At 33.8% G+C, this 53,275-nt stretch overlaps 10 protein-coding genes across 17 annotated transcripts; 7 read left to right on the top strand and 3 right to left on the bottom strand.

The window, feature by feature from the left end:
* Positions 1-8,648: 8,648 nt before the first annotated feature.
* Positions 8,649-12,318, top strand: LOC116110292 (protein NDL1-like). Its single transcript, XM_031396507.1, has 11 exons — positions 8,649-8,815; positions 9,936-10,035; positions 10,184-10,281; positions 10,429-10,517; positions 10,674-10,734; positions 10,818-10,904; positions 10,992-11,069; positions 11,182-11,238; positions 11,359-11,414; positions 11,532-11,667; positions 11,792-12,318. The coding sequence occupies exons 1-11, from the start codon at positions 8,756-8,758 to the stop codon at positions 12,011-12,013; spliced, it is 1,044 nt and encodes a 347-aa protein (XP_031252367.1). The 5' UTR covers positions 8,649-8,755; the 3' UTR covers positions 12,014-12,318.
* Positions 12,319-12,858: 540 nt separating this feature from the next.
* Positions 12,859-14,968, top strand: LOC116110303 (thiamine phosphate phosphatase-like protein). 2 transcript variants are annotated; one of them, XM_031396521.1, is made up of 4 exons: positions 12,859-13,105; positions 13,241-13,362; positions 13,444-13,645; positions 14,327-14,968. In XM_031396521.1, the coding sequence occupies exons 1-4, from the start codon at positions 13,007-13,009 to the stop codon at positions 14,663-14,665; spliced, it is 762 nt and encodes a 253-aa protein (XP_031252381.1). In that variant the 5' UTR covers positions 12,859-13,006; the 3' UTR covers positions 14,666-14,968. The 2 variants fall into 2 exon arrangements, with proteins under 2 accessions (XP_031252381.1, XP_031252379.1); XM_031396519.1 differs by having other exon boundaries at positions 12,859-13,150.
* Positions 14,969-15,906: 938 nt separating this feature from the next.
* On the top strand, positions 15,907-19,227 carry LOC116110299 (mitochondrial carrier protein CoAc2). Its single transcript, XM_031396516.1, has 7 exons — positions 15,907-16,233; positions 17,460-17,545; positions 17,635-17,842; positions 18,071-18,197; positions 18,293-18,477; positions 18,557-18,679; positions 18,755-19,227. Exons 1-7 carry the CDS (start codon positions 16,075-16,077, stop codon positions 18,890-18,892), a joined length of 1,026 nt encoding a protein of 341 aa, XP_031252376.1. The 5' UTR covers positions 15,907-16,074; the 3' UTR covers positions 18,893-19,227.
* A 1,832-nt stretch (positions 19,228-21,059) lies between these two features.
* Positions 21,060-23,069, bottom strand: LOC116110298 (pentatricopeptide repeat-containing protein At2g15690, mitochondrial-like). The gene has a single exon (XM_031396515.1). The coding sequence runs from the start codon at positions 22,831-22,833 to the stop codon at positions 21,433-21,435; it is 1,401 nt and encodes a 466-aa protein (XP_031252375.1). The 5' UTR covers positions 22,834-23,069; the 3' UTR covers positions 21,060-21,432.
* Positions 23,070-23,833: 764 nt separating this feature from the next.
* Positions 23,834-25,414, bottom strand: LOC116110291 (serine acetyltransferase 5). Its single transcript, XM_031396506.1, has 2 exons — positions 24,949-25,414; positions 23,834-24,515 (listed from the first exon to the last, which is right to left on the bottom strand). The coding sequence occupies exons 1-2, from the start codon at positions 25,318-25,320 to the stop codon at positions 24,024-24,026; spliced, it is 864 nt and encodes a 287-aa protein (XP_031252366.1). The 5' UTR covers positions 25,321-25,414; the 3' UTR covers positions 23,834-24,023.
* A 2,524-nt stretch (positions 25,415-27,938) lies between these two features.
* On the bottom strand, positions 27,939-32,177 carry LOC116110322 (protein EFFECTOR OF TRANSCRIPTION 2-like). The gene is made up of 3 exons (XM_031396553.1): positions 31,871-32,177; positions 31,020-31,361; positions 27,939-29,195 (listed from the first exon to the last, which is right to left on the bottom strand). The coding sequence occupies exons 1-3, from the start codon at positions 32,033-32,035 to the stop codon at positions 28,146-28,148; spliced, it is 1,557 nt and encodes a 518-aa protein (XP_031252413.1). The 5' UTR covers positions 32,036-32,177; the 3' UTR covers positions 27,939-28,145.
* A 2,251-nt stretch (positions 32,178-34,428) lies between these two features.
* Positions 34,429-40,055, top strand: LOC116110302 (inactive protein kinase SELMODRAFT_444075). Its single transcript, XM_031396518.1, has 9 exons — positions 34,429-35,275; positions 36,010-36,164; positions 36,251-36,345; positions 36,561-37,600; positions 38,099-38,259; positions 38,457-38,533; positions 38,616-38,763; positions 38,986-39,135; positions 39,710-40,055. The coding sequence occupies exons 1-9, from the start codon at positions 35,113-35,115 to the stop codon at positions 39,761-39,763; spliced, it is 2,043 nt and encodes a 680-aa protein (XP_031252378.1). The 5' UTR covers positions 34,429-35,112; the 3' UTR covers positions 39,764-40,055.
* Positions 40,056-40,070: 15 nt separating this feature from the next.
* LOC116110279 (proline-rich receptor-like protein kinase PERK3) lies at positions 40,071-42,271 on the top strand. Its single transcript, XM_031396496.1, has 6 exons — positions 40,071-40,137; positions 40,543-40,703; positions 40,901-40,977; positions 41,060-41,207; positions 41,430-41,579; positions 42,154-42,271. Exons 1-6 carry the CDS (start codon positions 40,071-40,073, stop codon positions 42,205-42,207), a joined length of 657 nt encoding a protein of 218 aa, XP_031252356.1. The 3' UTR covers positions 42,208-42,271.
* A 544-nt stretch (positions 42,272-42,815) lies between these two features.
* Positions 42,816-47,458, top strand: LOC116110312 (probable acyl-[acyl-carrier-protein]--UDP-N-acetylglucosamine O-acyltransferase, mitochondrial). 7 transcript variants are annotated; one of them, XM_031396537.1, is made up of 11 exons: positions 42,818-43,085; positions 43,206-43,285; positions 43,563-43,687; positions 43,793-43,901; positions 44,189-44,281; positions 44,381-44,497; positions 44,606-44,689; positions 45,027-45,131; positions 46,220-46,306; positions 46,387-46,512; positions 47,142-47,458. In XM_031396537.1, exons 1-10 carry the CDS (start codon positions 43,001-43,003, stop codon positions 46,504-46,506), a joined length of 1,005 nt encoding a protein of 334 aa, XP_031252397.1. In that variant the 5' UTR covers positions 42,818-43,000; the 3' UTR covers positions 46,507-46,512; positions 47,142-47,458. The 7 variants fall into 7 exon arrangements, 6 of the variants coding, with proteins under 6 accessions (XP_031252397.1, XP_031252396.1, XP_031252394.1 ...); XM_031396536.1 differs by lacking the exon at positions 47,142-47,458 and adding an exon at positions 46,681-47,132 and having other exon boundaries at positions 46,387-46,518; XM_031396534.1 differs by lacking the exon at positions 47,142-47,458 and adding an exon at positions 46,679-47,132 and having other exon boundaries at positions 42,819-43,085; positions 46,387-46,506.
* A 2,100-nt stretch (positions 47,459-49,558) lies between these two features.
* Positions 49,559-51,314, top strand: LOC116110325 (transcription factor MYBS3-like). Its single transcript, XM_031396556.1, has 3 exons — positions 49,559-50,173; positions 50,346-50,542; positions 50,631-51,314. The coding sequence occupies exons 1-3, from the start codon at positions 49,858-49,860 to the stop codon at positions 51,003-51,005; spliced, it is 888 nt and encodes a 295-aa protein (XP_031252416.1). The 5' UTR covers positions 49,559-49,857; the 3' UTR covers positions 51,006-51,314.
* Positions 51,315-53,275: the final 1,961 nt, after the last annotated feature.

The raw sequence follows: 53,275 nt of genomic DNA, 5'->3' as shown, positions 1-53,275 counted from the left end.
GTTTTGGTCCATATATCAAGGTGATAATTTAAAATTTAAAAGTTTGATGACTGAACAAAATTACTGTATTGCCTTTTATGAAATTGAAATCACTAACAGTACAAGATGGAAAGTACCTGTTTATCGTTTTAAACCTTTTGGATACCTATTTGTCATTGCAACAAACCTTGGGTACTTGTAAGTTGTTCGGCCTTATTTTTAATTAATTATTAAAGTACGTTTGGTTTTGTAGTGGTTATTCTATTTCATTTCATAATCATTTTGTCCATTTTGTCCACTGCCGGTGTTGAGTGATTTATGTACTATATTTGTTTGTCGCTCTGTCTAAATCATTTGAAGATGAATATAAAAATTATTTATTCCAACAGAAAATCAATTTGATAAACATGTGCTTTGTGTTGATAAGATTTTTTTATAGAAATAGAATTTGGAATTTAAAGAAATGAAGCTTATTATTGTTACTATTATTTATGACTGAAGTATTCGGACCAGTTTACGTGTATCTTAATTAATCATCCAAGATCTTGAAACTGTTTAATGGATAAAAACTTCAATGGTTATCTCTATTAACAATTGATGAGGCACTTAAACTTAATATTTTTTGAATAATACACCAGAATTTCCGTCGAACTACTCAGTCACCTAGAGATAGTTAATTTTATTGAGTTCGTATATTCTAAATTATGATTCCTAACCCTTTTTTAATATCATTGGATTGTAAAAGACGACCAAAAAGAAAAGTAATTTTGAGATAAACATATTTATTTTTAAATAGGTTTATGTTATACCTAACAAAAGTTTTGATTTATATTAAGTTTGGTACGGTTTTTGTTATACCTAACAAAAATGGGATTTATTAATAAATGATCACTTTATGGATTAATGCATCATGGCTTTTCACAATGAATGAAGATTTTCGATCACAAAATCAAATATTTAAGTTCCATGTTATAAACTTTTGAACTTGAATTAAAAAATATATATATTATAGAGTTCACAAAAATCCTTGCCCAATGTGTGACCTTCTAATTTTAGAGTAAACAACTTTTTCCCACCCAAGGTTTGCCTTTGAATAGTGGCGACCAATTGAATATTCACTATCAAAATCAGCCCTAGATTAACTAAACATAAAAAACCCTAGTTTTGCAGTGGTTAATAATCGATAAGAAATCAGGTATCGGAGTGAGAAGAGTTTTGTAGAAGGGAGACTGAAGATTCAAATGATAGTGATGAAGAGAATTTTCGCTACTAGTATCGATCGGAATCTACTTTGAGTAGTAACGGAATATTAACTTTAGGTGTGAAAATGGTATTTTGAAACTTTTCGGAAAAAATGTCATTAAGGCAAACCTTGAGTAGCAAAAAGTCATTTACTCATTAAAAGATGGATAATACTATATTTACCGACCCAAATACTGATTTTTATATACCGACTCATTACCCAACAATCCAAATCTGAAAATTTAACTCAAGTCGGTATGTAAAATCTGTGGCTGAGTCGGTAAGCCTAGCATCACTGTTAAAAGATTTCTTAACTTTGAAACATAATTTACCAAAACTTATCTCATGTGTGTTATTAGGGTGAAAGCAACAGCTTAATTTATTTAAAAAAAAAAAAAAAAAANTATATATATATTTTGTATCAACACCCATAAATTCATAGTGGAATGATGGTCTATTGTAATAAATGATCAATACATATGTTTGATTAATTTGTTATATATATATATAACTTAGGTTTAATTAAGTTACTATTTTATTAAATTTGTCATGTTATATATTACTTGATTATACAATATGTTATGTTCATCAATTTACCATACTATATTTATTATTTATTAATTAAAATATTATCTCATAATATTTAATTATTAATTACATTTGAAAAAATATGAAGTAATTATGTTATTAGATTTGCTATGTTATATATCACTTGATTATATAATCTATTATATTATTAAATTTATCATGCTATGTATCATAATAATTTATTATTTTTTAATTAAAATGATATATATATATATATATATATATATAACACTTAGGTTTAATTAAGTTATTATATTATTAAATTTGTCATGCTATATATCACTTGATTATACAATATGTTATGTTCATCAATTTACTATACTATATTTATTATTTATTAATTAAAATACTATCCCATAATATTTAATTATTGATTACATTTGGAAAAATATGAAACTATTATGTTATTAGATTTGCTATGTTATATATTACTTGATTATACAATCTATTATATTATTAAATTTGTCATGTTATGTATCGTAATAATTTATTATTTTTTTAATTAAAATACTATATACTTATATATTTAATTATTGATGACATTTGAAAAAAAAAATTCAAACATATTATATATATAAGAAAAACAAAAGAATCATAATATATAAATATATATAATAATATAAACCATGTTTTCTAACATAAACAAACAAATAAGCTATCAGGTTGTTCGCGAATGGATGGATCAGTTGAACGCAGTATATTCACAACCATAATCAAATGAACACTCATGTTCAAACTCGAATAAAACACATTATCGAACGAACATCAAACTATTCGTGATCAGTTTGTTATCGAGTCGAATCGAGCTATTATTGAACAAACACCGAGTTGTTCACAAATAGCTTGATTCGTTTGTGGCCCTATTATGTGTCAGTAACGTTTTGGTCCTTATCAAGTCCGATGGACCAAAACGTTACTAAAAAGTTAATAATCATTACTCAAGTTAAGGATGCCTGTATTTGTGTGAATTTTCGTATATATATTTGTTGTAACAGAGTTAAAATTAATTTAAGAAATTTTATATTTTGTGTCGGTTTTAATATATATAAAAACAAAAACAATAAAAATAATTGTTGACACTTAATTTTGGATGCCAACGACTCGCACGTGAGAAGCGCTAAGCGGACTTAAGAATCACACATGATGGATCTATGAGATTTGAATATGGAGCTGAGATTATATATATTGCAGAAAACATAAATAATAGGCTGACAAGAGAGGTTTTTATAGTGGTTCGGATACTCAACAAGCGACTCCTATATCCACTGTTATTTTATTGATCTCTGACTATTTCTATGATATTGTCCATAAGACATACAAAAATAAAGAAATACAATGTTTACATAGAGAAAGAATTGAGCTCTTATCTATGATTAACTCTCCTATGCCCAGCCCCCCCTCTTTAGGAAGAGAAATGCTAATTTATACACCTTTGTACTCAATGTAATGAGTGTTTTGCAAGTTGTCTTGACACATGGAAGACTCTCGTCCATTCATCTCTTAAAATAAGATATGGTTGGTATGAATATCTTTGAGGAGATATGGGTTTGGCAGCTAGTACAAAAATACATTTATTAGGTTGACATAAACATGATTTTTTAGGCATAACAATAATAATATTTTTCTAATTATACATCCTCTTTCTTTTTTTCGTTATGACTTTAAATTTGAGACATTAGATTGTATATTATAATGTTCGTTATTAAATTTAGTTATTAGCATACTGCACCATTGGTTTTTTTTTTTTTTTTTAATTTGTTGATTAGTAATTGATTATTGATACTATATTGGTGTGTTTGACTGTTTGTATATCATACTGGAATGTATTAATTATTTGGGATTAGATTGAATTATATCAAATTGAACTATGCTATAGAATATATAATACTATATTATACAAATTCATAAGCCCGAAATTCTCTGTACAATTTTTAATTAATATAATTTTGATTAGTTTGTATTATTAATTAATTACATATTAAAAAAATTAAAACATAAGATCCAACTTGAATCTTAAGTAAAAGATCTTTATGTGACATGTTCATTTAAATATTGTATTAAATTATATATTTTATTATTTAATCCGATTAATGTTTGGTTATTGAGTAATGTTCAATTATTTACATATGTTGTAAAAAAGAATTTTTGAATGTTAAATTATTTAGTTAAATTTGGTTGACCTTTAAAAATATATACTCTCTTGTTTTGTTAAATATTTTATTATTATTTTTAATTAATTATTAAAATACATTTGGTTTTGTAGTAGTTACTCTGTTTCATTTCATAATCATTTTGTCCACTGCGGGTGTTGAGTGATTTATGTACTACATTTGTTTGTCGCTCTGTCTGAATCATTTGGAGATGAATATAAAAAGGCGAACCACGTACACATACCTAAAATTTGCCGTAACGACAAAATGATACCCAAAAAATTTTAAAATAACAAATAAGTACCTTTCATCATATGTTGTTAGTAATTTCCCTTTGATAATGGTGAAAAGACTAGAATGCCCTTGAAAGTTTGATATTTTAGTTTTTTATAAATTTAAAATTTTCTAAAAAACCCCATAGGTTTGCTAATTTAACTAAACACCCCAACATATAAAAATTTTATAAAATCACAAAAACACCTCCATCACCTGCAGTGCCAGATTCTGGCCACCACCGCCGGAATCTAACCGAAAAATTGCGTTACGACACAGACCCGTCAGATCTGTGTCGTAACGCGTCGATCTGGCCTTTTCTGACCAGATCCATGGTGGATCTAGCCGAAAAGGCCAATCTGGACGTAGATTTGGTCAGAAAAGGCCGCAAAACTCTCGACGACTGATCTGATCGGAAAAAGTCAGATCGACGCGTTACGACACAGATCCGAAGGAATCTGTGTCGTAACTCAATTTTCTAAGCTCTTTTTTAATATCATGGATTGTAAAAGACAACACCAAAAAAAAAAAAAAAAAAAAAAAAAAAAAAAAAAAAAAAAAAATTTAATTGTGAGATAAACATGTTTATTTTTAAATAGGTTTATGTTATACCTAACAAAAGTTTTGATTTATATTAAGTTTGGTACGGTTTTTGTTATACCTAACAAAAATGGGATTTATTAATAAATGATCAGTTTATGGATTAATGCATCATGGCGTTTCACAATGAATGAAGATTTTCGACCACAAAATCAAATATTTAAGTTCCATGGTATAAACTTTTGAACTTTGAATTAAAAGATATATATATATATATATCCTTGCCCAATGTGTGACATTGTCATTTTAGAGTAAACAGACTTTTTCCCACCCAAGGTTTGCCTTTAAATAGTGGTGACTGATTGAATATTCGCCATTAAAATCAACCGTAAATCAACTAAAAATAAAAAACTCTAGTTTTGTAGTGGTCGATAATCAGCGAGAAATCATATGCCGGAGTGAGAGAAGTTTTGTAGAAGGGAGACCGAAGGTTCAAGTGGTAGTGATGGAGAGAATTTTCGCCACCAGTATTGGTCGGAATTTGTTTTGGGTAGTAACGAAATATTAACTTTAGGTATGAAAATGGTATTTTGAAACTTTTTGGATGGAAAAGTGTCATTAAGGCAAACCTTGGGTGGGAAAAAGTAGTTTACTCATTAAAAGATTTCTTAACTCTGAAACATAATTTACCAAAACTTATCTCATGTGTGTTATTAGGGTGAAAGCAACAGCTTAATTTATTTAAAAAAAAAAAAAAAAACCTACTATATCAACAACCGAATGTTCGCATCAACAACTCTCCTTATAATTAAAAGACAAAAAGAAAAGACTCATTCTTTTGTTGAAACTTTTCCTTTCACAACAGTTCAAGGTAAAACAACCCATTGAATATTATTCTGGCTTGACACTTGGCAAAAACTAAAATAAAATAGGAAATTCTACATAACAGCTTCCAATTGGATCAACATAATGAATCACGGGACCCTTTTAATATTAATATTGTATAATATAAAGTATGAAGCTCTTGGACCGTCGGTGATTTCACAAGCCTCCCTTTCATTTACTTAATAAATTAAATTATAGGTACATATATATATATTGGTTGAAAAGGAAATAAAAAACCATTTTCACATGTGTGTCACACTTTAATTAAATTTAGTTTGTGTTTTTAATAAATAGATTCATGCACTTGGGATCTCCAATATTTATTCAGACTTTACCCATGTGAAATGGTTTCCTATCAATTTCCAAGTCAAATGTGTGATTTCTTTTATTTTATATATGGATCTAGTTTTGAATCACAAAAAATCTCCTATTAATTGAGACATCAAATAAATATATTAATTTATAGATAAATGTGCTCATCCCTATTCCTTTGGATCTAGTAAATTTTTTAACATAATTTATATTAAATAAATAATTATAATTTTGAATTCCCTAAATTCTCCAAATCTTTTTATTTTCTCTTATTTCCACACCATTTAATGTATGTTTTTATTCATGTATAATCAAAGTTTGATTCAAAATAAAATAAAAGAAGAGAAACATAAAAAGGAAGAAGGGAGGGCCTTCGGCATCAAAGTTGGTTATACAAAAGTGACAATTTAATAATTAATTAATAATTATTGGATATTTATAAAATTTGATATGCCGAGATCTATGGTAAATATTTAAATAATATCATAGGACTCTAAACATATCTTTTCTGAAGATTTGTTTGTCATTAAAGTTTTGTTGAATTAATAAAAGCAACACAAAATTAACAAGTAAAGGTGTTCATGTTGAAATAATCATCTAACCTTATGTCAGGTAGCTTTAAGAACTTTTTTTTATTCTCTTAACAATCATTAGAGTCAGATATTGATTTCTCCTTTTTTACATCGTGAAATAAAAGGTTATAAAATAAGTTTTTTTTTTCTTTTTTTCTTTTTTTTGAGTAAAACTTATTAAAAGTAGAGTTTATGAAAATTTATAGTTTTTGCGATCAATTTGCTAATTGTTTACTTAAGAAAATATAAGTTTTTTTCTTTTTAGTATTAATTTATCAAAAATGGCTTTAATATACATGAATAAATAAAATCAAATTTATAAATAAAAAAAATATAATTATAAAATAATGTATCTTTTAATTTGGATAAAACTTATGCATTGATAATGATATAAACTCATATTCATGTATTTTCGAAGACAATAAATAACAAGATATTAAGAACTTTAGATTAAGTTTTAAATGAAAAAGATTTCAGAGATGGGATGCTGGAATAGCTAATATATCTTGCTTTTTTTTTGTTTGGTAATCTGGGTGTCTGAACTAGCTTGAACGTACTTTAAATAATCTTCGAAGTCTAATAAACAGCTTACAAAATCCAAAGAACCAAATAAATTAGAATATTGTTATTGTGATAAGTGACTCTCCTTGGGATTATATTTTGCTTTTATTTCTTAGAAGGAAAACAATATCAATTTTTTTACCGTAAAATTGGGAATAGAAAATTATGTTTTGCTTGAAAGTATTTTAATTTAAAACAAAAAAGCTGTAAATTATGTGTACTAATCAAATATTGTTAAAAAAATGTAATATCTTAATAAAGAATTAAAGAAAGGAAAATTGTTTGAAAATAATTGTCCTAAAATAAAGCATTAACTTATTGTAAAACGATAGAAAGAGAAAGAGATGAAGTGAAAACCGAAGAGGACATATGAACACATGATTAAGACGTCATGATTAATGAATTGAGTCAGATGAACGGCAAGCAACCAATACCAACTGTGACTTCTAAGGTCCCCTTCCCTAAACACCGTGGTCCCATCCCATCCAATCACACTGGCACACATCACTACGACTCCAATTCACTTTTAGTCAACCCAAATCATAAGCCTATTGCTATTGCCAATACCTATTCATTTCCTTCTTTTTTTTTATTTATTAACTTATCTTTGTCCTTTTTAACGGCTACTGTTTATTTTATTTTAAGTAATTCATTATTATCCAACGTCTTTTACCCACCAAGTTTGCCAATCTTTTTAACCAATTTGATTACGATCAATTTCCTTTGAAAATAAATATTTATAAAAATAAATTAACTAATTTCCGTATTTCATCTGTGAAATGGTCAACTATTTCTAGATAACTTAAAAACCTTGAATCAAGTTAAAAAGTCTTGAGTTTGAATTCTCATAATTACTAATAAGAAATAATAATTAGAGGTTTATCCAATCGTTAACTTCAGGACCCTCAAAACTAGTTGAGGTATGCATAAACTAATTCAGATACCTTCGAATACCAAAAAAATAAAAAACTTTTTTTTTATGTTTAATCAATATTTTCAACAACATAATTGATAAGAATTAAGATAATCTGTTAATCAAACAGTAAATAAATTGTATATATACATATAAATTGATTCGAACACTTTCGGATACAAAAATAAATGTGTTTAGTCAATATTTCCAATAACATAATTGATGAGAATGAAGGTAATACGTAAATTAAACGGTAAACAAATTGCGTATACTGGTCAAACCATACCTGCCGTCAATATGAGTTGTTAACACTAATATAATACGGTTAGTAGCGGTGAAAGCATAAACGAGGTTAGGTGGAAGAATAATCAGAAGTCCTAAAACGACTGAAGGAAAATGAACAATAGTGAAAAAAAAAAAAAAAAAAAAAATTACCGCGATGACAGGTTAAAGTTAAAGTCTGTTAGTTAGGGAAGGTCATAAAAGCGTCGGTGGAGGTTATTTTGCGCGTTGGAGAAAACTTCCAACCCCCAAGAGAGAGAAAATGTTTTGTTGTAATGAAGAGAGAGAATCGCTTCGTATAAAGCCACTAGGCCTTAAACAGAGGGAGGATTGAGAAAACAAACCCCCCCCCCCAAAAAAAAGCCTAAAAAAAAAAAAAAAAAAACAAGTCAGAAAGATAAAGTGAGGCCATTTGTAGGAGGCCTTTCAGTTTCAGACACAGAGACAGAGCCGCGGCCATGGGAGAGTCAAATGAATCCGTTTCAGTTAACATGGAGAAGATCTGCCTTGGTGGCAAGGTAAGCTCTTGTTTTGTTTTGTTCTTCTTAAACTGTGTCGTTTCTTGAATGATTCAAGATTTTGTGATTAACCATTCCAGGTCGTTTTATTTGTCGAAGATTGAAAGTCATAAAACTTGTTCTTCTTACTTCTTACTCTTTTCTTTTGATTGATTTAGGTTTTTCTGGATTTAATTTTGGGGATTTTGGGTGTTTTCGAATTGTGATTTTCAGATCCTTGCATTCATTTTTTTGAGAAATTGCCTTTTCTTGTCAAGATAGAAACGGTTTTATGTTAGTTGTAATCAATCTTTTTCTTCTTTTGAAGCTATTTTGCATCAAGAGTAATGTTATCTTTTGAAATTTGGTGCATTGTTGTTTACTGTGTATTTTTGGTGCTACTTCATCTTGCTTTTAGGCCTTTTTGTTCATTTAGACTCTTGTTTTGATCAATTTGGGGGTTTAATGTTATCTTCTTGTTTTTGTATTGAGCATATTCTTTCCTTGTTGTATCATGTTGTTAACGGCGGAAGGCGCTGGATATTAAGTGAATCAATTTCTTGGGTTTATTCAACGTGTAGTGTTGCAGTCCTTGGAAGGAAACTTTATTGTGCGTCTTATTTCTGTTTATTATATTGTCATGTCTACCTGTTACTTAAAATTTTTTGTTCGTTTCTTTATTGGTTATATCAATTTAAAGTCAATGTTTTCTTTTAATGCGAGAGATTCCATGCTTTCCTTTTAAACTGTCATCCCTTTTTAAAGAATACAATCATTGCTATCAAGAGCAAATTATTATTTGTTTCATTTAACTTTTCGCAAAGTTGTGTTAATATGATGTATTGGGTTAGTTTGGGTTTGCCCCAAAAGGGGTAATTGCACATGGGAAGCTCGTTTGGGGAATAATTTTATCTGGATAAAGTTGTGGTTTTCCCTTCTTTAAAGGTTGTATACAAGGCAAATGATTGGTCTTCGTTTTCTGAATGCTATTCTCGCTGAACAAATTTTCAAGTGATTAGAAATACAATGGTAGTTGGGTTGTTTTTGTAATTATTTCTTATGGGCATCTCATTTTTCTTCTTTATTTACCTTTTTTTTTCCTCCTGTAATCTTTAGTATTGTGTTTCATATAATTTTTCAGGAACACAATGTACAAACTGGCCATGGTTCCGTGTCTGTTATAATCTATGGAGATCAAGACAAGCCAGCTTTAATCACTTATCCTGATTTAGCTCTAAATCGTAAGTGCAATGGATTTAGATCCTGTGGCATTGTTTTATTCTAGATCTGATTGAAGCTAAATTAATACATAGAAGCTTCTGTCAATTGCTGTATTCAGATTTGCTGACTAATAGCGGTTTTTAATTCTGCGCTTTTCTTGTTGATCAGATATGTCTTGTTTTCAAGGCTTGTTTTTTTGGCCTGAAGCGGCTTCCATGCTGCTTCATAACTTCTGCATATACCATATTTGTCCTCCTGGGCATGAGGTCTGTAAATTATTTCACTTGAGCGCAATTTCCTGATATTTTCCTCATTTTTTGTTAGACTTTTTTTTGGACAACATATTACATTCCATTATTGAACTCTATTATTCACAGAGTTTCCTTTCCGGCTCTTTATAAGAGTTCTTGCAGTTGGGAGCAGCTCCAATTTGTCCAGATGATCCGGTACACTCTGTTGATGACTTAGTTGATCAGATCCTTGAGGTTCTCAACTATTTTGGGTATAGAACACATTACTCTTGTGCTGATTGTGTCATTGGTGCTAGTGGTTACAAAATAGGGCACAGGACTCTTTTAGGATTGAAGGCTTCTTGCTAACATTTTTCACATGTGAGGTTTTGTCTTAGTTTCTGATGTATTGAATTCTTTTTTTTCAGACTTGGCTCAGTAATGTGCATGGGTGTGACTGCCGGTGCTTACATCCTTACTTTATTTTCTGTAAGTTTCTTTGATCAATAATTCAATAAGTCTTTTCTGAATGGTTTCCATGTTGTTGTATTGATCAAGGCATTGCATTGCAGATGAAATATAGGGAACGTGTTCTTGGTTTGATACTTGTATCTCCTCTATGCAAGGCACCCTCTTGGTCAGAATGGTTTTATAATAAGGTTCATTCTTTGGACCCTTTTGGTTATTCTTACATACATATGTTCATTTGTTTTTAATATGTTACTAAGATCCCATATATTCTGCAGGTGATGGCAAATTTACTATATTTCTATGGTATGTGTGGATTGGTTAATGAGTTTTTGCTTCAGCGGTACTTCAGCAAGGTATTGTCGCACTCTCATTCTGGCTATTTATTTTTAGTTTCTTTGCTCATATATTGTTTTTTATGGGGTTGAATGAATGGTGAGATTTTTGTATTGCTATAAATTGTAACAGGAAGTCCGCGGTACGGCTGAAGTTCCAGAGTCAGATATAGTTCAAGCATGCAGAAGAGTAAGTGCCTGAGTCTTTTTATATTATATTATATATGTTTATGTTTCCCTTTGTCCCTTTGACAGTGACATTTTAAAGGGTGACATTTCTTAATTTCTTTTTGCTTTTTTGTTTTTTCAGTTGTTGGATGAGAGGCAGAGCACAAATGTTTTGCGGTATCTTCAAGCCATTAATAGGTAACATCCTGTTGAGATTACATTTTCATTGACATCTCTTGTACTGTTTTAGTTCTCTATTCAGTAATTTTAAGTTAAGGTTTCTTAATTGTCAAATTTTGTTTAACCAACCCGCAGGAGACCAGACATCACTGATGGCCTGAAGAAACTAAAATGTCGAACCCTCATTTTCGTTGGGGATAACTCCCCTTTTCATTCTGAGGCTCTCCACATGATCTCAAAATTGGATAAACGATACAGTGCATTAGTTGAGGTATGTAGCTAATAAAATGCGAGGATGTTTATATAGTTTATGAAAAATCTGATTGAGAAATCTGTGGTAGTTGAATGAAACAATTAAGGATTTCAAAATGAAAGATAGTTGGTAATGTTTGCAGGTCCAGGCTTGTGGATCAATGGTGACTGAAGAGCAGCCACATGCAATGTTGATACCAATGGAATATTTTTTGATGGGTTATGGGATGTATAGACCTTGCCAGTTTACAGACAGTCCAAGGAGTCCCCTCAGTCCCTCTTGCATCTCCCCAGAGCTTCTCTCTCCGGAAAGTATGGGTTTGAAGTTAAAACCAATCAAGACTCGAGTTTCGCTCTCAATGTAGAACACCGTTTTGATTCACATGGTGATTCGAAAACTATTTGTAATTTTTTATTTTTTTTCTTTTCTTTTGGTTCTTTTGTTGATTCATTGAGAAGGTTAGGAGCAGTTGGGAGGAGTTATAGATACAGGGAGGAAGAGTATAAATATATTAGGCAGATGACTTTTATAATGTATTCATTCATTTGTAGTCGGTCATAAAGAAGTCATTGTGCTGTTTGTACATTATAAAAAGAAAAAAAAAAGAAGAGATTATTTATGATGACGACAAGCAATCAATAATAGAGTTTCCGCGCTCTTTCAAACTTCGATTTTATTTTTTCAATTTTATAAATAATTCAATAGCATATTGACAGCTAGCCATGTTTTTCTTTATTATGAAAGGGCAATATGATATGATTGTTGTACACTAATTTAAATTAATGTAATTTCCATATTTTGTTTACAGGCCAGCCGTAGGTGGACAAATCCAAATGGGTAATATTATATCTATAATTTGTTTTTTACAAACTTTTTTTTCAAATTCTGATGTTATAGTTCGTAATTGATCAATTATAATTTATTAAGTGAGATTTATTATAAACTGATTAATTATAAGTTATTATATTAAGATTGTAAGAGAAATTTGTGAGAAGAGGTTATAAAGGTGGTATTTTTTAATACAAATTGAAAGGAACGAAATAAAATTTGTCAAAATGACAGTTTTTGGAAGGAGTGTTAGAAGGATTTGATACGACGTCGTAACTAAATGAGATTTAGTTGGGATGATCAGACAGTTATTTTTTAATGACGAAATTAACGGCTATGATTAGTTGATTACTTGCCATAATTGGTCTCGTAATCAGATACAATCTCCTATTCTCTTGCTTTCTACCCAACAACTGAACTATCATTTTCATCAGAGCAAGTTGTTTATTTCCCAATTTGATTTGGTGGCGCCGGGAACTCGTATTCCCGGTCGCCTCGCCCGTTACCCATCTCCAGTTTTTCAAATAAAATGGCGTTTCAGGGCATAGTTGTAATTTTCGACTTTGACAGGACCTTGATCGATGGCGATAGCGATAATTGGGTGGTGACGCAGATGGAGCTCACCGAAGTATTCAATCAACTCCGCCCTTCCTTACCGTGGAACGCTCTCATGGTTTGATTTTCATTCTCTTTCTATTTGATTTTCACATTCATATATGTAATTGCTGAATGATTTGTTAATTGTAATGTTACATAATTGTAGGATAGGATGATGAAGGAGCTCCATTTACGAGGGAAAACGGTTGATGACATTGCTAACTGTTTGGGGAAGACTCCCCTGGATTCCCGTATAATTGCCGCCATCAAATCAGCTCATTCGTTAGGGTAATATTCTTCTTCTTAGTCATTGAGTTTTTTATCTTTTTACAAGGATATGAATATGATAGCCACGTGGTGGGGTTTTAGGTGTGACTTGAAAATAGTGAGTGACGCGAATCAATTTTTCATTGAAACTATCTTGGAACATCACGGCTTGTTGGGATGCTTTTCGGAGATTTTTACAAACCCAACTCTTGTAGATGAAGAAGGAGCGCTTAGGATTTTGCCTTACCATCCCTCTACCTCATCTCCTCATGCTTGCAATCTATGCCCTTCAAATTTATGCAAGGTAATTTACTCTTATTTCACTCTACCTATACTATTTTTATGTTATCTCATTTCATTAGGGTCCATTATTGTAGCTTGTCCTGATCGTTGAGATCAGTTAGAAATCTCGTATCTGTATTACTTGTATGAGGCACTTGGCATTTAATCTTGGTTAACACATTAACGTGTCATATGGTAGTATGAATTTTTTTTTTAAATACATTTGAACAAACACATCGTTTTGTCGAAGGTTTATGATCTAAAGCCTATATAATATAGCATAGTTGTTAACTTACTTTTTCCTCCTACAGGCTTGATTTGCTTAACATATGTCGATTTCTGTTGTTTACACCTGTGGCAAGTTAAATTAGTGGAAAAGTTAAATGGGGTTTCTTCTCCTTTCCTCTGCCCTGAACCGGTTTTAGAACTATTGATATATGTTACAACTCAAGTGAAGTCGAAGTTGATTGCTTAGACAAAAGGTTAGTAATAGTAATGTTTGATTGCTTTTCCAGGTGGACATGGGTTTAGTTAATTATCAGCTCTACCTATAAATGGAGTTGTGACAGTGAAAATTATGTTAGCATAAATTATTAGGCTGCGTGATTATTCTGCTTATGTTGCTGTTTGCAACCTTGTTTACTTCTCCCCTTCTGTTCTTTCATCTAAAACCTTTAGTTTCTAATTCTGCTTTCCATCACAGGGTTTGGTCCTTGAACAGATTCACGCTTCTGCTCTTGGATGCGGGAAGCAAAGAGTTATCTACCTTGGAGATGGGAGAGGTGATTTTTGCCCAACATTGAAGCTTGGAGATGGTGACTTTGTGATGCCAAGGAAGAACTATCCTCTGTGGGACCTCATTTGCAGTGATCCGAAGCTTATCAAAGCCGAAGTGCATGAATGGAGCAACTCAAAGGAGCTTGAGAAGGTCCTACTACACCTTATCGACACAATCTCCATCAAAGTAAAAATTGATAGTAACAGTTCCAGTCACCAGAACTCATCTGAATGCAATTCTCAGACAATGCGGGTTTGCTCATGAAGATCTAAGCATTTCATCAAAAAGATGAATGTTTTTAGTGGCTAACTGCTCTTCTATTAATTTAGTTTCTAAAGGGTTCTACAATGAGGTGATGGCTGACGCTTGAGCACTTGGTTAATCCCTGAATTGTATTTTAGTAGCAGGTTTTATGGATTGACTTAAAATATTTTGCTTGATAGTTTCATTCTCTTATCTCCAGATGCTTTGTTTGTTCCTATCCAAGTAAGGAATATTTAGGCTGATTGATACGAAGATTTATTTCTGTCTTCTTGTTGGCAAAAATATTAGTGGCTCTAGAGAACTCCTCGATTTTCAGAAACGTGACTCCCATACATTTGGATCTTAATTGGTAACTGCCTCGGTATTCCCACGATTATTGCTGTGACGTTTGATGGCCTAGTATTTACTCTCGAATTATTTAGAGCTTATTTTATAAAATCAGAAAACAGAAAATAATTTATTTTGTTTCAGATTGTATATTAGCACATAAATATTAAGCTACAATATAAATTATTTGCTTAAGCAAATAATATTGATATAGATTATAATTTTTTCCTATCCAAATAATGTTTAATACACTTTTCCATCCACAATTTTTAAAATATCACTTCATTATCTAAATTTATATTTTGATGACGAATAGAGAGAAACTCGGTTTAACTATTGAAACTTTTGAAAAGACAAGTGGATGAATCTTTTGGTGATGGAAGTTGAATTTTGGTAGTTGAGATTGATCAGAATTTGATTTGAGAGAGATGATTGCGTAAACTCTAATCGCTCGATTGCCAACATTAGACGGATTGGTGAGTGATGATCGAAAAAAGAATAATGTTATTGTAGGATCGCAATGATATGGACTTAAAACAGAATATAAATTTGGTATTAAGTAATTTTGTAGGTGTAAAGTGTCTTAAGTTTATTTAAGTGAAAAAAATCTATTCTTATAATATACCGAGTGTAGCTATGGGGCAAGCATAATGAAAATGAAATCCCCATAATTTCCTGACCAAATTCATGCATGATCAACTAAAATAAAGAAAAAACACTAATTAAAATTTGAACGGCCCCAATTGCATGATCAAGAACAAACACATATTGGAAAAGTAAAAGTGGATATACCAACAAAAAAAAAAAAAAAAAAAAAAAAAAAAAAAAAGCCCCTCAACAACCAATACCTGTCCAGCTGTCCTTTCTCGTTCTTACAATAATAAAAGAGTCTAAACAATGCGTAATTGCGTATGCCTTCTCTGACTTCTCACTTGTCCCAAACATATAAAAACCAATCAAAATCAGAAGAAACGTTTCAATTCTTCCTTTTTATTCTTATTCTCTTCTCAGCATCAATACCAAACTCTTTTTTCGAACATTAATATAAAAATCCTGTCTCTCTTCTGTCTCTCTTTGTAAAAATGTCCAAGAAGAGAGAAGAAAGAGAGACGGGTATGTTGTTGGATGGAATAATAGACGCCATGCCTGTCTTTGCAAAGGAGCTCGTTGCTGGTGGCGTTGCTGGTGGCTTAGCCAAATCCGCTGTTGCCCCTCTTGAGCGTGTCAAGATTTTGTTTCAGGTGTCTTAGCTATTCTTCTGCTCTCTTTCAGTCTTTCTAATTCATTTTTATGATTTTTTTTATTCTTGGTTTTGTGGGGTTCTTTTTCTTGACTTGCTGTTGTCAATGGTTTGATATGGGATAACTGTTTATTCCTACTTTTTAAGAGATTGGGAGTACTTAGTTGGACCTGAAATTGAATCATGAATTGGAGTCATTATCAGATATTTGACCCTGTGCTGTATAGTGTGTAGTATAAAAAATTGTTTGTTGCAAACGTTAATGGTTATACAAAATCTAATGAAAGAATTTATATGGGTTACCAGGTTCTGGTTCTTGTTACTTTTCATCTCCCAAGAATTATGAATCTGTCATCATTAATGTTGATAAAATCTTGTGGGTTGGAAACAGTTGAACAGAGCTACGAAAGTGGGCCCATCACACCTACCACTGATTTGCTGAGATGGATCATAATATCATATAAGCCAAAACTCACTAGACCCATAAAATCCCAACAATTGCTGCACCCATTGATGTTTACTATTTTTTTTTTCCTCTTTCAGTTAACCACAATCATTTTGGCAAGACATTTGGCTAAAGATATAAATATTTTGAAAGTTTGAATCCTTTATTGAAAATCTTGTATTTTAATTATTTGTTCTGTAAGTTTCCTCCCAATTGTCGTTTACACATTGGTATACATAAAGTAGACTTATGTTGGTCATTTTTTAGAGGCAACCCAACAATACATTGGGGATATTGATTGGTCAAATGATATATGTTCCTGTCTATGATATTGGATATCTGATGCTATTACTAATTTCCCTTTCATAATATGATTCATGTTTCTGGGTTTTATGATGTGATGGCAGTTGTCCATTGATGTCTTACCAAAGCAGGGTATTGGGAGGGGTGTTCCGGATGTGGACTCCAAATGTTCTCACTTTTGCATGAAGTGGATACTCTCGAGTCTCAAACATTCAGTTTGGGCTTGTGAGTCCAAATTTTTTTACCAGTCACTAGGCAGTGGCTGGTTGACATTAACTGAACGTGCATTGAATCTAGAGTAGTAGATAATCCCTATGCTAACAACATATAAATTTATGTACTGGTTAAATTTTTACTAGAAGAATATAAGTTCTGTGCTCCATACTGCCACTATGCAACTGTGAAGCTGTATTGATTTAGAATTTAGAAGATAAACCAGGAAAGGTTAAACAAGGAACTAACTCACCCATCCTTTTCAGACCAGAAGAGAAGAATTTCAGAGCATGGGGCTGTTTGGATCCTTTAAAAAGATTACAACAACAGAAGGGATTATGGGTTTCTACAGGTGGCTCTCCAAGTCAATGCATTTTATATGAAGGTTTCCAAAATGTTTTGTCTTCAGTTAATTATTTATTTTGTGGGACTTTGCTACAGAGGAAATGGTGCTAGTGTTGCTCGCATTGTTCCTTATGCAGCACTTCATTATATGGCTTATGAGCAATACCGGCGATGGATTATTCTCAGTTTTCCTGGCATTGGGAGAGGCCCTATACTTGATCTTGTAGCAGGATCATTTGCTGGAGGAACTGCTGTGCTTTTCACTTATCCACTGGATTTAGTCCGGACGAAATTGGCTTATCAGGTAATAATTACGTAAAGACATGTTTTAGCTGGAGTATAAGGGAATTTGCAGCATTTTCACCCTCTGGACTTATTAGAACTTCTCCTATTAGCAACATCCTATAAGTATTAGCAATCATTTCCCTGGAAGTAAAAAGGGAGTGTGTATAGTAGACTGATATACTGATTTCAGGATTCCATTCTTCTTTATGTTTAAAAAATGTGGACTGAGTTGCAGTTGCTCATGCAGATTGTTGGTTCACCAAAAAGGAACTTTCAAGGGGTAGTTAGTGCAGAACAAGCTTATAAAGGAATAGTTGATTGTTTCCGGAAAACTTACAAGGAAGCTGGGCTTAGAGGTCTCTATCGAGGTGCAGGTATTCATGTCAAAACTGCTTTCAGTATTGCTTTCATTATATGTTTCAGTGCCTTGCACCATTGCCCTTAATTAATGCACACGTGTCATTGTCAGCTCCATCACTTTATGGAATCTTCCCATATGCTGGTTTGAAGTTTTACTTCTATGAGGAGATGAAACGCCATGTCCCTGACAATCACAAGAAAGACATAATGGTGAAACTTGCATGTGGATCAATCGCTGGTCTGTTGGGTCAGACCTTCACATACCCTCTAGATGTTGTTAGGAGGCAAATGCAGGTAATTTTCTTGTACATTACAGATCCTCGTACACTTGGAAGAAAGGTCAAAAGTGAGTAATCAATATCTTTCTTATTAGGTTGAGAGGCTCTTGCCTTCTACTAGTGCAGAGTCAAGGGGAACAATGGAGACCCTTGTTATGATTGCTCAAAAACAAGGATGGAAGCAATTATTTTCAGGGCTCAGTATCAATTATTTGAAGGTGAGAAGTATCCTGTCACTTTTTCTTATTTTTTTCGTCAACTTCTCGCTAATGATATTTTGGTGTATTCACCAGGTCGTACCATCTGTGGCAATAGGGTTTACAGTTTATGACATTATGAAATCATACCTGAGAGTTCCATCACGAGATGAAGATGTAATAGAAGTGGTAACAAATAAGAGAAATAGTCAACCATCCCTTCACTCTTCTTAATGATTCATCTATTTTTTAAATTTGAGCAACATTCTTCCTCTTCATCATCAGTAGACTTACATTACTTTCGGAATTGTTATTTTAGATTGACTTGTACTATTCAAGGCATTTGTGCATTCTATTCTTTCGAGCTGAATAAATCCTGTGTAGGTTACATTACTACTTCAAACAATCCTTGTATTAGTGCCCAATTTTTTGGGTTGTTTGGCCGGCAAACTTTATTGACTAGATTTCTTACAAGTTCTCCCTGTACAGTTATGTATCATAAGGATGAGATACACATTGATGTACATACAGTTGTATGATCTATAAAAAGCATTTTGATGTTGCTACAATGTGAGAATGATAACTTTTTATCTGCTCTTTTATCTTTTATTTTTCACAAGGAATTAATGTTGTTTAATTCTGAAGTTTTAATTAGTCATAATTATTGAAAAAAAATCAACTAAACATGTCAAATAAGCATATAGCAGTGGATCATGCTTATATTGGATATCATAGAGTTCGTATTCTTACTATAGTCTGCAAATCTTTTCAGTTTGATTAAAGAGTTTGTAGAATTATGTTCTCAGCACTGTTGAACTGTTATTTTCAATTTCCAAATATATTTGATATTGTCTTACAAGCCAATCACTCGGTTTGATTTTGCATAAATAAGGGAAAATTAGTCTGGTGGTACAAATATAGGATTAATCAATTAAGAAGCTCCATGTCCCCTCAAATGAAGCTGGAGCATTTGGATTCACACTAGGAAGAAGCAAAGAATCTTGAGATTACATACAGGGAGAAATGTAGCAATTGACATATAATTGTAATCTTATATACAAGTGGTGATGTAAAACGAACTGCAAAAAAATTAATATTTATTAAAAACTTGGGTTTAAGGAAATTGTAATACTGGAATTGTGTTTCCTTTATCAGAAGAGAAGATCACTGCAATCACTCTTTTGTTTTGGTGGTGAAATGTAGTTGTTGTATTGAGAGTGAGACCTCAAAAGACCAGAAAGTTACATAGAAGTTCAAGTTGTTCCTATTTGAATAAACAAGGAAGATGATCGTTAAAATATTCCATAAACATCTGGTTACAATGATAATAGGGATCATCTCTTATGGTATTTAATAATCAAATGATTTATATTAGATGCTTTTATGCATTCATTTTCTATTAGCTTCTGCCTAAACTGGGTCTAAGTAAAACGTAAAAAATGCTCATAGCATTATTTGCATGATTGAGAGTTTCATATTTAATTGAAACATATATGGCATGCCTTGGAATGACCATTTCCTATAAAAAAGAAACCAACATGAAAAAGCCAATCATTGCTATACTTTCAATATAAGGGTATTTATATTAATATAATAAATTTCTTCAAATTCATCCTATATTATTCGAAACATTTTATATTAATATAGTAAAATTGTGAAGGAAAAAAAAAAAACAATAATCTTTGTTGAAGAGGAGATTGTTTTTATTTTTATTTTGAAGATAATTTAAAGGATTTCCAGTTAATCCACTTCATCATGAAAACTATATACATAAAACAACTATAAACTGATTTCACGTTTAAACTAAACAATATAATTAATCATTTTGCGGACTTGGGATCAATCACATCTTTGGTTATTAACCTTTCCAAAATAAAATACTACATAAATCGTAGGTCTATCGGCCTGTGAATTCATTTGCAGTTTGTTCATTCGAATTTTTCAAGCTGTACCATTCCTCTTCCCAATAAACATAACTCATGAAAGGTTTGGGAGCTAAATAACAACCATGGTTTACAATTTACATTGCTCTTCCGATAAACATTTTTAACCTCATTAAGAGATTGGAGCTAATGGTTATTTCATGAAGGATCTCTTCCATGTCAAGTACCATTCTCTCACATGTATCCTAACATCTGATTTAACACCCATAAGATACCATAAGATGTTGATTTTGACACCATATGATGTTTAACTCCATTGCTAGATATTATTTTGTCCACGAACAATGTACGTATACATATTCAACTCAACACTCTGAAACTCAAAGATATAATATTCTGACTGCATGCAAGCCCCAACTAATCAAGTGACAAGAACTTGCTCGAAACACTTCTTAAGAATAGTAAATTCAATATAAGAAAGAGAGAAAAAAATAAAATAAAATAAAAACTTTTGGCATGTCTGGGTACTTTGCCATTTGACCTGAGGTGAGACTGGGAAACTTGAGCTCTCAGGGGGCCATATCAGTCCTTAGACGTTCAGTGGTTGATATAGTGGTGTACCATCTCATCAGATTTTTCGAATGTGCAGTACAGAACTACAGAAGCATATATAAACACACTAGAAAATCTAACATACAATGCAAAAACAAAAACTAGGTTTGGCATTCGATTTGATTTTTATTAAAATGAACCTTAAGTACAAGCATAATGTACAGCACAGCACCAAAATCTGATCTGGTTTTCCTTCACTCAGAAATGTACGTTGCACAGAACACTAATAGCATATTAGAAGAAAGTCTAGCTGATGGATTGAATATAGTGTTAATGGTTTTACCAGTAATCCCCGCAAGAGCATTTGCCATCTCTGAAATGATGAAACCGCTTGTTATCCCTAACAATTAGCTCTCTTCCAACAATCTTGGACATGATCTTTATTGCATTGTGGCAGTCACCACAGATTCTAAGGTTCTTCATTATCCTAAGAGGCATCCTAGCCGGAGTACTAATCAAACCATAAGCAATGGCCAAACGCTCACTATGGTATTGCAAGGCCTTCTCTTTTGCCTCTTCATCAATGTCATGAAGCACATATCTTGTGTCAGGCACATACCCCACTTCTCTCATCTGTCCATTCAAGCCTTTCATATTCTGATACCCTTCTCCTTTATAGAGTTCTGTACACCGATATTCATTCACTCTATTCTTCTCCTCAAGCATGTTAGTTGCAAATTGCTTCTTCCTTGGAGGCAATGAGATCTTGTTAACAGTGGCCTTAGAAGGATCAAGATCAACCAATAACTCCTCAGCATGGTCTTCAAGTTCAACATCTCCATGAATTTGAGCAAAATCTCTAAGAGTCTCCCATACTTCTGCTGTAGGCTCAGATGGCATTTTTTCGATGAACTTCTCAGCTTCATTCAAATGACCTGCTCTCCCTAGGATATCAATAACTCCTAAATAATGCTCAATTTTGGGTACTATACGATATTCACTCTCCATCAACTCAAAATACATAAATCCTTCTTTCACAGCTCCTGCACTAGCACAAGCTGCCAAGACCACCACAAAAGTCTCCTTACTAGGTAAAAGGTCCAATTTTCTCATTTGCTCAAACAACAACAACCCATTTTGACCTTCTCCATCAACCGCATAAGCATTGATCATCATATGCCATGAACTCAAATCTTTCTCACGCATTTGATCAAACACCTTGCGTGCACCTTTAATATTATTACATCTTCCATACATTTCAATTAATTTATTGTTCAATGCAGTATCATTACTAAACGGTGACTTTCCTAATAAATAATGAACCCTTCTTCCCATTTCAAGCGAACTCAAATTCACACACGAATCCAACAACTCACTGAACACATCATAACCAGCAAGGACACCACGACCCATATACTCAATAGCTTCTTTAACCTTACCCTCTTTGCACAGACTCATCAAGTCAACATCAAGATTCTCTCTTTCTGAATTTCCAGGCAACGGGTCGTTCATAATTTGAATATTGTTCGTCTTGCTCCTCTGCTTATCCACGTGTGTGTTGAAGCTGGGCCGACGATAAACCTTGGGGTTAGGGTTTGCATAAGCACACAGAGGTTTAGAGCTAGTTGAAGTTTTGAGAGTGAGAGAATGAGAAGAGAATGGGTGATAGATTTTAGAGTTAAAGGAAGAAGATACTATAATGGAGTTTCCGGCGCGTTGAAGAGAAGCCAGAGAAACCATGGCTGGGTCGTTGTGATATGAGCTCTGTCTATGCTAAGCCTCTCAAACTTCGGTTTGTTTTGGTTTGAGCTTGAAAAGATCTCAAATCGCTTGGGAGAAAGCGGTGGGGTATATCATTACACTTCGTATATTTGCTATTCTGATATTGTCGTTTAGCAGGTTAAGATAAATTGCTGGTTAATCACCAAAGGCATGAGTGTTAATATTTGATGCTCAACTAGGACAGTCTCTCGGAGGGCTTAAAAGGTTTAGCTGAAAACTTGAAATACTGTAAATTAAACTAATTTGAACATCTCGATCATCCAAAAAAAAAAAAAATTTGATTATAATAATTGATTTCACTCTTTGATATTCCATTTCTATCCCCACTTTTATCATTATATCATATCATATCACACCTATTCATAATTATTATATCACTTTACTTATGTATCATAACATCTCTAGTGTCGTTATTTTGCTCCTTATAATTTGAAGCTTAGAAAGAAAGAGCAAGAAGTCATCAGCAACTTAATAAGAATATCAAATACTATTCATGGGCTTCCTTAGCTATTTGTTTGGTTTCCAGTCACCTGACTAAATAACTTGAAGAATCCAAGAGTTCAGTAGACTCCTCCCTGTTTCTCTCCGGCACTATTCCGTCAGAAGGATGAGAATCGATGGTCTAGAAGTCCATCGTAAGTGTTAGCTCTAGTGAATTTGCTCCGAGCTTAAGCAAATCTAAGTTACAAGTCAGCTTTCTTTCACCCATGTCCAACCAAAGTTTTGTTGACCCAATTGACACAACATCCATTTCACTGTGCCAATCCTTCTCTCACTGCCTTTACAATTCGATATAATGGTAATGAATGTTCCCAACAGCAAAGTCAATCAAAGTTATTGCTAGGACAACATGCCACACATAACAATCAAACATTTAACTTGATTTAGTTGTTAGAGAAGCACCAAAGCTAAACCTAATTGCTCTGAAAAAAATCCAGATTCCACAGGTCAACCAAAGTCATATAATGTAGATATTGCTCATTAATATGATTAATGTTCCAGAATATTTCACAAGACAATGGGTTTAATACCCTGCATGTGTATTAAAACTCCTCCAAAGCCAGTGAAATAGGAAAAACAAAGAGCATCTTCCACATCCAACACTTATGGTATACATAATATAGTAGAGAACAAAAATACATAAATGATCAAATAATATAATCTGACCACTCAGAGATGAATGAAGTATGATCCATGGACTCCCCTGGAATTTCTTCAAGCCTTGAGGGTTTCTCCTTTCCTCCCACTAACCTTGCCGGATTCCCCACTGCAGTTGTCCTCGGTGGCACATCAATCAGTACCACTGACCCAGCCCCAATTTTCGCACCATCCCCAATCTTGATATTGCCTAGTATGGTTGCACCAGCCCCAATCAGCACCCCATCTCCAATCTTCGGGTGTCGATCTTCAGATGCCTTCCCAGTACCACCAAGTGTAACATGATGCAAAATTGACACATTGTTGCCAATCACTGCTGTCTCACCAATGACCACACCCGTTGCGTGATCAAGCAAAATCCCTTTTCCTATTCTAGCTGCTGGGTGTATATCAACAGCAAATACATCAGAAATACGCGAGTGCAATGCTAATGCTAATGGTCTCCGAGACTCGGTCCAGAGTTTGTGAGCTATTCGGTGAGCCTAACAGATCAACCAAAAAGGCAAAGACAGTTACAATAAACAAAGAGATAGTTAGCTTATGTAATTAGGATTACCCTATATAAATTAGGATTAAGATTAACTTGTATGTTTAGGATTTCCTTTATTATATTACTTTCCTTTCTTGTAGCTTGCATTAGCTTACAAAAGCACAACATTATAAAGAGTTCAGATTAATACAATTCTTTTTTCTCACATGGTATCAAGCTACAATACAATATTCTGATAGAGATTAACAAAGAAATGCTAAGGTCACGTTTTCTCTCTACACATTTCATAATTCATCAAAACGTGGTTTTAATTGTATCAATGAATTTCTAATTTCTAATATAAATACAATTTCCAACTTAAATATTACACAAATAAAATAAGTTAATGATGCAAAATTAGGAAAAACAAAAATAAGAAATCGTACTTGACATGCCAAGAAGCCCTTGTAATTGAGAAGGCAGTGAGAAAAGGAAACGCAAGCAGGGTCACGGACACGAGCGGCGCGAAGATCGGCGACGGCAGCGGCACGGAGAGCGGGGTCAGAGGAGAAGGTGTTGAGAAAGAGATCATACAACAAAGTAGAGAGGAGTGTCGGGGAGGATAACTTGTTTCCCAAATGAAACGACAGCGATCTCTCAAAAGAGGAGTGCGATAGGATGGTAGAATAGAGGTAGCTAGCTAAAGCTGGCTCCGACTCCGCGTCACGCCGCGCCTCTGCTTTGATCTGGCCCCACACCCATGCCTCATCATCGTTGGTCGGTGTTTCTGATGAGTACCAAATCTCGCCTGCGGGCATCTCCACACTTATATTATTCTAATCCAAAACGCTTCCAGAATCCAGTAACTGAGCTCAATAATAATAGGCGGCACCTTCAAATTTTTAAGGCAAAAACCTACCGATACAATATTTTTATATAATATTTTACGTAAAATATGATATAATAAAATATCGAAAAAATATGATATAATAAAGAGGTGTTTGCCTGAAAATTAGCGTATAAGCAATAATGTAGTTTATAAACATTGAAATTTTAAGTAATTATGTGTTTAGTTAAAGTATTTATAAGTGATTGATAAGTAGTTGACATGTTTGGTAAAATATAATTTATATGTACATTTTATTATAAAATGACTAAAAAGGGTACTACATTAGACAAATGTATACTATAAAATTTTAAAATTAAACAAGGATAATATGATAATATACTTGGTCAAACTAACTTATAGGGATGTTTGTCTAAACTTATAAGCTGATCAAATTAGCTTATAAGTTATAAAATTAAGTTGACATGTTTGTTTATAACTTTTTTGAGCTTATAAGCCAAAAAAAAAAAAGTTGGGGAAAGTAATTTTTTTTTTTTTTTCGCTTATAAACTAGTTTGACCAAGTATATTACTACATTATCCTTATTTAATTTTAAAATTCCATGGTATATCTTTATTTAATGTAGTACCCTTTTTAGTTATTTTATAATAAAATGTACTTATAAGCCACATTTTATCAAATACGTCAACTATTTATCAGTTACTTATAAGTACTTTAACCAAACACATAATTGCTTAAAATTTCAAATGCTTATAAGCACTTGTTGCTAATAAGCTAATTTTCATAAGCTCAGACACACACCTTTATAAGCAGAGTGTTTATAAGCAAACTAAAAAAAAAAAAAAAANTTTTTTGCTTATAAGCTAGTTTGACCAAATATATTACCACATTATCCTTATTTAATTTTAAAATTTTATAGTATACGCTTGTTTAATGTAGTACCATTTTTAGTTATTTTATAATAAAATGTACTTATAAACCACATTTTATCAAACACGTCAACTACTTATCAGTTACTTATAAGTATTTTAACCAAACACATAATTGCTTAAAATTTCAAATGCTTATAAACTAAAGTTGCTTATAAGCTAATTTTCATAAGCTCAGACACACACCCTCTATAAGCAGAGTCCTTATAAGAAAAAAAAAAAAAAGTATCTCCCCCATCACTCCCTAACTTATTATTATTATTATTTTTTTTTATAATCTCAAAAAAGTTATAAACAAACATGTCAGTTCAATTTTAGAGCTTATAAGCTAGTTGACCAACCTATAAGTTTAGACAAACACCCTCAAAGATATCCAATGATTTTAAATTAAAATTAATATTTTATCCAATCATCTGTATAAAAATATTTTATGTATATATAGTATTACTCATTTTTTATTTCTAAGGTTATGGTTATGGACCCATGCTAGAGTCACGTGTTGTTCTTCATTTGTGGATCTCCAAAGTCTTATATTGTAAAATTTACTCATACCACAACTCCAAAGCCACATTTTGTTACCCAATAACACAACTTTAATGGATGGGGTTTAACACAATCATCTATTAAAATGGGCTTACTAATGTAACTTGGGTCTTAATCCTGTTTATTTGAGTAAAGTTACTAGAAGAAGAATAGCTTTTTTGAATAATTTGTTCGTTGTTTGGTTAGAATGATGTAAAAGAATTTTATTATTGATTTACCAAAAAAGGTTTTAATAGATCAAATAAATTCATAAAATAAAATAGAATATTCAAAAAGAGCTTATCAAAGGTTCTTTTACCAGTCGCAAAATTATTTATTTATAATCAGTGTTGTAATAATCAACCCAGGATGAAACTTGGCAGAGTGGTCAAATCTCAAGTTGATCAGTTTAACCGGTTTGATTGGTCGGCCAAGTCGGTGTCTAAAGGTTTGAAATCCAATAAAAACATCCTTAAAAATTACATATAAATCCCTATATGTTTGAAATCTTGCAAAAACACCTCAAACACCACCCTGTCAGCTTCGACAAATAGGGTCTGTTGTCGATGACGACAACACTTCCCATTACCACGAAAACACTCCTCTCAACCTCCTAACCAAAACCCATCTCACCCTCCCCTCGTTTGCCTCACCAATCGTCGGCAACATTAAGCTGTTGCCGATGATTTATTTTTGTGATTTTTGATCGATTCACTTGCCAGAAATCATCTCTATTACCACCACTCCACTCACCGACCCTTCCTCTTCAAAAGCCTCAACATCTTAACCTTCAATTGTTTGTTGATTGACGTCTTAATTTCTAGGGTTTTCAATAAATAGTAAAATTGATAATCCGACCCAGTGAAAGACCTGAGCCTCGATTGAACTGGTTCAACCGGTCGGGCTAGGTTTTAAAACACTATTTTTAATTCTACAAATACATTTGAAATATAATCAAACAGCCTAAAAAAAAATTTAGAAGTGTTTATTGTTTTAATAAACTCTTTTGACAAGTAGATAAACCCAACTAAACTTCTAACAGTCCATTCTTATCCGATAACTTTTGCTTTGAATTTCCCCTCTATAAAATATTAAAATTTGTTACAATTAACTTTGTGTAAATATGCAACTAGGAACCTTGTTCTACAAAAATACAAACAACCTAGCATAAAGTTAATTCAAGGGTGAAGGGCCTGTGATCAGGCATCCTAATACATATAAATACATGAAAGAGACTATGATACACCAGCACAAGGAGCTTCCTTTATTTTTGCTCCTCAACCTGAGCCAAGGGCGAATGCTTCCTAATGCCGTGACTTGACTGTCATGTTACTCTTGGTTTTGTTTAATGCTGCCAACAAGTTCCACCCCGATTAACTGTCCTTCTGCAATATGAACCATTGCGTGTGGGTGCTCCACAAACAGAGGTTCCTCCAGATTTCTTGTCATAATATGAACTGATTGTCGAACGCATGTCGGAAGCACATACTGAATGTTGCCAACACCTTGCATTTCCCTTCACTGGCCTTTTGCAATATGAACCACTAAGTGTGAGTGCTCCACAAACAGAGTTACAATATTTCATGTCATTATGTGTACTGAAATTCGAACACTTAGTTTTGTCACATTTTAAAGCATCGCCATCATCCCCATTCAATTTATCTTTTGTAGCTGGCTTAGAGATGAGCCCATCAACCTTCAAACCTTTATGCTCTTCACACCTCACTCTTCCTGTAACGGGTTCTCTGGTACAGACACGCCCATTACCTATTTCTACACCACATATAGTATCATACTGGAGGTTGGCAACTTGCCTCTCCGAGAAAACTTTTGGTTGCACTCTTCCAGGCTTAGTTTTGTCACATTTTAAAGCATCGCTAGTACTGGAATCAATAAACACAGAAGGCAGAGCTTGTGATGTTCCCACTGAGTTGGAACTGGAACCATACATTTTCCTCCATTTGTGCTCATCACACCTTTTATTCCCTTGAACTGGTTGGTTTCTACAGACAGAACCATCCCCTAAGGAAACCCCACAAACACCAGTATAGACCTCACCAGCACCATGTCTATCCAAAACTAACCTAGGCTTTGATTTGCTAAACTTAAAAACTTGAGAAAATAAGTTGTAACTCTCCTCATCAGCATTACCACTGAATTTATTCCCCGGTGGAAGTAGTTTGATTCCTTTAATTTTGATGCCCACAGGTTCTCGACTGAAATATAGAAGCTTCCTGACAGGTTTAGGAAACTGAAAATTCCTTGAAGCAACTTTATTGAGTTTCCCAAGGACATCATCATGGCGACGCATGCCATTACTGCCTTTGTTCCATGCATAATCAAATTTATTGAGCAGCTGATTTTCTGTTTTCAAAGCATCTGCCTTGTTTTTCATCTGTCCAACAAACAGGAAGGAAAGCAAAAGAAAAAAGATTCAAATTTCAGAGACATATAAGTATTCGTTCATTTGTGTTTTGGCTTTTAATTTCCCCCTTTTTTATATCTCATAGGATGCAGAAACTTCATTCAATACACATTTTTTACGTCTACTTCCGTATAATAATAATAATAATATATAAATTATATGCATCAAGAAGGAAAAGAAAAACATTTAACTGTTCTATGACTTGTTACAAAACATAACAAAATCCAGAAAACATCTCCTTCTCTCTGACAGTCTCTTTCCTCTGATACAACTTACATATTCCATAAGAGATTTCAACTTCAAACCAAGATTTGCATCAAAGAAGTAAGAATGAAGATCAATCATTGACAAAATCTAGACAAGCTTTTTAAGAAGAACAAACTGAGTGGCAATTCAAGGGTGACTCAAGATTGTTTTTAGTAGAGGGCTTCTTCCTTCTTCTATTCATTGACTTTTCTTCAATTTTTCCAAAACTTCCTCTCTTGATTTCTGAATTATGGTGTAGTTTAAGCTCAGTGAAAATATATTTCAAATTATTCCTCACTTAATCAACAATATTACTTCATCAGGCATAGTGAAAATTGTCTAATATAAGCTTAAATTCTAGGCTTTTCTGCCAGGAACATTACATGTGTTGAGGGTTTTTGATGAAAGGTTAGAATGGAAACAGTTTGTTCTGGTTGATGTTTTATATGTTTATTGCGTAAATTGAACACAGTTGTTAATTCAATTAACTAAATTTATAAAGATAAATCACATGCAAGTATAGCTTGCTCAACAGTTCATAATTTCTTAATAACCTTCCACAGTCTGTGTAATTCGACTCAACATCAGGCTTGGCCACTTATCAACCTGCTTCATATTAATCATTTGATCATTTGGCTTATGTGTTTTCCAATCTGAAGACACAAAGGGTAATAATTATGGATTGTCATTGTTTCTTCCTGTAAGAATTTTATATTACATTAGTCCAATTAAAGTTTATAGGAGGTGTTGGTTCGTGAGAATAGTCACCAAGAAACACCAAAATCCATAAATTAAAAAAAGGATTTTTAGAGAAACAAAAGAAAAGAAAAATTGTAATAGGTTGAACCCAATTGAATAGATATTGTCTATTTTAGGCACTATCTACTTAGAAGGCAGGTCAATACTTATAAACTAGCTTGGAATCTTATTCGCTAGTGATGTGAGATGTGCAAACTCCCCATGTTCTGGACCTCATGAGCTCATAAGCTTTTGTCACATTGAGTTGTGAGTCTGTATTTAAGCTTCACACAGAACAAGTCTACTTAATAAACATTTTATAAACTAACATAGTCTTTCATTAACTAGTGTGGCATGTAACACAAAGTATAGAAGTAAGAAACTTGACATCAAAACAACTGTGAAAACACCCTAAAATCATACTCGATTTGTTCGTTTTGAAGAGCACTTTAAGATTTTGTTAAGAAACAGTCCACCTTCTAACTTTTATTATAAAGATCGTGGTCTGAAGTTGGAAGTTTTTGTGAGATAGAATTTGTTTGAGAGGAGAGAGAGTGATATATTTTTCTACTTGGTTCATATGTTTTGTTAAAAAGCATAAAACACTTACAACTCTCAGCTTTTTTTTCTTTTTCCATGCAACGTATAATAGTTTTTTTTTTTTTTTTGGTTTATGAAATGGAAAACAAAAATGTGCACCAAACAGAGTTTCTAAATTCTAGGATATAAGAAAACATATGGAAAAATTGAAAATCAAAACATAAACTAACTCACCCTGAACCTTTTGTTTATTTAAAAGGAAGTACTTACAGGAACCCATCTATACACAATGGAGGCGCCTCTACTGAATACATCCTCAAAATATCCAGGCCCAGTTTTGAGGCCAGAGTCATTTGGGTTATTCAAATGAGCACCACTGCGGCCATAACACTGGAGCCGTGTACGGACACTGTCAGCTTGTCCAAGGTAAACCACAACCACACCATCTGAGTCAAGCTTGTTGACTTCACGTCCTAAGCCCTTGCGAGGCACTGCTACACCGAGCTCATACAGCCCTGGACCTGTACAAGTAGGGAGGTTGTGAACCCTGTATCTATCTGCACCTTCCTTTCCAAGCGAATAATCTCCCCAATCTGAAGGTCCGATAAGAACCTGAACGCAGACACATATAATATGCACCAAAATTTAATCACCCATTACAACTGCTCATTGTAGCCATCAAATCAAAACCCACAAATGTTTATTACTCTGGTTTGTAACATGCAGCAACAACATATACTTCACACTGACTTCAACTGCTACTAAATAATCAACTGCATGGCTTTTTTTACAAGCAAAGGCAATTCAAAGTTGAAACAATGCGATCATTTGACAGTATCTTAAGGTAGACTGGAAACTGTTTGTTAATATGCTTAGTTGAAGTTAAAATCATGAACACATTAAGTCAAAATATGTGATTTTTCATAAAGTGATAGAGAATCCCATAAGGCAAATTCGACTCAGCCCAATCGAGACTACTGGCAAGTGTGAATTGAGAAAGTGGGTACATAATCAAATGATATATACAGTACTGCTTGCAACCCAGAAGTGAAAACAAAGCACGTAGGCCTAAAAGATCCGAAATTTATGAAGATGAGAAGGAAGTCTGGAGAAAAACAAACCTGCCATTTAGAGAAGAGCGAGTCATGTTTGGTTCGCTTGCATTCTTCTCTGTTGATCCTACCAAATTCATCCTCTCCCTCTCCCATCTGGCAGTGACCCGATATGACCGTTAAGGCGTCATTTATACGGGGGCGAGTTTGCATCGTAAAGACCATACTGTCCATGATCAGAAGAAGTCTAGTAGTTGAAACAAGAATGATCAATGATGGTTACGCTATTTGACACAGAGCAATTAACAATTTTCTGATGTTTTCAGGCCTTAATAAAAGTTTGTTTTTTTCGTTTTACAAATAATTATTTGGATAGAAATTTGTTAAAAAAAAAAAAAAAAAAAAAAGGACACACACGAGAACTTTTTTCTGCTTCTAACAAAAGAAGACCTGGGCACGTAATTTCAAGTAGCATCGATGATAAAAGAGTAATAGATAATCTAATATGGTCTCTCTTAAAAAGATTAGTCACTGAAACTCTTATTTAACCGATTAGATATTTGAAAAAGATCTAATATGATCTCTTGATTGTTAATCTTCACGACCTTTAATAAGGGTGGTCATTGAAACTCTTATCACAACTGTTGGTCTAGACACCTCATTATTTAAAAAAAAAAAAAAAAATTCTACTTTTTAAAATATAATTCCGGATATATAATTCCGGATATATAATTTTGAAATATAGAACAATCTAATAGAAAAAATTATGCAAGCAGGGAAAAGAGCATCTTCATTATTTTGGTTGCTGAAAAGAATGCAGCATAACAAAGCTTATTCATTGTCCTTTTTGCTTCATTCATTGATTCCATTTCACCACGTCAAGTTTTGTAAGAAAGCAAACCACAAAAGTTTTCAATGTGTGTTGCTTCCTTATCGTTTTCCTACTCATCAAAAGCACCTTTACTCTTCAAAATTGTTTAAGGTTCTGTCGACAAACTTTATTCCCAGTAACTAGACAGGCACTAACCAAAAGGAAAAAAGAAAAAAAGAATGATACAGTAATCTTTTTCTTTTTCTCCTTTGTACATTTTTCAGCAATAATATGACTATAAGCATCCTATTATTTCACAGAATATTTGCAGATGTAATGAAGATATCTTTGAAAGTAGACTCAATGATTTGTAAGTTGATCAAGTAAAAGGAAATCACTTATTCCAAATTCCAATATTACTTTTTGGATTGGTCCCTCTTTTTCGGGTTGAGCCTACTTCACCACGGCCCACCACCGGTGAGCTTTAAAGTCCGGCCCACCACCGGTGAACTTTCAAGGTTTTTCTCCTGGTTTTGCCCATGGGGCTTTTTCACATTTTCTATTCCTTATTTCGTGAATTACTCTCGGATTCTTTGATTTCCTCAGATTCCCTCTGTGCAATGCAGTATTTCATTTTCTTGGAAAGAAAAATATTGACATCACATTCACATGCATGATATTACTTCCATATTCTTTGTGTTAGAAATAATTCCATGCGCTTCTGAACTTAAATTAAAATCATGATACTGTTCATAAAAACCACCAAAATAGGGCAGTTTGCGGACACAAGACATGTATTTATTTTAAGTAAAACTTAATTGAGGAAATTAAAATTAAAATTTAGATTTAGAGTTTTGTATTGATGTTATCTATGTCCTACAGTTCTCGAAATGTGTATGTCTTGATGTGGTTGATTTGGCCTCTCAATTGGGCCATTGCCATTATTAAAGAAGAATTGAAACAAAAACTAATCGAATTACTCCGACAATCATGTACACTTTCTAAGGCACGCTGCTACAAACCATATGTACCTCAATTTTAGGGAATTAAATGTGCAACTGTCCGATCCACTTCATCAGAGTTGGAAAATAAAATGGGGTCTGCTTCTCCAATAATTCAATCATATAATTTCATATTTTTATACAATAATGCGATGATTAATAACCTAATTTCATAATCTTCCCTTACTATTTTAACGTGATAGTTGAGTTCAACTTTCACCACACCCCAAAACATTAAATGATTTTAATTAAACACGAACTATTATTTTTTAAGGACGAACAATTGTTTCTTAAGAACAAACGACGTTTCTTCATAAAGAAACGATTGTTTCTTATAAAGGAATAATCGTACCTTGGAATCACCATTCCTTTGCCAAGAGACGGTCATTTATTTTGTGAGGAACGACCATTCTCTATGAAGGAATTGTCATTTCTTAAGTACAGTCAAAATCATTTTATTTCTTGGATATGGTGAGTTGATATGAAATTGTCACTTCAAGTGACACATTTAAATCATAAAAGAAATTTATGAGATTGAGTTATGGGAGTAACATTACTCATTTGTATGAAAGGTAATAGTTTAGATTGTAACATACATCCGTTACCATGCAATGCGACCGAAAGTATGAAATGAAATATATGCGGTAATGGTAATGGAAATGGATAATTTGTCAATGCCTAACATGTGAGAAATAGTGAAAGCAAGTGGACTTTTTAGATTTTAGCTTCAATTTTCTTCATCTCTATCACCTACCCATTCTCTTTTTATATCTATAATTAAGCAAATTTCATGTCATATTATCATGAAAAGTCCACCTTTGAGCTAACTTCACTGCAACCTCCAATCATTCATCTCTAATTGTTTAGACATACATATTTGGTCTAAGCAGGTGTCATTTAGTTAAACCGCCGTTTCTCCTTTGTCGTTTTGTTTGTCCCTCCTGCTCTTTTTAAGTTTCTTTGGCGCTTATCTCTTGTATTTATGCATAAGCCGGAGGAGAATCATATAACGAGTAGTCCAAATTAAGCCAAAACAAAGCTTTACTCATGCAGAATCAAATTCTGTTTCTAACTTTATTTGACTTCACGCTTGTTACATGAAGAAGAAAAAAAGTATGCCTGTATTGCTTTTGAAAGAGTCTTTGGTTTTTGCAGAGTACAGAAACTGAGGTTTTCATGTCTCCAAAGTTGTTTGAGAGCTTGTATTGTATTGTATGAATGTGGGTTTGTTTCTAGAGTTTCGACACGTCCCTTTTAACGGAAAGAACTCTACTCAATTTGTTAAAAGTGCCTTGAAATGCACGCACTCTTTTTTTCTTTTTATTGAAGCTCTTTAGCTTTTCGGTTGGGCACCTGTAAAAGTATCTTGGTTTTCAGCGATCATGTGTTCATTGATGTAATCAGGCAATGTTTTGGTGTTCAAGAAGAAATTTCACGGGCTTTGCCTATAAATTGTGGTGAAAAAGGTGAGCTTTTATTTTTTTCTTTGGTGTTTGGAAATGAAACAGAAGGGTTTAGGAGAGTTGGTGGGGAAGGTAGTGGTGGTTGCTGTAAAAGCATCAAAGGAGATCCCAAGAACTGCTTTGGTGTGGGCTTTGACTCATGTTGTTCAACCTGGTGATTGCATTAAGCTTCTGGTGATTACACCTGCTCTTCCTTCGGGTAATCTTCTCAATCTTTTGTTTTACCCTTAAAATCCTCACTTTCTGTATAGAAATTCTGATTGTATATTGTTGAAATGTCTTTTGGCTTGTTCTTTGGCTGCAATTTTTCTCAATTGTTTTAAATTTGTGAATCATTCTGTTTTGATTGGTACTGCTTCTTTTCTTTCTTATGGAAGCTTTTGCTAAACGTGTTATGATTATGTCTTCAACATTAAGGGTCTCTTGCTGGCATTAATTCTACTTCACCTGCCTGAGAATTCCTTGTGAATATAAGGATTTATAGTTAAGAGCTTCATGGCATCTAGTAATAATTTGTTTTAAACAAAAAGGTGGTAGAGCAAAAATTGTCCTTCCAGATCTTAGGACGGCATGGAAGAACTGAATTTTTGTTGAAAATGAAGCATCCTGATAAAGTCGCAAGGCCGTTACTTGTTCTTCTCTTCATTTTGAGTTAAAATTTCATTTGAACTTCTTGTGAACATTCACTCCCCAGCCGGGAATTTCTTGACCATACCTCTTTCTTAGTTTGCATGGTTGGTTCACACATTTGGAATGGGCATATAGCATTGATCGTCAACAAATCAGATGATCCATAATGACATATAAATATACTATGCTCCAGCATTGAAGTTTAGGTCCCCTGAGTTTGTTTTTCTTTCTTCTATTTGTCTGGTTATATTGACTTTAGGGTATCTTATGTTGATAACTGATGGGAGGACAATACATTTCTAGGTAAAAAGATATGGGGGCTTTCAAGATTCACCAGTGATTGCACCACTGCTCACAGGAGGTCCCTCTCAGGAACCAGTTCAGATCAGAAGGATGATATTGTAGACTCATGCTCCCAAATGATGCATCAGCTACATGACGTTTATGACCCAGAGAAGGTTAGTTGCAATAATTATTTTTTGATCTTTTGTTCTCATAGACTGCCCAACTAGTATTAAGTGTTTCCATCTTCATTTCTTAACAGATAAAAGTCAGGGTAAAAATTGTTTCTGGTTCGCCCTGTGGAGTTGTGGCTGCTGAAGCCAAGAAAGCTCAATCAAACTGGGTTATATTGGATAAGTAATAATTATTATCAAAACCTTGCTTGTTTTCTTACATGACATACCACTAATACTTACTATGGTTTTATGTGTACTTTGCTATCATATGGCTGTGGATTTCTTAATGTAGTCATAGGCCAACAGTTTTAATATTTAAAAACTACCTACCCAGAAGTTTGGTTTTCCCATTTCTTCATTTTGCTCAAATTTATCGCTATTTATAATTATTGGCAGACAGCTGAAACATGAGAAGAAATGCTGCATGGACAAGCTGCAATGCAATGTCGTGGTTATGAAACGATCTCAGCCAAAGGTTCTTCGTTTGAATTTGGTTGGATCACCAGCAATTGAATCTCAAGTGGCTTTCCCTTTACCCTTTGATTCAGAGGTATCTTCGAAACATTTGAAAAGTAAGCATGATCAGTCATACATGATTAAAGGGCCATTTGTGACTCCTGCAAGTAGTCCAGAGCAAGAGTCGTCATTGACTGTGACAGATATTGGAACCTCGTCAATATCAAGCTCAGATCCAGGGACCTCACCATTTGCCATCTCTGGAATTTTTGGAAACCTGAAGAAAGAGTGCTCATTTATCTGTGAAGAAAGGCTGAATTTTTATGACCCTGATAGTGACACAGATGGTGAAAGTGTGGGTCCACCTTCTACAAGCTCATGTTCCCAACCATGGATGAGTGAGGCTCTCAGTTCTAGTGGTGAATCCTTAAAACATTTGGAGGGAAGTTCACAAAGGACCAATGATCCAGCTTTGACTTCCACGTATGAATTACTGCTGGAGAAGTTATCTACTCTGAATCGTGAACCTGATGTTGGTGTGCTGAATTATAGGCTGGATCTAAAGTTGAGCAAAAGTGTGAGAGAGGCAGTTTCATTGTCCCGAAATAAACCGCCGGGCCCTCCTCCATTATGTTCAATATGTCAACACAAGGCACCTGTATTTGGAAATCCTCCAAGATGGTTCACCTATGCTGAACTGGAGCTTGCTACTGATAAATTTTCACAAAGAAATTTCTTGGCTGAAGGTGGATTTGGTTCTGTGCACCGGGGTGTCTTACCAGATGGCCAGGTTGTTGCTGTCAAGCAACATAAACTGGCAAGTTCGCAAGGTGATAAAGAATTTTGCTCAGAAGTTGAGGTTTTAAGTTGCGCACAACATCGTAATGTTGTGATGTTGATTGGATACTGTGTGGAAGATGGAAGGAGATTGCTGGTTTATGAATACATTTGCAATGGATCTTTGGATTCTCATCTTTATGGTAAGTTTCCTCTATCCTAATTTGTGTTATGATTTGCACTGATTTTGGCAGGAAGGAAAATGGTAGGGTAGAGGGAAATGGAAGGACTGTGTTATAACTTTCCTCTAGCTTCTGGATTGACTTTCCATTCTTATACTACATGCTAATTTAACCAACACTAAAGCTTTTGTTTAATATTACCAGAATACCTTATAACTTAATAGCATAAATGTTTCTAAAGGGTCTTTTCCTTCCACTGAACTTTTATTTTATGGGCAGGTGGGGGCAGGGGGTCTGTTGTTGACCAAGTCTTGCCCCCGTTATTGGGAATTATACTGTAAATTTCTTAAGAAGTGTGTAAATATTTACTCAAATTTTTTTTCATGTAAACAGTTTCTTTCTTAAGAAGAGTTTCTTGAATTGGTTTTGAAATTTGGACTGTATTGTGTATGGTTATATTGTGCCTTGAATATACTTTTTGTGGCCAAGCAAGTTAATAGCAGAATTGGGACTTTGCAGGACGTGATCGAGAACCATTGGAATGGTCTGCAAGGAGAAAAATTGCTGTTGGAGCAGCTCGAGGGTTGAGATACCTTCATGAAGAATGTAGAGTGGGTTGCATTGTCCACCGTGATATGCGCCCTAACAATATTCTTGTCACTCATGATTTTGAACCATTAGTATGTCATGCTCTTACCATCTCCCCTTGAGCAAAAATCAAATATGTTGATTACCAAATTCATGTTGTCCTTGATAGTTGATACATCATGCGTTCAAGTTTCATTGTTGATTAATATTTCCATAAAAATGTGCCTTTTCATTGCTTATTTGTATCATTAGGAGATGTTGGAACTGACATTCAACTATTGGACTTTAGGTTGGGGATTTTGGATTAGCAAGGTGGCAACCAGATGGAGATTTGGGAGTGGAAACAAGAGTAATAGGAACATTTGGGTAAAACAATGTGACGGTTTTTCTCTTAGCAATTTTACCTGCATAGAGTGATAATCAAATTCACATATTCTCCTTTGTGTAGGTATTTAGCTCCAGAATATGCTCAAAGTGGTCAAATCACGGAAAAAGCTGACGTCTACTCCTTTGGAGTAGTATTAGTGGAGCTCATTACAGGAAGGAAAGCTATGGATTTAAATAGGCCCAAAGGTCAGCAGTGCCTCACTGAATGGGTATGAGTTGGACCGCTCTGCTTCCTGTTTTCACTTATATATGTTGTTGAAAGTAGAACATGATCTTGGAAGGATAGATTATATTGGAGTTTAAGAGATTTTAATATTGTCTTCCAATTTATCTAGTCTCTCCAAGGGAATTTACGTTTTTCTTTTTTAAATTGACTAAACTTAATCTGATGTACTACATTACCGATAGCTTATGTTTTCATATCGGAACAGGCACGCCCTTTACTACTAAGACAAGCCATTGATGAACTGGTCGACCCTTGCTTAAGCAAATGCTACTCAGAGCGAGAGATTTATGGCATGCTGCAATGTGCCTCCTTGTGCATCCGTCGGGATCCTCATAAAAGGCCTCGTATGTCACAGGTTAGTAATCTATTAACTAATATTTGCTTTGCATATAAAATGAAGTTCCAGACCATACTTACTTTGATCATCAAGCAAAAGTCTGCTGAAAGAAATCAGAATGAGTAGATTTCCTTGCAAAACGCCCTTCATACAATATTTTGAAAATCATACTTGCCAAAAAAATCAGTTCACAATGCTTAGCCTAGAAGCAGAGTATTATCAAGACTTTATTAAAGTTGTAATCAGCGGTTATTTGCTAGATAATCTGCACAGCCATAACTTTGAGCAATCTTGAGGGAACAGTTTTTTTTGTCACAAAAAAGTTCTCTTCAAGTTAACTTTGAGCAATTGTAAGGTTGTAATTGTATGTTATATTGATTAGAGTTTCGGTTGGACCGTACACCTTAGCTTAGGACTAAGCATCCAACCTTAACCAATAGTTGGATAATTGCAGGCTTCGTTACTGAAGTCAGCTTTCTAATGATGCTTCTGAAGAAAACCCCTTAACATTGTTTATAACTTTGTTCTGAAAGTAAAGAATTTAAGACTTCAAACGAGTAAACTTATTTCTTGTATATGATCTTTCCTAAAGGTTCTTCGGATGTTGGAAGGGGATATTATCATGAATTCAAACAGTGATACGTGAGTTTCCTGGCACATCTGAAACAGCAGAAAGCATGAGGATAGAAACATGAAACATCAACAATGCTTACTCCAATCTTGATTTTGAAGGAAGTTGAAAGTTGACCCACGGAATGCAAAAGGGTAGGTCATTCGGAGAGTGAAGAAAGGCTGCTGCCATTGTAGGTGGAAAGTGATGTAAAAGGGTTTGCAAACATGATATTTCAACACAATGTTTGGCATCAACTGCGTGTTTATCATGTGAAACCAAACTTTTGTATTTATTTTTTGTGGAAAGATAACTTCACGTTGTTTCATTCTCTTGATTATACATGGGAATTGATGCTCAATGTGTTGCTTCAATAACTAATAGAACACTTCAGCATTTCCGTCCATGGGGTTCCTCGTATCATACTGGAACTTGAATGGGTTTATCTTCCTCAGCATTTCAGTTTCCAATTTTCAATCATTTCCTACCTAATTAATTACATCTACAACTCTTTCTTTAAAAAAAAAAAAAAAAAAAGAACTTACGAGAATTTACTAAAACATTTAACCATGTATAAACGTTATATTGATAATTTAAATTAAAAGATCTCAACGTATATAAGAAAAAATTCATTGTTGAATAGGTTTGCAGTTTGGACAAAAGTTAGACNTTGTTTTTCATGTAAACAGTTTCTTTCTTAAGAAGAGTTTCTTGAATTGGTTTTGAAATTTGGACTGTATTGTGTATGGTTATATTGTGCCTTGAATATACTTTTTGTGGCCAAGCAAGTTAATAGCAGAATTGCGACTTTGCAGGACGTGATCGAGAACCATTGGAATGGTCTGCAAGGCGAAAAATTGCTGTTGGAGCAGCTCGAGGGTTGAGATACCTTCATGAAGAATGTAGAGTGGGTTGCATTGTCCACCGTGATATGCGCCCTAACAATATCCTTGTCACTCATGATTTTGAACCATTAGTATGTCATGCTCTTACCATCTCCCCTTGAGCAAAAATCAAATATGTTGATTACCAAATTCATGTTGTCCTTGATAGTTGATACATCATGCGTTCAAGTTTCATTGTTGATTACTATTTCCATAAAAATGTGCCTTTTCATTGCTTATTTGTATCATTAGGAGATGTTGGAACTGACATTCAACTATTGGACTTTAGGTTGGGGATTTTGGATTAGCAAGGTGGCAACCAGATGGAGATTTGGGAGTGGAAACAAGAGTAATAGGAACATTTGGGTAAAACAATGTGACGGTTTTTCTCTTAGCAATTTTACCTGCATAGAGTGATAATCAAATTCACATATTCTCCTTTGTGTAGGTATTTAGCTCCAGAATATGCTCAAAGTGGTCAAATCACGGAAAAAGCTGACGTCTACTCCTTTGGAGTAGTATTAGTGGAGCTCATTACTGGAAGGAAAGCTATGGATTTAAATAGGCCCAAAGGTCAGCAGTGCCTCACTGAATGGGTATGAGTTGGACCGCTCTGCTTCCTGTTTTCACTTATATATGTTGGTGAAAGTAGAACATGATCTTGGAAGGATAGATTATATTGGAGTTTAAGAGATTTTAATATTGTCTTCCAATTTATCTAGTCTCTCCAAGGGAATTTACGTTTTTCTTTTTTAAATTGACTAAACTTAATCTGATGTACTACATTACCGATAGCTTATGTTTTCATATCGGAACAGGCACGCCCTTTACTACTAAGACAAGCCATTGATGAACTGGTCGACCCTTGCTTAAGCAAATGCTACTCAGAGCGAGAGATTTATGGCATGCTGCAATGTGCCTCCTTGTGCATCCGTCGGGATCCTCATAAAAGGCCTCGTATGTCACAGGTTAGTAATCTATTAACTAATATTTGCTTTGCATATAAAATGAAGTTCCAGACCATACTTACTTTGATCATCAAGCAAAAGTCTGCTGAAAGAAATCAGAATGAGTAGATTTCCTTGCAAAACGCCCTTCATACAATATTTTGAAAATCATACTTGCCAAAAAAATCAGTTCACAATGCTTAGCCTAGAAGCAGAGTATTATCAAGACTTTATTAAAGTTGTAATCAGCGGTTATTTGCTAGATAATCTGCACAGCCATAACTTTGAGCAATCTTGAGGGAACAGTTTTTTTTGTCACAAAAAAGTTCTCTTCAAGTTAACTTTGAGCAATTGTAAGGTTGTAATTGTATGTTATATTGATTAGAGTTTCGGTTGGACCGTACACCTTAGCTTAGGACTAAGCATCCAACCTTAACCAATAGTTGGATAATTGCAGGCTTCGTTACTGAAGTCAACTTTCTAATGATGCTTCTGAAGAAAACCCCTTAACATTGTTTATAACTTTGTTCTGAAAGTAAAGAATTTAAGACTTCAAACGAGTAAACTTATTTCTTCTATATGATCTTTCCTAAAGGTTCTTCGGATGTTGGAAGGGGATATTATCATGAATTCAAACAGTGATACGTGAGTTTCCTGGCACATCTGAAACAGCAGAAAGCATGAGGATAGAAACACGAAACATCAACATTGCTTACTCCAATCTTGATTTTGAAGGAAGTTGAAAGTTGACCCACGGAATGCAAAAGTGTAGGTCATTCGGAGAGTGAAGAAAGCCTGCTGCCATTGTAGGTGGAAAGTGATGTAAAAGGGTTTGCAAACCAGATATTTCAACACAATGTTTGGCATCAACTGCGTGTTTATCATGTGAAACCAAACTTTTGTATTTATTTTTTGTGGAAAGATAACTTCACGTTGTTTCATTCTCTTGATTATACATGGGAATTGATGCTCAATGTGTTGCTTCAATAACTAATAGAACACTTCAGCATTTCCGTCCATGGGGTTCCTCGTATCATACTGGAACTTGAATGGGTTTATCTTCCTCAGCATTTCAGTTTCCAATTTTCAATCATTTCCTACCTAATTAATTACATCTACAACTCTTTCTTTAAAAAAAAAAAAAAAAAAGAACTTACGAGAATTTACTAAAACATTTAACCATGTATAAACGTTATATTGATAATTTAAATTAAAAGATCTCAACGTATATAAGAAAAAATTCATTGTTGAATAGGTTTGCAGTTTGGACAAAAGTTAGACATAATCCGACGGCTAAGAGTTGTCCAACACTGTCGGAAAATGCACGGCCAGGATCCGCCCAACATATAGTACGAAACATAAAGGCAATTTACACGAAGCTGCTGGCATAAAAAAGTGAAGTGAAAGAAGAGGCCTGACTTCTGAGCAACGGACGTAGCGCCATGAGCTTATTCTTGAAAATTCGAAAACCATCTCTTTCTTCCCTCTCAGTTTTCTCTTTTCAGAGCTTCTTCACAACACTCCCACGTAACCCTCCTTCTCTTCCTTATTTCTTTATATTTACTTTTAAGTACCTTCTTCTTTAATTTTGTTTTGTTTGCTTACTATATTGAATGATGGAACTTTTTATTTTATTTTTATAAACAGATTTTTCTACGGAGAAGAAGGAGGCTAGTAGCTTCATTCACCCTACAGCCGTTGTTCATCCAAATGCCATAATTGGTCAGGTGTGCTCCCTTTCACTTTACTTCTCTCAATTGTTAATTCTTTAAGTCATTATGCTTTATTTTTTTAGTTATAATGAACTGGTTGATGTGATAAGCTGGAGAGTTCTGCACCTTTTGTGGTACTGGCATCTGCTTTAGAGAAGCTCTTTAGAGTTGACCACTGCAGTTTGTTTTATCAGTTTTTAAGAGTGTTGGTCGAAATCAATTAAGCTATTTGAATGGAGGTTTACTTTTGAATGATATTTGGAGTTTCTGAGAGTCACAATTTGTGTTTCAGGGAGTTTCAATTGGTCCATTTTGTACCATTGGGTCTTCTGCAAGGCTTGGGAATAGTTGTCAATTGTATCCTGCAAGCCATATTTTTGGAAATACAGAATTAGGCGAGCACTGCATTTTGATGACGTGAGTTCTGATTTTGGTTTCACCTTTTCTATTTATTATCGGAAACATATGGTTTCTGTTCTTGATCATTTTACTATATGTAAGGATTTAAATTTTGTCAGGCAGTGGTTCTGTAGTTGGTGACAATCTTCCTGGGCGAACTGTCTTAGGGTGCAATAACATTATTGGGCACCATGCTGTGGTTGGTGTCAAATGCCAGGACATGAAATACAAGGTTCACTTCTACCAGTATGGATGTTAACTGATCTATTTTGGTGTATGATTAGAAATTGGTTATTTGGGTGTGTGCACTAATAGAAGTTTAACTTGTCAACTAAACCCTCTGCATTGATGGCAATATAACTGATTCTGCACCGCACATCATTGCCACCCAGATAACTGGATGTTCTCATTACATTTGTCACTATGATCATCAGCATCATAATATTTAAAGGTAGCACTTTCGTGCATGTACTTATTTGTGGTTTGCAGGCTAATAACATCAATTCTTTATGCTTTTAGCCAGGGGATGAATGTTTCCTTGATGTTGGAAACAACAATGAGATCAGAGAGCATGCTTCAATTCACCGATCTTCAAAATCAAGTGATAGAACGGTAGGTGGGCTTACAAATTTTTGTTTTCTTTTTTGAACATGTAACCCTTTTTTTGAAGTTTAGGCTATATCCATATTCTAACTTCAATAAGTTAATCAGGTCATTGGTGATAACAATCTTATCATGGGTTCTTGTCATATTGCCCATGACTGTAAGATAGGCAACAGTAACATATTTGCGAACAATACTCTTCTAGCTGGTCATGTTGTTGTGGAAGTAAGTTCTAAATTTATTTTATAATTGGGATATAGACAGCATTTTCAATATTTTCATCTTCAGATGCCTTATCTGGTATGCAAGTTGATTCAAGTGCTGGATATATAGGACTATACTCACACCGCAGGAGCAATTGTGGTTCATCAGTTTTGCCGTGTTGGCTCATTTTCTTTCATTGGTGGGGGTTCTGTGGTACGATCCTTTTCTTTTGGCCTTAAGTTTTCATTCTCTTCTTTCTCTTTATGATGAGGATCGTGCATTAATTGTAGTTTCCAATATGAATGTTTTCAAGCCAAATTGAGCGGCAATATCGATGTCTATTTCTCAAATGGAGGTTTCACGAATTTTGTATTATACAACTTTGCCCAAGAAAGGGAAAAAAAAGTTAAGGATCTTGTTACATTATCCTTCAGCAGTGCAATTATGCTCTTTCTACTTGACTTTAGGACATATTCTTTGAAAATGCCAAAAAAAAAAAGGTTGATATCATATAAAATAATTTTTTGTTCTTCATGTCTTATGCCTAAAGGTTACACAAGATGTTCCCAAGTATACGATGGTAGCTGGAGAAAGGGCTGAACTTCGTGGTTTAAATTTGGAAGGTCTTCGTCGTCGTGGATTCACAGTCTTAGAGGTTGGTACTCGTTGAACTTTAATTCGGATGGCTCCATTGTAGCTACAAAATAGTCCATAATTTTATAAATGTGGACATAGAAGTCTCCTCTTTCTTGTCAATGTAGGCCTTCCCATGATTTGTAGAAAATGAAAGATGATTGGCATTTTCTGACAGTAATTATGTTTTAGTATGTTTCCTTTACAAAATTATTAACTTCTTAACCATTGTTATAGCATTTCTTTCTCCAGTTGGCATATAATGGAATCCTGTAGAAAGGAACCTGTTATAGGCCGAAGAATGTATGTGAAGAGATAAATGACCCCTGTGATTATGGGGTAGTGATAATCATTAGTTTAGGAGTTAGGTTCCCAGGAGATTATTGGTCATTATGGTAAGAATTAAGGTTTTTGCAAATTGTTTCCCCAACTTAACTGGATGTATTTTATAGTTTTACAGTTTATAATTAAACATTATGCTAGCAAGAATGTCATAGAATAGTTGATTAGACTTGATGTTTCTCTGTGCAAACCATAGTGGCATAGCAAATGGGCACCATTTTGTCAGATTCAGACAGATGAGTTAAGTATCATGGTGGCATGTTTATGTTGTTTAGTTTAGCCCATGTTTTTTTTTTTTTACGCCATTGTGTCTCAGTTGATACGAGGGTTGGTGCTTGTAAATGTTTATATGATGATATGCCCGAGAAGTGAGATGCCCTATGGGTCTTTCAGAAAGCTGAGGTCTCATCTTCAATCTTGGTTGAGTATGTTACTGTTGTTTGGGAAGATAATAATGATGTTGTGTGCAAGAAATGTAGTTGTGGATGAAATGTAAACCTTTAATTTAATTACCTGTTAGCCTCTACTTTTTCACTGCTCTATTTTTCTTTGGACATTTTTGTGAAACCATTCCGTATTAGCACAATATTATAGTAAATTTTTCCACTTTTAGCTGACATGATGTTTCTTGCTTATATTTACTAGCGTTAATGCAAAGAGAATTTTTTATGACATCGTTATGTTCTATTTATCCATTATATAACTGTAAAAATCATTTTTATTTGCCTCATTTATTATTATTTTTTTTCCTTCTGAGCAAGGATCTAGATTAAGAGTTTGAGAATGGCATATCGAAAGATTTTTATGCCTGTTGATGCGAATAATGTGGGTTTCGAAGAACGTCTTACTAAAGTGGTACTATATCTATCACTTGCTTTCACACTCAAAATTCATTTCTTCAAATAGTCATTGTGAAATTTAAACCCATATTGCAGGAACAGGATGAACAATTGAGTAATGTTCCTGCCGTATGTTCAATGGTGCAGTCTATTCGTGATTCTTTAACAGAAAATCGTCGTGGGATATGCAAGTTTAGGCAATGGACTGGTTTATGAAGTCATGTACTAGTAACTTCTGCATCTTCACCTTTGATTTTTTTTTTTCCTTTTCTCGTCCTATAAATTGTTTAACTGGAATTTGAACTTGAGTGTTTCTAAGGTAGTACAAGTTACCAAAGCAGTAAGTTTCGTTCAAACTTGAGTGAGTGCTTTGGGTCTATATTTTTGCAGTTTTTGCTTGGCAATTATAGATGAACAAGCTGGTGTAGACAAGTGTATAGATTTGAGAGGCATTGAGCAACTTTTGGTTTAGTTCCTCGTAGAGGTTCAACTTGTATCAGTTACCCAGGGATAAAAAAACACTTGCTATGTTTGTGAAATCTTAATTATGAAGATGTTGAAAGCAAATTATGCTTTTATAAGTTTATGGAACAAAACTGATATTAATATATATGGTCATTCTTCAATGGCACTGTCTTTGTTTGACCAATCATCTTCTCGTCTATTACTATATATGGAGTATGCTTTCTCTGCTTTCTGTTGTTAATTAACAGTAGATGGTCCAATTTTCTGAACTCCTTTGAAATCAGTTCATAAAACATTTTCTCGCTAGCAGCAACTTGAAAGTCACTTCCTACTAGTTGATGCTTTGAAAAGTCAATCTTATCTGTGTGATTTGTTATTCATGTAAGTTGAAGAACAATCTGCTTTTGAGGGGGATCCAGATATGGAACATATGGCAGGTTTCCTTTTCTGGGTAAGAACTTTCTTTCAGTTTCTTTGAATTCTTCTTCTTTCAGTCTCCACCGCTTAGCAGCCATGATGGCAAACTTCAAGCAACCCCCCTCCCCCATTGTGTCCCATCATGTCTAAACTAATCTTTGCTTCAAAATCATGTACATTATATTACTCTTCAAGGATTGGAAAGTGCTTGTACATTAGACATTCAACAATGTTGTGGTTTCTAAAATCGAATTATGTTATGTGATGTAATCCTACTTTTTGATGTTTTGAGTACAATTATTGGCTTAATGAAGTTATATATTGATCCATATTATTCAATGAACTGCAAATAGAATAAAAAACATTTGCTTGCTACTTGAGTAATTAGTGGTAATGCTAATGCTTTGAAGGTGACCATTTCTTTAAATTTCAACATTCGAACTTGGATTGGTTTTGCTCTCTTTTCATGTTACCCAAACACCAATTAATTTGAAGTAGCCTGATTCATATTAGCATCTTTTGAAAAACTTTGTTTGATTCAATTATTGAGAGGGGATTAGGTTGTAGTTGCTCAGCTTGACAGAATATCAGAGCTGTAGTAAAAATGGGCGTCACCCCACCACAATCAACATCAATATGAATTATATGATTTAAGGATAAACTTTAAGAAATTTCCATGTCCCAATAATCTCTTGGGTTGGGCCATTGAGTTAAATCAAAGTCAGGAATGTGGCAATCAGTTCACCAATTCCCCAGCTGCTTTTATCATTAATTGTGTTGTGTCTTTTCATTATCATCATGGAATCTGTAGGAAATTACTAAAACAAAATTAACGGCCATTCTCCCTCTTAATTATTGGTTCTTTTAAAGTTTGTGCTTTTTTTAGTTGATTCAGCTATCAAACATTTACCCCTTTAAACAACCCATTTTCTTTTTCTCCAATTTGATGCCTCTTTTTTTCGGTTTCTCCGGAAGAAGCTTTGCAAAAGCATGATTTTAATTGATCAACCTGCCAGCAAATTTTATTGGTACATGCTCTAGTCCTTGCAAATCATTCTCAAAAGAGCATGATATATCTGCAAGTAGTGAAATATCATTTATATTTTGAGCATATTATATTCTTCAGTGGGTATCAGAAAAACTCAATTGAATGTTCTAAAATCGACCGCTAGATTAAAAATTTAAGGTTAAAAAGTAATCTCAACTTTCCCACCGATTTACATCATCTACAATATTAAGCACTTCTCAAAGGAGTAAGTATAAAATATAGTCAAACAAGGTTTGATGGAAGGGAGATTCCATTCTATGATAATGCCAAATAAGAGAGAAGTAATAAATTCTTCAACTTGGCCTCTTGATACATAGGATTATTATTAATTAAACACATTAATTTAACATATCCTTAATTTGATAATAATAATAATGACCACCCTAACAAGACAATAGGCAGTTGGGTGAGATAATCAATCCAATAAAATATTAAATCTGAGTCTCCATCAATGTTTCTGATTGCTTATATTTAGGTTTACTTTTATGGGAAACAGAATATCATTTTCCATTAGTCCCAGATTCTGATTGATGAAAATGGTATCTTACCAAAAGTTTAGTTTTTCCATAACATTATAATATAAGGTAAAGACAAATTATGTGAGATGTCAATCACTTTAGTATTTGTTTAATGTTATATTAGTTTTAGGATGAATTGCATGCCTTGATATAATAGATCTGGCCAGATCAATGGACAGATGGCCATACATCTAATTGGAAACAACTTATTGGTGAATTGCATGCCTTGATATACAATGTTAATGTAGATTTTTTGAACACTTAATTTGTAAACATGTAAGGGTTGTTTTTATACATACAGTGGTAAGAAATTCTAGACTTAAAGTCTAACTTAAATTTGAATTATATATGTCGACTCAAACAATTCAACGACGTGCCATTTCAATTGAAGCATTCAAAGTAAAGTCTTGCCCAGATTCTTTCACATTTTTTTTCCTTGATACGAAATAAATATTTTTAATGAAATTCCCATGAAAGAGGAGTTGGTTGATCAACTTCAACTTCAACTTTCAAACTTGTTGTTTTTCTTCTCCCATTTCTCAAGTCACCTAACTAACCACCTCCAAGACCATTGGAGGATCTAGTTCTCTCCCCCCCTTTTTTTTTTTATACATGCTGTTATTTTTAAATAAGATATGCAAGTCGTTTCTGCTATACTATAATACTAACCAATAACCATAGCTTGACCATATACGTGTTAATTTGTTTGTGTATTTCTACAAATAATTATATTCCTCAACACAACTGGGTATTGGATTTTTGCTCTATATATATATATATATATATAGACAGAGAGAGAGAGAGAGAGAGCAAGAACATAATACAGAATTGAATGGTGTGAAGAGATAGAAAAGGGTATTGGATTTTTCTGATTTGTTTAGAAAGTAGAAACCGAGTTGGAAAAAGTAAGAAAATAATAAAGTATATCCATCCATCCATCCATCCAACCATCTTCTCTTGGTGTGCATCCATTCATTTTCGTAAAGCCCACCTTGCCCATCATTTTATCATATATGCTACCAACGTATAATTCAGCTACTTGCTCTCTTTTCCCTCTTTGTTTTATTTCGTTTTGGTGTTGGTTGTTGGTCTAAGAAGTTGAGCTCTGTCTGGGTGAAAATGGGCAGAAAGTGCTCACATTGTGGGATCATTGGCCATAATTCAAGGACCTGCACTTCTTTCAGAGGAACTCCTACTGCTTCTGCCCTTCGGCTTTTTGGTGTTCAACTTGACCTTTCGTCTTCGTCTTCTCTTGCCATGCAGAAGAGCTTTAGCATGGACTGTTTGCCCTCAGCTTCAGCTTCAGCCTCACTACACTCTTCACCCTCTTCTTCTTCTTCCTTGTCTTCTCTAGTTTCCATAGATGAAGATAAAACTGCCTTGGGCTATCTGTCTGATGGTCTCATGGGTGGTCGTCCTCAGGAGAGAAAGAAAGGTGAGTTTTTTTTTTTTTTTTTCATAACACACAACAACCAATGACTTCCATTAATTTCTTCAATTTTCTTAGCAAAAATATCCTGTGTCTGATTTGTTTGAATAAATACAACTCTAGCTAGAATATGTTTATACTGGATAATTCTCTCCAACAAAGTTGTTGATAAATATAGGAGTTCCATGGACGGAAGCGGAGCATCGAACATTTTTGATCGGGCTTGAAATGCTGGGGAAGGGAGATTGGAGGGGCATCTCTAGAAACTTTGTGACTACAAGAACTCCAACCCAAGTGGCTAGTCATGCTCAAAAGTATTTCCTTCGGCAGGCTAGTCTCAACAAGAAGAAGCGACGCTCAAGCCTCTTTGATTTGGTACCACTATTATAGCATTGTTCATCATATATATTCTCAATTCTGAATCATCAACTGATACAAATTTATATATTTCTGTTAGCAACAGGTCGGGAACAGTATGGCTGGTGGTCACCCTGTTAAAGGATTTAATTCCGAGCAAAGTGATCCTGTTCCTACTCAATATTCAAGTCACCGTGATGCGGCAATGCCTCTGGTAGACTACACTTCCTTTAAACAAGATTTTACTTCATGTAATGAAGCAACCGATGATCTTCATCAAGATCAATCAACTTCACACGGCCGTCATCAGGTGGTGCCCATTTGGCTACAGCAGCCTAAATCTTCCATTAATGCATCGAAACCATCGCCTCCAGATTCGGAATCAGCCGATTTAGAGCTCACACTTGCCACCCCAAAGCCTTTGGAAGAAAAGAAATCATCATCTAAACCTCTCTTTATCAGACCTATTAGTGTTACCTGAATACAATCCAGTGATAATCACTAGGAAGTATCGAAGCTTATCAAGACCACATGGTATTATTTAATTAGTATAGTCATAATGCCTCATCAGACATTGGATCCACCTTGTTTTCTGTTTATTATTAATCTCAGCAAAAGATTTCTTTTGTAGTCTAAGGATGACTGCTAAATTTGTGAAAGTATGTGCTTAATTAGTTGATCGATTAAGTTTTAGGCCTTAAACCCAAGTGACAACTTGTTCATCTCTTACATTTTATGTAAGGATATAAAGTAGTTAGGTCATTAATAAGAGAAGAATCATATAATAATAAAGATCTATTCAGTATTGTATAATGTATTAGATATGATATTTAATATGTAGCTTTTACAAGAACAATGGCACATTCTTCCTCATCTCCACCTCCAATGGCGCAGAAAATTTTCTTATTCTATATTCCTTATTATTGTAAGATTCTCACTTCCATATTGGGATAGATTATCAAAAGTGACAGATGTGGAAAAGAAAGGATCCAAAGTGATTGGTGAATGATGATAAAGGCTCTTCAACTTTCTCTCTTTTAGCAGTATTAGAAAATTATATACTGCTTGTGTGGCTACTAAGAGAAAGGAAAAAGAAAAGGAAAAAAAAAAAAGTTGGAGCCTCTGATATTAACCCCAACACCATTCCAAAGTCCTAAAGAAAAAATAGGTCAACAATCTTTAGTTTATGTTATCTTAAGAAACCAACAAAAGAAATCTTCCCGAGGTATTAAATGTTATTTTTAAACCATATTTTATTTTTCTATTTTTTGGTTTTTTTTTTAAATCAAGAGGAATAAACTAAACCTTCAAATTTTAATGGAAGTAATCGCCTTGGCTTTGTGTGCTATTAGAAAATACAAAACTCAAACTGTCTTTTCCTATCTTGTTTACAAGTAAAACTAGACATTACCGATTCTGTTTCGGAGAAAAGGTTGAAATTCAATTTCAGCAAACACTGGCATTCCATTACCATATATCCGCCTCCTTTTTTATAATGCATCTTTTAAACATGATTCTGTTACTTTATTTTTTTATGCTTTAATGACTTGAAAATGGTCCCTGCCTGCGTTCTCTGCATCCTATAAATGTCGATGAAGAGAGGTGCAGTTTTACTTGAAAAAGCTACTACATGACATGTAACAGGTAACCTAAGTGAATAAATACATTGAAATAGACAATGAATAATGTGTATTGTCTTCACATGCTCAACGGGACCATTCTAATAGGATTTACCTATCCTGCAACCAAAATCCATTAATATCCAACTATTTGTCGTCTTCCTCTCTACAATAAATCTCTCCCAAACAACGACTCTTTTATTGTCCGATGATCAAATGCCCATCGCAGGCTTCTCGATCTCTTTATTTGTCACTTCATCCACATATCTTGGGGACCCAATTCTTACCATGTAACAGTATCTTGTTTGACAAGAATGCTTGATTATTGAGTCAAATTTTCATAAACAGATAATCTAAAACCATGGACTTATGACTTCTTGTTTAAACCTTCACAAACGATTCCAAGACTTCAAATTTCAAGCCTTTGACATCATTTGATGGGTGAACAAAGACCTTAGACTAGTGTGTGAATTGTGTGACCAGAAAAATGGCACATCTACAACAAGTATGACTGTTGTTTTTTAAGATAAGGAAGCAAGGAAAATGAAGCTTGTCCACAAACCCTTTCTATCATCTCCTATGTGTCTACTTGCAATTGGCATTACTTGAGGAACCATTCAAATTAACAGAGAGGGGCAAGACTGCGACCTTTCTAGATTATCATCTCTCTCTCTCTTCTTCTTCTTCTTCTTCTTCTTCTTCTTCCTGTTTACGTTTACGGTATTTGAAACATACTATTATTAGTATATACTACACCAATATATATACACTACTGTACATGATAAATTAAATTAAAGTAAAATGAAATACTGAGATTCTACTCTTTTAGTTGAATACGTAGTGATTGTGTTTTGAATTTATATGATTTCTCTGACCCTTACATGATTCATCACTTTTTCCATACAGTGACCTTTCAACAGACAACAATGTCTTATTTCCATACAGTAACAATCACTGAGTTGTAATATTATTTGGCTTCTTCTTTTTTCCATTTGATGTGTGTGTGTGTATATATATATATATATATATATATACTTTGGAGGATAGAACTGTATTCTCTATCACACATAGAATAACTTTATTCTCTATCACACATAGAAATCTCAGTTATCTATTTGTAATGTGTCGTCTT

The sequence above is a fragment of the Pistacia vera genome, unplaced genomic scaffold, assembly GCF_008641045.1.
Source record: "Pistacia vera cultivar Batoury unplaced genomic scaffold, PisVer_v2 Contig60, whole genome shotgun sequence".
Lineage (NCBI taxonomy): Eukaryota > Viridiplantae > Streptophyta > Magnoliopsida > Sapindales > Anacardiaceae > Pistacia > Pistacia vera.
This window is presented reverse-complemented; position numbering and strand designations above follow the sequence as displayed.

What these genes read in the sequence shown, in the direction of transcription:
- LOC116110292 (XM_031396507.1), top strand. Translation starts at nt 8,756, where the DNA reads ATGGGAGAGTCAAATGAATCCGTTTCAGTTAACATGGAGAAGATCTGC. An exon ending in TTTGTCCTCCTGGGCATGAG is followed by an intron (nt 10,282 to 10,428) that starts GTCTGTAAATTA and finishes GAGTTCTTGCAG; the next exon opens with TTGGGAGCAGCTCCAATTTG. An exon ending in CAGAATGGTTTTATAATAAG is followed by an intron (nt 10,905 to 10,991) that starts GTTCATTCTTTG and finishes TATATTCTGCAG; the next exon opens with GTGATGGCAAATTTACTATA.
- LOC116110303 (XM_031396519.1), top strand. Translation starts at nt 13,007, where the DNA reads ATGGCGTTTCAGGGCATAGTTGTAATTTTCGACTTTGACAGGACCTTG. An exon ending in TACCGTGGAACGCTCTCATG is followed by an intron (nt 13,151 to 13,240) that starts GTTTGATTTTCA and finishes ACATAATTGTAG; the next exon opens with GATAGGATGATGAAGGAGCT. An exon ending in GCCCTTCAAATTTATGCAAG is followed by an intron (nt 13,646 to 14,326) that starts GTAATTTACTCT and finishes TTTCCATCACAG; the next exon opens with GGTTTGGTCCTTGAACAGAT.
- LOC116110299 (XM_031396516.1), top strand. Translation starts at nt 16,075, where the DNA reads ATGTCCAAGAAGAGAGAAGAAAGAGAGACGGGTATGTTGTTGGATGGA. An exon ending in GGACGAAATTGGCTTATCAG is followed by an intron (nt 17,843 to 18,070) that starts GTAATAATTACG and finishes TTGCTCATGCAG; the next exon opens with ATTGTTGGTTCACCAAAAAG. An exon ending in TCAGTATCAATTATTTGAAG is followed by an intron (nt 18,680 to 18,754) that starts GTGAGAAGTATC and finishes TGTATTCACCAG; the next exon opens with GTCGTACCATCTGTGGCAAT.
- LOC116110298 (XM_031396515.1), bottom strand. Translation starts at nt 22,833, where the DNA reads ATGGTTTCTCTGGCTTCTCTTCAACGCGCCGGAAACTCCATTATAGTA.
- LOC116110291 (XM_031396506.1), bottom strand. Translation starts at nt 25,320, where the DNA reads ATGCCCGCAGGCGAGATTTGGTACTCATCAGAAACACCGACCAACGAT. An exon ending in AGGGCTTCTTGGCATGTCAA is followed by an intron (nt 24,516 to 24,948) that starts GTACGATTTCTT and finishes TTGATCTGTTAG; the next exon opens with GCTCACCGAATAGCTCACAA.
- LOC116110322 (XM_031396553.1), bottom strand. Translation starts at nt 32,035, where the DNA reads ATGGACAGTATGGTCTTTACGATGCAAACTCGCCCCCGTATAAATGAC. An exon ending in CGCTCTTCTCTAAATGGCAG is followed by an intron (nt 31,362 to 31,870) that starts GTTTGTTTTTCT and finishes GTCTGCGTTCAG; the next exon opens with GTTCTTATCGGACCTTCAGA. An exon ending in TTGTGTATAGATGGGTTCCT is followed by an intron (nt 29,196 to 31,019) that starts GTAAGTACTTCC and finishes TTTGTTGGACAG; the next exon opens with ATGAAAAACAAGGCAGATGC.
- LOC116110302 (XM_031396518.1), top strand. Translation starts at nt 35,113, where the DNA reads ATGAAACAGAAGGGTTTAGGAGAGTTGGTGGGGAAGGTAGTGGTGGTT. An exon ending in TTTGGATTCTCATCTTTATG is followed by an intron (nt 37,601 to 38,098) that starts GTAAGTTTCCTC and finishes GGGACTTTGCAG; the next exon opens with GACGTGATCGAGAACCATTG. An exon ending in AGAGTAATAGGAACATTTGG is followed by an intron (nt 38,534 to 38,615) that starts GTAAAACAATGT and finishes TCCTTTGTGTAG; the next exon opens with GTATTTAGCTCCAGAATATG.
- LOC116110279 (XM_031396496.1), top strand. Translation starts at nt 40,071, where the DNA reads ATGGGAATTGATGCTCAATGTGTTGCTTCAATAACTAATAGAACACTT. An exon ending in AGAGTAATAGGAACATTTGG is followed by an intron (nt 40,978 to 41,059) that starts GTAAAACAATGT and finishes TCCTTTGTGTAG; the next exon opens with GTATTTAGCTCCAGAATATG. An exon ending in AAAGGCCTCGTATGTCACAG is followed by an intron (nt 41,580 to 42,153) that starts GTTAGTAATCTA and finishes TCTTTCCTAAAG; the next exon opens with GTTCTTCGGATGTTGGAAGG.
- LOC116110312 (XM_031396537.1), top strand. Translation starts at nt 43,001, where the DNA reads ATGAGCTTATTCTTGAAAATTCGAAAACCATCTCTTTCTTCCCTCTCA. An exon ending in TCATTGGTGGGGGTTCTGTG is followed by an intron (nt 44,690 to 45,026) that starts GTACGATCCTTT and finishes TTATGCCTAAAG; the next exon opens with GTTACACAAGATGTTCCCAA. An exon ending in AAGAACGTCTTACTAAAGTG is followed by an intron (nt 46,307 to 46,386) that starts GTACTATATCTA and finishes CCCATATTGCAG; the next exon opens with GAACAGGATGAACAATTGAG.
- LOC116110325 (XM_031396556.1), top strand. Translation starts at nt 49,858, where the DNA reads ATGGGCAGAAAGTGCTCACATTGTGGGATCATTGGCCATAATTCAAGG. An exon ending in TCCTCAGGAGAGAAAGAAAG is followed by an intron (nt 50,174 to 50,345) that starts GTGAGTTTTTTT and finishes TGATAAATATAG; the next exon opens with GAGTTCCATGGACGGAAGCG. An exon ending in GCTCAAGCCTCTTTGATTTG is followed by an intron (nt 50,543 to 50,630) that starts GTACCACTATTA and finishes TGTTAGCAACAG; the next exon opens with GTCGGGAACAGTATGGCTGG.